Source organism: Xiphias gladius, chromosome 23 (assembly GCF_016859285.1).
Source record: "Xiphias gladius isolate SHS-SW01 ecotype Sanya breed wild chromosome 23, ASM1685928v1, whole genome shotgun sequence".
In the NCBI taxonomy this organism is placed as follows: Eukaryota; Metazoa; Chordata; class Actinopteri; order Istiophoriformes; family Xiphiidae; genus Xiphias; species Xiphias gladius.
Genome location: NC_053422.1, coordinates 15,091,991 through 15,163,277, shown reverse-complemented (window position 1 = coordinate 15,163,277; position 71,287 = coordinate 15,091,991). Strand labels below are relative to the sequence as shown.

Here is a 71,287-nt window from a genome sequence, read left to right as displayed (position 1 = left end):
AGCTTGTCTCAGGTCCACAACTCTGCCTTGAACAAAGCCAAACTGTATCTTAGAAAAATGGTTTCATCCTGAAAAGTTCTGTATCCCAAGGAATTTAACTTTGGCTCCTTCTCAGCTGGTTGTTGCCTCTTATTGAGTTGTGATCAAGGATGGGCCAGCCTTCCATGCAGAATGAATCCTGCCCTGCTTTCATTGGGCCAATTTTTATAACACTGCAGCTGAGGGTGTAACACGCACACACACATTCACTGACACTCACACGGCAGCACCCCTCAACTTTTTCTAAATTTGTTCCCCTCGCTTTTACTCGACTGTCGCTTCTTCCTCACGCCATGATAGCGCAAACTTGTGGCAGCTATTTAGAGGTTAGTCTAACTAGGGGAGAGCTTTTCCCGCACAAAATTGGTTAAAATACATCTCAGTTGCTTCGTAAGCACTGTTGCCTTACCTAACTAGTAAATGGGTTGCGCTTGAAATGGAAGAGGACAACACGGACGAGTTACTGACGTGGGTGTTTTCTCTGTTTTAGCAATCATTTTATTGGTTTCATATTTTCGGCTGCGGAAAACGTCCACCTTGAAAATGTGCCCTCAAGTATCTATTCAGCACAGATCTGAAGTATCTGCTGAGAGCTGTTGCCACGCAATGAAATGAGGCGTAGGTTGGAAATTTAAGTAAACAACCCACATAGAATGCTATATATGGCTGTATTTCAAAAACCATTTATAGGGTCTCTGAAGTGATTTTACAGCTATCTCAAATACTCTGTGTGGTCCAGCTGTAGTGTTTGACATGTATAACCAGAAAACACAGACAGCGGAAATGTATTTTCCTCGGTACTTACACAACATTCAAAGCACGTAATTTACATCACTTAAATCGCCTCCACTGTTTTTGTCACATCATATGTAATGCACGGCCTTTTTTGCATGAAATCACTCTGGTTAACGGCCCAATTACAGATTTCTGCAATATTTTTTCCCCCTCTTTTCCCACATGTGACGGCATGGTGAAACATGATCTGGCTCCCGTCTTCTGTCTCTTGAGTGTGTGTTATGTAGCTCTGTGTCTGCCGGTGATAACCATCAGGTATGAGGTCAACAGATGCAGGACAGACCACGGCCAAAGGCTGACAGATTACACCACACTTATTTACTGCTCAGACACACACACACACACTCACACACACACACACGCACGCACGCACGCACACACACACACCACTTACACTTACAACACACACAAAATGTTCTCCCCATTTTAGCTGTGAATTATGTGCATATATATTTTCATGGACACAGCAGCTCACATTAATTTATGTGTAAGGACTCACACATTAGCATGTATGCGTCAAGTGTCAGTGCCAGTTTTCCCCTGTCAAACAGTAGCAGGGCAGACAGGAAGCAGGTTGGTTTGGATAGCAGACAGGGGTAAATACCATCACCTTTTATAGACATACCCAATGGTACAGTTGCACACACACATACACAAGGGAACACACACATGTATATTCCTAAACCCACAGTTCAAACAGAGGACAGATGACTTGGAGATTGCATCACAAACCAATAATAAATTACTTTTCTTTTTTGCCAACTTTACATTGCTGCTCAGTATACATTCAGCTCACTCCCATAATGCACTTCTTGTGCAATATTCATGAGTCTGAGAGCAAACACACATGACTCCATCATTGAGGCACAACACGCAACATGACAGGTGCTGCTCACATGTGACAGCCACATGCATGTGCTCTCATTGAAGAAAAGGTACACACCCACATCCTGAGAAATTTGATAAATCTAAAAGAAATAGGTGCTTACCTTTGTGGTAGTTCACCTGCTTGGATTGCAGGGAAAAGGTTCCCATCACAAGACCCATGTTGACTTCTTGCCACAGACAGAATGTGTGAGCTTGCAAGTGTGTGTGTGTCTGTGTCTGCCCACCTATAATCAAGTTGTGCTAGTAGGTGTGCATACAGTAGCTGTGTGTATGTTGTAATTAAGTTAGTCCATCAGCCAGCTGTATGTGCTGAGGTACAAATACCACTTCTCATGCTGCCTCACACCCACACAGCTCTGCTGCTTCTGCTCGATGGTGTGTGTGTCTCTGCTAGTGAGTGAGTGAGTGAGTGAGTGAGCGAGTGAGGAGGAGAGAGAGAGGGAGACAGGATGTGTGTGTGTGTGTGTGTGTGTGTGTTTGTGTGTGTTTGTGTGTGAGGGAGAGAGGATGAGTGAATGAAAAAGAGGGCGCACATGCACTCTGTAGCTACCTTTGCCTATGCTGTCACTGAAGCTGCTTATTTTACATCCCCTCTATCTCTCTCTCTCTGTGTCCCCTGCTACCAGACTGTCATTCCATCAATTCATCAGTGCCCCTTTATGTATCTGTCTCTCTCTGTCTCTGCTTCTCTCTGCTCCCTCTTCCCCTCCTATCTGTCTCAGTCGCTGTCTCTGTCTGTATGGTGGGGAAATAAGGATTGCACACTGTTGCACAGGAAAAGACAGAGACAGAGGGAGAGGGAGAGGGGTAGGTGTGTCTATGTGAAAGACAACAAAACTCAAGGGAGAGCGAGAAGAGAGGATAAAAAAGGAATGAAAAATGACAAGGAGGAAGGGAGAAAAAGAGAGTAGAGGGGGAGGAGAAGAGAAAGAGAAGATAGAGAGAAATTATGAGGATTCACAGACGGCAGGGGAGGCAAAGTGAGGGGGAGAGAGGAAGGGGGTGAGAGACAGAGATAGAGCGAAATGAAGAGTGCAAGAGGTGAGAAGAGATAAAGGAGGGCTAGACTGATCTGCCCCCTTTGCCATTCAGCAGGCAAACAGTCTCACTGTGGAGGGTGTATCTATTTATCTCTAGATGCATGGGTCTGACAGATGGTGTGTGTCTGTGTGTGTGTGTGTGTGTGTGTGTGTGTGTGTGTGTGTGTGTGTGTGTGTGTGTGTGTGTGTGTGTGTGTGTGTGTGTGTGTGTGTGTGTGTGTGTGTGTGTGTGTGAGTGAGTGTGTGTGTGTGTGTGAGTGTCCATGCATGTGTATGCGCACACACATGTGTGTGTAATTATTCTGCTAGCAGGTGGGTCACGGACGAAGCACCGAACATCTGACACCACTACATTTGCAGAAACACCGCTTTGCAGCTCCAGCATCAACACACTGTTTCAGACGTGTTTTTGCTCTGGAGTCTGCTGATGAACCCATCAACTACACACAGATACACAACCAGGCCACACACCCACTAAGACAATACAACAAGGGGAATGATGCCAATCCATAACACGTGTCCAGCTCACACATGTGCTCCTGGTGTCAATCATGCTTAACCTCCTCTGTGTAACACTCTGCTTTTATGATTGGCACATACAGCCCCTATTGAAATTCGTCACGCAGCTTTAGTTAAGAAAACAATTTACAGCCAAGCCATTGGTGTGGCTGAGCTGAGGCCATCAAGGCCAATGATAAAGCCATTAGGCCATGGCATTCATTAAAAGCTACTGGCTGCAGTAGCCTGCACACTGACAATCAATGCAGAGTAAAAACAAGAGAGGGGGAAGGAGGAGGTGTGAGAGACTGAGGTGTGGAGAAAAGAAGACAAAGGAAATTGAGAAGAAAACAGAAGCAGAGAGGGGGAGATAGACAAAGAAAGTGAGAAAAAGGAACATGGCAGGGCACGAGCGTAATGTGTGTTGTCTGTGTATAGTGAGAGACATTTTTTGAGTATGCAACACACAGTATCCAACACACACACACATACCTCCTCTTTCTCCTGTTGTAGTTCATCTGATAGCAGTTTCTAATCAAAATCAAACACTAACAAATGCATTCACACACAACTACACACATACATGCACAGATACAAAACACGCAAAAACGCACACTGGTTACTGCAAGTAAGATTGGCAATATATCAACAAAGAGAAAGAGGTCTTTAAATACACACTACAGCAGCAACACACACACTGATTAAATTCTGAAAGCTCGGCTGAATAGTAGAGATAAGGGAGCATGATTTGCAGAAGTGATGATGTTTGACTTCAGTGGAGGGGTTACATACACATCTAACAATGGAGAGAGAGCAATTGGTTGATCAAACAGTTTGAAAATCCACTGGATAAATTGAAAAAGCCCACAGTGGAAAATCTGAAAACCAGGCTGTTTTGATCACTGTCTGCAAAGCTGACATGTTCTAAATACCAAGTCTTCAAACAGCACTGAATGAATTTATTTGAAGAAAACAGAAAGCAGTCAACAAATGAATATAATAAAATAGAAAATATTAGAACGGTAGAGATTAAAAATTTATTCTTGACCTTGGAAACAGTAGTTGACAAACCAATCATACAACAATCTGCTAAGGAAGACCTTGTAATATGATTGAAAGGTCCTGAACAGTTACCAAGTGGACCGTGTGGTATTATTGTTGTGTCAGCTGCTTTTTCCGAGGTTAAGACTGAATCTCAATCTCAACTCTGGATGCCAACATGGATGAGAAGTCTTTAAAGTGTTAATAAAAATGGAAATGTGAACATTTTAAATTCAACGTCAACTAGACAAACACCATTGTGCTGAGGAAGATGGTGTGATACAATCGAAGGCTCGATATTTAGTAAGAGACACATTAAATGAACCTAGTTGTTTGTCAGCTAGAAAACAATAACATAGAACTTGCTAGTTGTTCAATTTCACCCAAAATATCGTCAACAAAATGTTGGACCCTAACCCTGAACGTCAGCGCTGGTATCTTTTAGCCATGTCCACAGTCATGAGTCTAATGATTATTTTTGTAACCACAATAATGAAGATAATGAAGTACCCCTAACGTTAACAAAGTATTTTTTACCCAAACCACAATGTTTCTGTTTCCCTAACCAAGTAGTTTCTGTGCCTAAACTTAACCAAACCATCAGATCAGAAAACACTTATATGTGTCATTCCAGAGGACATGGGCAAATTAACACAGAAGACACTCAAAGAGCATAAAGCTCCTAAGGTGCGGAATGATTCCTGGTGTTACACTGAAAGATGTCATTATTTTCAGGTCCTGCATATGTGCAATTTACAACTAGGTCCTAAAGTCCATTAGTTTCTTTTTAGGTTGGCTAAAAATTGGTGAGAACTGTCTACGTGCAAAAGCTCCTGGTCTACTGTTTGAGTTTGGAGATTAATTCTTGAGCATAGGAGCCATGATAAAATATTACAAACTCAAAGTTTATTTAATAGTTTTTTCTGGAGCATCTGAACGTATCCTATGACTTTTTAAGTAAATGTCATCACATGACCTAAAGTAATTATGTAACTTTGGTTACATGACAGCAAGAGGGATCTGTATATTCACCAAATAGTTAGGACCTCCCCATAGCGAAAGACTGGGGTGTACCTGATAAGGAGAACAAAACATCAGTAAGAATGGAAAACACAGTGTAACAGTGTGAAAGATCCTTGGAAACAAAAGACATCGGCTGTCTGTGACCATCGGACCACAACAGGTCACAACATCAGTGGGGAACAGGTCAAAGTCCTGAACCAAGAGTTTTTAGATGTGCAAAGAAAGATCAAGGACGACATTCACATTCAAAGCCAGATACGGTCCTTTAACAGAGACGGAGGTTACGGTCTCATCCCTGAGTTGCAACTACCTGTTGTAATGTGACTGAAGTTCGTTACTGAGGTCATGTGATGGCACCTTAATATTTTCCATTCGCTGAATAATGCTGACTGCATCAGTAGTACATTATCCCAAAGTGAACGGAAAAGTACGTTGTTTGTCAGTGCCCACTAGAGCAACACATATAAGCATATTCTGACTCTATCAGCAGGACTATGTAGTTTATTTCTTTGCTAAAAAAAAACAAAAAACAAACAATTTCTGATCGTACACTGGTATGGTCAAGGTTTGGTTGGTTTCGGCACAAAAACGACTTGGTTAGGGTTAAGGAAAATCATGGTTTAAGTTAAAATAATTTACCACTCTATTAAGGTTAGACGACCTTCGTCAAATAATAACCACTTGGTTAAGGACAGGGAATGATCATGGTCATTGTTAGAGTAAACTAATGTTTGTTCGCTGGTAGGAAACATTAAACAAACAGCTGTCTCCCGTGTCAAAGACCATGCTGTTTCCAAAAAGAACTTTGTAATGTCGCACTAATTACAGGGAAACGGAAGTTCAGAGACTGCTTTTTTACTTAGTTAAATTTTTTGTTCCGAGGTTATTATTAATTCCTTCATACCTGCTGAATTGTCAGCTTAGCATTTGGAATTAATTTGAAGTGTCTGAACTAATGAGTCTCCCTTTACCTATAATATCAAATTACATGGTTCTTTCCAGTAAACTTCTTTGGAAATTATGTGGAAATTATTAGAAATTTAAAGATCCACAAAATTAAGTGTTAAAGAAAAAAGCAAGTAGGAAAACCTCGAGTTTAGGATGTTTTATCACATATATCCAAATATACTATTATCTGATCATTTCAGTGGTTTAAACAAGGAAATCAAAAGTAGACGTGCAGTTGCGGCGCAATTACACTAACTGCAACAGGTTCATCCCATTAGGCCAACTGCCAAACTCTTCCAAGACATTAAGCCTGACATCTTCTGTGCTGCTATTCAGTCCTGTCCAGCCTGCTGGGGATCATTCAGCGTGCTAGCCTACCTCTTTCTCATCATTTATTAACCATTACTGTCTGTGGCCAGAAGTCAACAGACCTTTAGCTAGATTGAGATGGCTGGCTGAATGAAAGGATGCAGGGTACAGAAAGAAAAAGATTGGGTCAGACTGTGGGGTTGAAAGGTAGAAAGCATTTGACAGCAGAGAGAGAGAGAGAAGGCGTTGACAAGCATAGGAAACGTGATGAGCGGGCAGTGAATAATAAATTGGCTGGTTAGACCCTGCCTGGTCTTATCAGACGAAGGCTGGATGGAATCTCTCATAGTGAGGACAACACAGGGGAGAGGAGACGAGGGCAATGAGAGCAAAGAACTGGGAGGGAAGGACAGAGGGAGCGAGTGAAAAAAGCGAGACGGGGGGGCAATAACTGTAGGAGGGGAGGAAAGAGAGCGAGACAAATACGATTGGAAAATTTGCAGTGCAAGATAGATGGGAGGAGGTTAGGGAGGGAAAGAGAGAAGGTGGGGAGAAACAAATGAGAGCAGAGAATTGGGAGGGCAGAAAAGACAGAGGGGAGATAGGTGAGGAGGGAAAGAAGGAGGGAGGGGGTAAATGGAACGAGGGAGCGAGGGAGTAGAGAATGACAGAAGCAGGATGGCGGGACAAAACAGAGGGAGGGAGTGAAAACAAGAGGGGAGTAGTCAGAACAGTGGGATGAAGAAAAAGTCGTGAAGAGCGAAAACTGCACCTGGCCACTAACTGGCTGAAACGGGCTCAGTGTCGTCTGAGTCATCAAAACAAACAGATTGATTTACTGGAGTGAGGAGTCGAGGAGACGAGCCCAACGATCCTGATAGACATGGGAATGTGGTGTAACGCTGCTGAGATCAGCCAATTCCTGCTTTAAAGAGTCAATCAGAGGTCGGTCTTCCTCTAACAAAGCCATACATGTCTCAGTTGTGCTTACATAGACCACAAACCTCAGAGTCCAAGCTGTGCAACAAGGCCTGACTGCAATCAATGTGCAGCAAGCGAGTAAACACTGCCAAAATCATTTTGCCTCAAGAATGGGTTGCTGATACATATCTTCATCGCTTAAAGGACGATTAAGACCCAAATTACAAAAAGCAAATTACCTCTATCAGTATCTAGCCATCCAGACTCACTTTGCTTGTTCAGGTTTTGAGATGTAATTGTTTTTTTTTTTATTTCTGCTACAGGATGGAGCTGAAGCGAATTTTGCTGGCTGTGCTCAAAACAATTGAAAATGACATTTAAAAAGCACAGCGGCAATGTTCCTGCTACACCAAACCAAAAGACCCCACTTCCATCGGGACAATTATTGTCCCATCAACAATGAGTTGATGTTGAGGAAGTTAATCAGCCGCATTTTGATAACCGAGTGTTTTTATTTGCAAAAATGACCCAAAAAACCCCAAAAAACAAACAAAACCCTGGTTTCAGCTTCTCAGGTGTGAACAGCAGACTTGGTATCTTAGTGTTCTATGACATTAAACTTATCATCTATGGGATCTGAACTGCTGGTAGGACAAAGCTGTTACATTAACAATGGATCACAGGACTGCTCGTGTATGACAGGGGTCGCTTGTAGAGATGAACCCACAGAGACTCTGCAGTTCCCCTCAGCTCTACTGAGCCTATGAGCCCAATCCTCGCTCTGGTATTTATTTTGTCACTTGACAACTTTGCTGTTTCGGGTCACTCGCATCATTGTCGTTTTCCACACGCGGCAGGCATCTGTTTTCAGCATGAACGACGACAGACAAACTTAGGGACTAGCTGGTGGACATAGTGGAGTATTTAGCAGCTGAAGGACCGGCTTATTTCCCCTCGGGGCTTAAAGGCGCCAACAGTGGACTTACGCTCACCAGGTGGTCAGAGACGGGACGCCAAACCAATGATAATGTCGCTACATAGCTGCTGGATGCGTGAGTAAGCATCTGCTTGTTGACAAGTTCGCCATGTCAACTGAAGGTGATCATATGTCAATCTGGCGCTCATAGCTTTTTTTTTTTCTGCTGCCCCCAGGTGGTCAAAAAAAACTTATATGTGATCTTTTTTTCAATGAATATTAAAAATGTATTTAGTAAATGAATCGGGAAAATTGACAGCATAATCAATAATGAAAATAATTATAAGAATAAGTTAAATGAAAAAAATGTTTTTAGTTCGGTCTGTAAATGAGAAATGAGCCAAAGTAACCGGGGCACCGTTTCTGAGCTGGACTGTCTGTAGCTGTAGCTTAGCACTGAGTAGTAAAATGGCAGTGGTGGAAGAAGTACTACAGTACCAATACATCAGTTTCCTGCAGTCAGTAGTTTACTTTAGTAAAAGTACATACCAGCAAAATGTGCTTGACTATCCTATCAAAAGTAAAAGTATGTGGCCCCTGTGACTGATAAATTAACATGTCTGACATTATTAGACTGTTAATAACGATGCATCAGTGTGTAGCATTTTACTGATGTAGCTGCTTGAGGTGGAGCCAGTTTACTACTTTACGTAAAGTTTAGTTTAATAGCATAGTCGTGTGGTTCCCAGCCTGAGGGTTGGGCCCCTCCAAAGGGTCACCAGATAAATCTGAGGGGTCATGAGATGATTAATTGGAGAGAAACACAAATTTGTAGGTTTTTTGTTGCGCTTTTTTGTTTGTTTATTATGTTTATTTTGTTTGTCTGTTTGTTATGTAGGGGACTGGAGGTAAAAAGCTGCATAAAATACAAATTGTGAAGTAAAATACAAGTAGTATTCAAGCAAGTATACCTCAAAATTGTACTTGAATACTGTACTTAAGTAAATGTAAGTTACTTTTCACTGCAGCAAATTAGCATGCTAACATTTTTTGTTTATTTGTTTGGTACCCTATTTACAAAGTATTTTGGAAAATGTTACATGAAACATTAAAAGTATTCACCTGTGCGAACAGATGCAACGGGAGTCCTGTGTTTTAGCCTGTATTTGTTCACATTTTTGAAAATGAAGTATGCTAAATGAGCTATTCGCGATTCCTTTTTGCTATTTAAAATTGGATCTCCTGACACCTATCACGGTTTTACATTGATACTGAAGAAATCTTAAAAACTGACGATTCTCAGGCAAGTTCTGAGAATTCTTGTCACATTAGTCTAGAGTAACTCATAATTACAAGACTTTTTTTTTCTTGTAACAATAAGATAGTAATTCACAATTCTGAGATAAGGTGTCCAATGCCATTTACATCAACCATATTGGAGTGGAGACAGAAATCTCGGAGACAGGTACATCAAAACCTGAAAAATTAAACCAAAACTATGTGCGTGGCCACACAGAGCGAGAAAATCTGCTTTCTCATACAGTAATTTAGGTGAGCTCAAAACAAGACAAGTGGTGGTGCCCAGTTGTAACAGGCTGATCCGGTGGTAGCAATTTTGTATTTGAAAGAACAGGGGCCTGTGTTGGCGCATCTGTGCCGTCGTGAGCTTTCTCTCCATGACAACAATCTATTTCTTGCCTCAAGGCCACGGCTGCTGTTTTTCTGTCCCACGGTGAATCTCTCAGAAAGGGAGAGGTTCACTGGTGTAAACCACCCACATTTTTTACGTCACCTGTCAAGATGTAAAAACTCCGCTTCGCAGCTATTGTCTAACCTGCTCCCTCTGGCCGATACGCAGGTGACACATTTCACAGAGCTCTTTAGAACCCAGTCAGCTTGAGGTGAACTTGCACAGACCATAAACCAGTAAGAATGGCACTAACACCAAGCTGTTTATCTCTTCATTTTTCAGTTAGGCTGACATATTTACTCTTTCTTTTTGCCATATATGTTTTAGAGACAGCATCACCCTGCCTGTGGGTGCTACTGTAGTAGAGCCCACTCACCCTCCACCACTATTCCTGGACACAACACCTTGGGCGACAACACCTTGTTATGCATTATATTTTGTATTAAACATACAGTGTGTCCCCTATGGCACAAATAAAAGCGGTAAGACAGCATTTTGGACCTAAGCAGCAGCAGCAGCAAACCCACAGGTGTAGTACACTGGGAAAACAACAGCTCACACAATCTCATATCCACATTAAAGCAGATGTGCACAAAGACACACATGCTTTCACTCCCATATGCAGGCATGCACACACACACGTACTTCCATCCTCTCATTTTTCTTTCTTCCCTGCTCGCTGTTGTCATTTACTCATCCATCCTCCTTTCCCTCCTTCTCTTCTCTGAATACAGAACACATTGGGGACATGAAACGAATATCTGATGGGGAAAAAAGGAGCTGCTGAATATTTCATTTGACACTTAGGTGGAACACCTCAGATCTGAGTCCACATGGCCAATGCCACTGAACCCTCAGTTTGAAAATCCACCTCACTGTCTGTTATCGTTCATCAACAATCAGAGGAAGAACTGCTTCATCAGTAAGCACTTTGAGACACTGAATATTTAAAGCTTCATTTGGTTAAGACTCGACTTCACTTCTGCTCTGATCTGCTCTGACAGTTTAAGAGTGTTGTTGCAGTAATGGTGAGCAATAAGAAAGAATATCTGACGCCCTCTTCTGTGCAGTCTGAGAAACACAAATCTGAAGAAAAGGGGCACAAAATATTGAGATCTGGTCAAGAACCTAAACATTTGAAACATTTCTCAGACAAAAAATAACAAAAACTAGGGTTGACATTATTAGACCTTTAAAATTTAGAAGACTGGAGTCTTCTTTTGTTCTCGTAAACTGTCATTAATGAACAACAGCTTTCTTTTTTCCCTTTCGTAAATGAGCGTTTCCAGTCGAGGTGGTAAACAGACAGGAAGGAGGAGAAGGATGATTAACATTGTATGTTCCTCCTATTCCCAACAGAAGAGCGCTTTGAAGACTGAGAGGAGTCAGCACATTTAAAGTTTCTTGTTTTGTTCCGCCAGGAAAGTTTCCTCTGAAGGGGATTTGTTTTTGATTACCAAAAATCCTCCAGGGCCAAATGTAAACCAGTTTAAGGATATTTCCGCAGATCTGAGTTAAATTTTTACGACATTATAGCTTCATTTAATAGTATGAGGTGGTAAAACATTCAAACGATGTGATGCAATACAGATCATGAGTTGGATTCAGGCTAATATGAGATTCATGTAGCCGCAGGCTTCCTCGCTGAACTCTGGCTGAAGAAGAGAAAGAGATTCAGCTGTATTTTCTGTGTTGTGCTGCGATTCTTAGCCAAACAGGGTTTTGTTTGCTGATAGCTGCCCTCAGGTGCCATAACCTGTGCCCAGACCACCACAGAGCACACTGCCCAGCATCCAGGCATGTTGGATTTGTGTACCAGTGTGAAGCACCAGAAGGCAGGCTAATGTGAAATCATGCAGGCTGTTCATGGCTTGGCATGGCTGGACAGTATGTTTACAGGGTTCTCAGATATGACAGGAAGCTGAAGAGGTGTTTAGGGCTAAAGCAGTGCAGGAAGTGACAGACAGTCAGAGATAAACTAAAGTGATGAAAGGGACTGGTCTCGTCAACCTGCAGCTAAAAGAAGTAAGCAGAGCTTGAGAAGAGGCCTGAAAACTCCAGCTTGAGATTTCTGTGAACCAGAAACAAACACATTTACGCAAAGAAAGCAAATGAAATGAAGCTAGTATGATTGTGTTTTGAGATTATTTACTGATACTCTGGGCTTCAATACGTAGTTGGTACTAGAGATCGGCAGGACGCATGTCGGATAAATGGCACTGGCTCAAACAAGGAGCATGAAACAAGGAGCATCATGGTTATATTTTCTCAGACTGCTAAACTAAGCAACCATATTAAGGTCTTTTCAAAGCGAATTTTTTTAATATCGAAATTTATTTCGATGTGTAAAATTTTGTATAAACGTATAAAGAAAAGAAAAACATAAAACGGTGAATAACTATTGGCAGTTACTCCCAACAAAACAGTACAGAAGCAAACAATCAACATAGCATTTATATTTTCTAAGCTCATTTCACCATACTCACCATATCTGAGATGTAAAAGAACCACCATACCAGTGCAAACATATCATTTTGATCGTTACATTGTTTTACATCTTTTGTAAACTGACAAAATGAGGTACATACTTTCAGTTTCACACATTTCAACAGAAACACAATGTTTTTTACACAACTCCTGACTCTGTTTCTTAAACATCCATATTCTTCCGAAATCATATTCTTCGTTCTCTCATTTGAAAAATAACTTTTGGATACTTTGAGATAGCAATTTAATTTGTCTTTGACCTTAGACGTGATGTATGCTGTTTCACGATCTAGCAAGTCTCTGAGTTTAAGAGACTTGAATAAACAGAGAATTCCTGGGTCCTTGATAAGCAGTTTTCTGGACAGTTCTTATGGTTAAAATATAGCTTTATAGCTAAAATTAAGTTTTTAAAAAACTGACCCAATTTGGCAGGTCTATGTGGTTCCTTTAGGCAAAAGGTTTGACTGTAGAAGAGAAAAAAATGTTTATCATGGAAGCCAAGTTGAGATGAAAAGGACAGATTTTCAAGTAGATTTTATTTTATTTTATACCATTTCTTCATTTTTTTTTTCATGTTTTCCTCTCACAGAATTAAAAAACTCCACACATCTGCTATACATTTTAAAGAGGAAATACGTTTAAGATCAGAATCAAGTCCAAATTCTTGACTTTTTAGTGAGCTTTGCTGCCAGTCAGTTAAAAATGACATGATGACAGCATATGTGACTTTCTTTCTACTTAACCTTCTCCTAACCTGCATTTTGTCACTGCTACCAGCAGAGGTCAATGCTGCTCTGACAGTCCCTCTACACCACGCTAAATCCTTTGAGAAAACCTTTATTTGCATTGTTTCTCAGTACAGTGAACAAAGAAAACACAATATTTAGCGTATTTCTCTAGTGTTGCTCCTGAGAAAGTAGAAGCAAAACTATTCTTCCCCCCACAAGTTATTGCTGTAACTTTTAAACTGACCTAAAACGCTGAGTGAAATTACAGTGAAATGTAGCAAAGGCAGCCAAGCCTCTTGGCCACAAACAAGTACTGGACCTACCTGCCTTCTGTTGTCAGCACCTTACTGACTAAAAAGATTAAGTGGCTATTAGTGGACGGATAGATGGATGGATCAATACCTTAATAGTCACTGACATATTGCACTTACTTATAATTAATCATACATGTATTCTGCACTTTGACCTTTGCACTAGTCCATTATTCATGCTGTGTCTTTTGTATTTTGCCTACAGATCTTAAAGGGAGCCACGTTTATTCTCTTCCAGTGGTAAAAAGAAAGCACAGGAAGACAACAACATTGAGTTTTGTACAGGAGTAATGGAAGCAGAGGTGGCAGCAGTAGTTTTTGCAGCATTAGTTGCAGACGGAGTAAAACAAAAGGGTACAAGGGGAACTCCACCAATTTCACACGAGGATCAATTTAGGCACCATGAGGAGTTCTACATACCCTGTAGAAGTGTGGAGCTTGAAAGACGTGGGCATTCAAAAGGGTCTTTTGAAAGATGCTAACAAGTTGCATTATGGGAAATGTAGGACCCAGTGCTTTGGAGGTGTGACTATAGCCTAAAAGTCAATAAATCTTTGCCTCTGCTTCATCGATTTTATCCATCCTTTTTTAAATCTGTCTCCCACAAGTCCCCAAACTTTATGGAACTGCAATCCTAAATCACCGGAGTATCTCTTTAAGACTACAGTGTTCAAGCCAGATTACTTTAAGTCCTTTGACAAGCTCCTGCATGCTCTCCATAGACACATTAGTGATGCAGCATTTTTGTCATCTGACCTTCATCAGAGAATTGATCTTTAGAAAAGCTAAATATTTAAATATTAGAAACCATTAAGCACCATTAGAAAAACATTAAAACCAAGAAAAACTACATTAGATAAGACTCCCTTTCCATTTACTGTAAATGGCTTCATAACTGACAACAACTATCCAGTTTCTGATTCAGACAGTGTCTGAAAGTCATTGAAAATGCAGTCCTGTGCTCAGTAGAAACTGAAGTAAAAGTGAAATTCTAGCCCCCCAAAAAAGTGCCAAATATTACATGTTCACTATTTGCTATGATATTACAACATTAGAATAAACATAACAAACTTAAAATGTAATTAGTTTTGTTTAACATACCCTTTAACGTCCCAAACTGACAAGCAGTAGGTGGCAAATACAATCCATAAAACTACAAAATTCTAATGGACCCTTTAAGGTGCTGGAATGTGTGTTCGTGTGTGTGTGTGTGTGTGTGTGTGTGTGTGTGTGTGTGTGTGTGTGTTTGTGTATTTTTGTGTGTGTACGTACGTTTGGGGGTGCATTCCTACCTCACTTGCCTTTATGTTGTCTGATGTTGTTGCATCTCATGTCCTTATTGTCTGCGTGAGTGTTTTAATGGTCGTGTATTAGTGACATGTGTGACTTGGGTTTTTTTTTACATACATGTACATGTGTGCATTCTTGAGTGCTTTTGACTAAATATGTTTTTTATTCCTTTGAGTGTGTAATAGCGAGAAACGTTATGTTCACGTTAACTGCAGCTTCCCCTTTTGACTATGTATTTTTTTCTTCTTCTAAGGAGTAATGTGGTACACAACCAAACCGCAGCTCCTTCATGACATTGTGTGTGTGTGTGTGTGTGTGTGTGTGTGTGTGTGTGTGTGTGTGTGTGTGTGTGTGTGTGTGTGTGTGTGTGTGTGTGTGTGTGTGTGTGTGTGTGTGTGTGTGTGTGTGTGTGTGTGTGTGTGTGTGTGTGTGTGTGTGTGTGTGTGATTTTGTGCATCTGCTGTACATGTGTGACTGACTTCTTTGATGTTTTCCATGCCTCTAGACAAAATGTCACTTGCTAGTATTATACTGTAAGTGTGTGTGTGTGTGTGTGTGTGTGTGTGTGTGTGTGTGTGTGTGTGTGTGTGTGTGTGTGTGTGTGCGTGTGTATGTTTGTGTGTGTTTGCACGTGTATGTGTGTGTGTGTGTGTGTGTGTGTGTGTGTGTGTGTGTGTGTGTGTGTGTGTGTGTGTGTGCCTCCAGGCGGCTGCTGTGCTCCATACCATTTCTGAAGCATGGCTTTGTGTGTACTTTCCTTTACCCTTTCCCTGCTTCAACAATTAAAAGCACCAAAATAAGATTTTTTTAAAAATACTTCTTTAATAATGCGTGCTCAAACACACATCGACAGGACCCTTACATATAGGCACCGAGCCATGGATGCGCAACCACACACCAAATAACAAGTAATGAATCATAATAGTAAAACCCTCCCCTTCCTCTCAGCGTCATGTTTATACAGCTCCTCTTCCCCACTGCCACACTGACGCGTTTATTACTCGCATTCATCACAAGTGTGCGCACACACACACACGCTCTGCTCTATATCAACTTTATCTCTCCTTTCTATTAGCTGCTTACTCCCTTCATCTCTGTCTCCTTCACTCCTCCCTCTGGAGAACATACTGAGCAGAACGAGGTCAGCTGCAGACGGAGGAGAATAAAGAAAAAAATTGTACACGCTGAAGATGAAAGATGGGGTGGACTGGACTTTCGCTTCTGCGTCTGTGATACTTTAAGGTTAATTTTGCCTTGCCTGCTACAATATAATTGTTCAAAACACAGAATGCACACACTTAGGACTATTTTCAGTGCTTGCAAATTATATGAATTACTGTACGGGAACTTACACACATAAACACACTTTGGCTTGCACTTGCAAACAAGACAAACTATGACTGAATTCATAAAAAGACATTTGAGCAGTTACATACCTTTAATAAGAGTCCCAGTGACAAGTTTGTGCAGGGACAGGGCAAATTTCACAAGTCCCTGTTTGCAGCGTTTGGCACACCCCGCCATCCTGACAGTGACCCGGGACGCTGCAGGCTGAGCAGGGCCAGAGCAGGACAGGTGTTTCCAGGAAAAAATCAGCAGTACCACCAGCAGCTGTAGCAGCACTCTCAGAGCAAAGTGGCAATCAATACAACTTCTCCTGGCGGAGTGTATGAATCCAACAGCATGGAGGAAGCAGAGGAGTGTGCGCTCTTCCTTCTGCGTCGCCTTTCGTCCCCCTGAGCTGTAGGGGAAAAAAAAGAGACAGTGATCTCCCACTGTTTCCCCTGCTTTCCCTCCCCCACTCCAACTCCGCCTTCTCCATCCCACCTCTGAGTGTGTCCAAATTAGTGTCTGCTTAACAGCGAGATGTTTATGTAGAGAGAATAAATAAGAGAGAGAGAGAGAGAGCGAGAGAGGAAGCATTTTTTAAAGAAATAAGCTCACAGTGTCCAAGTACGACAACTACAGCTGGTTTAAGGTTCACTTACAATCCAAGTTTCCAAGAAACTTCCTAGCAATCTGCCATCAGCCTCAGGGAGTGCAGTAATGAAGCAGTCTCACAAACTCCTCTTGGTTTTTCTCTCTCCTCTTCTGCTTCTTCTTTTCTTCCCTGCTTCTTATCAAATGTATTCCCCTTTTAAGTGGGGAAGCAGTAATCCACTTTCAGCACCAGGGACAATGGACAGCTCCTCACAAAGCACAAGCGCAAGCCCGCTGTGCTCCTTCTGTTTCTATCTGTGGGCAAACACACGCATACAAACACACTCCTCCTTCAACCCCTCCCAAAGCCCCTATAACACATAAAGACTCTTCATCAGCTGATGAATGATATGTGTGTCTATTTATGACATCAGATTCAGCAAGAAAAAAATATCTGATATATTTTTAATGAATTTTAATAACAGGGGACATAAAAGTAACGAATGTAGCAATAAAAAGCTCTAAGACCCTTTACTTAAATAAAAGTTATAATACCACTCTGTAAAAAAATCATGAATTCAGACATAAGAGTGCAGAAGTAGAAATGTAAAACAATGAAATATAATATACTTGAAGTTTTTTAGTATTATTGTTGGGGTAGCATGTAAGCAGTATTTTAACATTGGTCAAAGTGGCGCTAATTTTAATTACCTTATATACTGTTATATACTGTTGGCAAGTTTAAGCATCTTATTTTATTTAATGACTGTATATTAAGGATGTTAAATCTCAATCGGCAAAGTACCAAGTAACAACAGCTGCAGCGAGGTACAATTTACAATATTCTTCTCTGAAATGTAGCGGGACAAGTATAAGTCAGCACAAAATGGAAATACCCAAGAACAAGTACCTCAAAATACAATACTTGAGTAAATGTACTTAGTTACTTTATGCTGCTCACTATTAGATTTTAATATATTATATTACATAATATTTAAGTACCCTCTACTTTATTGATTCCTCTGACCCCGATCTCAACTCATCAGTATACCTATAGCCACACAGCAGGACTGCCAATGAATTGATCCAGTTATATTTGACCAGTCTTATAATGGATCACATGTTGTTGACCTTTACCAGGCCCCTGATCCATCCTGACCAGGCTTTACACTGCACTATCATCATCATCTGAAACTGGAACATAACTCAAGAGAGATGGCACAACTAAAAGAGAGAAGAAACGATGGAAAAGAGAAGAGGACCACAAGAGAGAGAAGGAATGAGAAAGAGGATGCAGGGAGATAATCTTATAATGTCCTTCTGGGCTATATTTAGTCCTGAATCGTGTATGGCTACTGGACTGAAGGCTAGAATACAAAAGTTTAAAAAAAACAAAAAAACGTAATATCGGCAAAGTTAGGAGGAGGAGAAATGAAGAAATAGATATAAACAGACACTATGGGGAAAGAGAGAGAGGCAAGCAATGAAAAATAAAAATGCAAATGAAAGGCATAAAAAGCAGAGGAAATAGAGAGAACCGATGGAGGAGAAGGGGAATGAGCTGGGCATTCCGCGGAGAGGAGGAGTAGAGGAGGTGTTAGCTGGAGGTGATACTCAACTCAATGTCCCACACAATCTTGGGCTATTTGCCATCAAGCTGAAAGGTTTGGAAGGGACTAGGATCAATACTTCTCCACACACTCTGAATGTTCTGCTTGACACTTCCTGAACGCAGTGGAAGGTGGGAAAAAGAAAACAACATGAGAGCAGGGTGGATGAAAAACAAGAAAGAAAGAAAGAAAGAAGGAGGAGAGTTGGGGAAATAAAAGCAAGTGAAACAGTTGAGTGGAGAAAAAGAAGGGGGAGGATTGTTTTCCGAGGCACCAACACTGTTTTGGCATGAAGGAGATTACTGTGTGGGGGAATTTCCATAAATGTGCTTCTCTATTACCGCCCCCATTGTTCATGATTAATGAGATTAGGGTTGCCTTTGTGCACAGATTCAAGGATGTAATAGCAGCTAATTGCTTGTCTCTTCCCAAATTAGAGGCTGCGTTGTTTGATGTTTGTTTCAACATGAATTTGCTCAAAGTGATGAAGCTGCCTGCTAGGAGAGAGCATACCTGTGGATGAAAGATAACAGTGTGGAGAAAATTGAAAGGGAACTAGTGTGGAAGAGAGAAGAAAAAAGAGGAGCTGAAGGAGAGGTAGAGTTTCATTACGCACAACGGGCATAAAGCATTTAAAACTGAACTGAAAAAGGGGCAAACTGGCAAAAAAAGCTAAAAGAAAAGAGAAAAAAGACAGTAAGGTAAACTACTTGGGTGAGAAAAATGGTAAAGATAAAAGGAGAACATGAGGATTGTACACAAGAGACTGAGAAGAAATAGAGAGATTAAGGTCTATAAAGAATGCAAACAAGAGAGAAAAGGGAGAACTGAGATTGGCTTGGAGTATGAAGGTGAAAATATTATAAAATCTTGACGAAAGAGAGAAAAGAAGAAGAGATGTGAAGAGAATAGAGAGGACAGTGAGTGAGGTGTGACAAAGAGGGGGGGGGGGGGTGGGAGATAGGCAGAAAAATGAGAGACAAAAAGAGAGGAGATTGCTTTGAACGCTGTAGATCTGTCAGAATTGAATCACAGGCAGCCAGCTGTAAGCTCTGATAGTGCTTTGCCTCTAAATATAACAGGCTCTGAGATGGACTGATACGGCCACAACGGCAAACACAGAGATGGTGAGGGAAAAAATGGAGGCTTCACAACACATGAGGAAAGAAAAACGTGATAGAAAATCCCAAATCTGTACACACACGGAAAGAATTACCGCTCTTCTGTTGGTCATTTTTATGCAATGACATTTTTAGCATGTATGAATGTGTTTGCATAATACGACAATATCCAGTAGGCAATTTGAGGGGGGATGCCATCCCCTTTGTTAGCAAAATGGCCAAAATGCATCCCCCTTATTAACCTGCCAACCCCCTCTCCAGCCCCTAGTAGCAGAGTGCAGGGGCAAAGGGGTTGTTTCGTTGAATATATAAGTCTAGTCTGCCTGACTAATTGATCCTTTGCCTGACTGAGGTTTCTGCAAGTTAGAATCTATGGCCCTGACCATGGCTCTGAAACATCAGTAGCCTAACTGTGCTGTGTATTTATAAATCCACGGCGCTGTCCCTGGTGCTAAAGTAGCAGACGGATTTGTAATTGCGCCTTTTTCTCTCAGTCCCGTGCTTCTGTCAGTTTCGTCTTGGATCTATAATATTCTCTAAACTATATACCGTGAATACTAAATCCTATACTATATTGTAGCCTATATACTCTATAGGCTATACTGTAGTATTTTTTTGATATTCCTTTAATATTTCTATGATCATTCAGTTGCATCTGTGCTGCAAACGAAAATTGTAGTAGGGAGAGAAGTAAGATAATCAGGCAAAATGGAACTATAGAATTAGAAATGTCACAGTTATGGTTAAGGCATCCTATAACAATGGGAGGTTTACATGTGTATGTGTGATGGTTGGTGGTGTGAGAGCAGGTGGGTGCTCCCACTGGGCCATACCCCCTGTTAAAAGATAACAAATCACCTACTGACGATATCCGTGCAAGTTCCAGCACCAACACACAAACACACGTCTGTAGTGACACACTATGCAGGGACAGTATCACAACCACAACGCTGCTGTATGACAACTCAACAAAACACAACCTTCCAGCATCAAGACCCATCTGCCCAGACACAGCGGCAGGAGAAAGCCACTTTTAGAGTCTGTCCGTGGGTGTGAGCAGCAAGCATTGCCTGGAGGTTTTGGAAGTCGACTGCAAACCACCAACCCACTTGAGCCCTGGACGCTCAAGGTGTCAGTGGCAAGGATGGAGTGACAACATCCCCTCTGGGTGAAATTAAAACCTCAACACATCATCCTTCCTCTCCTCTTTCTCATCTGCCATTTCTTTTCCAGCAACCCCCCCTGAAGACACCCTGCTGATGACAACCTTCTGTCTGTATCACTGCACATACGCGTGCACAGAGACTCACACTCCTGCAAGGAGATATCCCCTGCAGTGCTGATACATTCTCTGACACACACCCAGACACACGCACTGAGAGAGAGAGAGAGAGAGAGAGAGTCTTTAAGCGTCACAACAGAATATTATTGCAGGCGGCTTGAGCCCAACTGTAGCGGTTATTGACACCCCTGTGACGAGTCATCCATACACGCACTTCCTTTTTACTAGAGCTCCTGTTCTCCCTCCATCTCCCATGTTGGCGTACAAGGGGAGAGTCAGATCTGAGTTTGTCATCATTAACATCCAACACAGAAAATTAATTAACACAGCGGTCATTAACTCGTGTAAACAAGATATTGGAACACGCTGCTGTACTGAGGCCTGTGCATCATGTATGTTGGTGTGTGTTTGTGTTAATAAAGGAGGTGAGTCTCCCTGGAGAGTGTAATCAGACTCCTGTGGGTCCAGCTGGGGGGCTAGTTGCATAAAAGCAGCCGCACTCCAGTTTTTATTGAAGCTTCTTTAGTTGGTGCAGTGCAGGACTACAGTCAATTAACTAAAACCTGAGCCTGACCCAGCAGGTATATTGGGTTTTATAAGCGATCCAACATGCAAAGCAGCAAAAATGCACCCTATTCTTTAGCACGAATAAAGTAATTTAACCTTTGATGCAAACTAAACCTGTTTAGTCTGCAAAGCCTGTACCGCACATGCAGAAATTTCTTGTGTAGATGTGCTCAAAGGCCTCATAGAAAGTATTATTAAGGCTGGGGCAAACTTTAAAGCTCAGTATTGAGCAAATCTTTGCTTTTATGGGGTTTGGACTTTTGTGGGGCAGGTAAAAAATACAAAACCACAAATTAGATAACATTTTATGATTAATGTAGAGCATAATCAATATAATAAAACCCTGCAGTAGATACACCAGGGCTAATACTTCTGTCCTTTCCTTTACTAAAGTAAAAGTAGCAACACTGCAATATAAAAATCCTCCATTATAGGTGTAACACCGCATTGAAAAAGCCCCTTAAGTAAAAGTACCTAAGTATTATTAGCAAATAATGCAGAAAAATATATTATTATATATACTATTCTACTATTATATGGGTATTGTATTATCATTATTGATGCATTAATGTGCAAGTAGAATTTTACTGTTACAGTTGATCATAGAGGAGCTAATTTTACTAATTTATATACTGTTGGCCAGTTAAATCTACATTCAGTGCATCATATGTTATAAGCTCATCATTTTGTTTTGTATGTAAAATCTTTATATTTAAAGTAAAGCGGTCAAATAAATGTAGGGAAGTTAAATGAGCAATATTTCCCTCTGACTAGTAGAAGTATAAAGTGACATAAAATGGAAATTCTCAATTAAAATACACATATCTGAAATTAGAACTTATGTACAGTACTTGACAAAATGTACTTAGTTACTTTCCACCACCGCAAAAATGGCATGGTTTAGATACAAAAGGGCTAAGATGTCTTACTTTTACAATTTTTAGTTCATCTGTGTCTCATAGTACAGGTTGATATTCATACACACTGTAATATGAGGAACACTGACAGGAGGAAGGAAGAAGCAGAAGAAGAACAGAGGAAAAGGTCAAAAGAAGATGAGTGAAGATGTTTTTCTTTTCAGACAGGTTAGGTGCACTGAATTCCTTCCTTCTAATCTCATAAACGTACACTCTGGAACACAAACACACACAAACACACACACCACCTCGTACACTTTCTGCTCAGCATGAGCGATGACGTTCTCAGAGGAGCTCCCAAAGCTGCTGAGCAAAGTAGGTGATTATCAAGCTGCTTTTTGCTGCTGATGCCTCTTCCTCTTCTTGCAATTCGGTTTTGGTGTTGGGCCTAGTTCGTATTGAATGGGGGAGCAGACACTAAGATGTTTGAGGCTACTTGAGCACGTCTTTGTGTGCACATCAGCATCATCCATTCTGCTAAATCTCCACTGAAAGCACGTGTCAGATGTAGGGACTGAGCTACACACACCGTACTACCCACGAAGTCAACAGACTGTGGTTTCACTCCACGAATGCCTGCCACCTAGTGTTCATTGATGGGCCATGTTTAGGTTGAATAAAAAGGTAAAACTCTGAATTAAGAGGAGTTTCATAACTATTGAACTGTTGAGAAATTTGTTGTTGCCATCCTGGGAAAATGATCGCCAGAACAGCCCTGCAGATACGAAAAGCCCCGTTTTCTGATTCTGTGACAATGCTTTTTTTTTCTGATAATCCAATGGGTTTTTTAATGGTTTAGTAGCTTTCTAAGCCCAATGAAAGAACACTAAATACTTCTGAAAAATTCAAAATCACTGAATTTGGAAATACATAGTAGGGCAAATCTCAACTCTCAACTCAGACACTGTAATGACAGTTAATATCATATAAACATTTATTCTCTGTACAGTTGTAAAGAATCAATGGGAAATCAATATTACCAATTACTGATATAAAAATACATTTGCTGCACCATGGTCACTCTACACTCGTACATACAGTGAGTAACAAAAATCACATGTGTGTTGTGAACTTTATATAAAACAAAATCGATATGAGTGTGCAAACATGACGTCGATTAGGTATGAAAAACAAAGTATCACTCATACAAAAAGACATATGTCGTATAATTTTGTATACACCATAGGCATATTTTTTAATAATATTTTTTACAAAAAATATCAGTGGTAATCTCTTTTTTAAAATGAATGATTGTGTGCAAATTTTTAGAACTAAAATGCCATCTGGCTTCTGCATTTAAAGAAATCCCGTAGACCTATGAGGAGAAGGAAACAGATAAGTCTTTGGAGTGAATCATCTTTTCTCATATTTGGCTTCATGTGTAAAAATCAAGTAAGATGACCTGCGGGTACAATGCCGTGTCAACACGTTATACAGTAAGTGTTGCTTTAAAAAAGACTTTTCATACAGTAAAAGTCCCTTCAGCCAGCTGTTCACGTCACAGACTACAGAGAGGCAGCAGTGGGAATCTGCGATGAAGCTATTTGACACCTAATCTGTCGGAGTTTAACACAGTGTTAAAGTGTGCAGCAGAAGCAGATGTCCCTCCATAGTTAGTAAATGTAGGTGTCACAGGCAGCTTTTGACAATGTGATTGAGCTTGGCTTTATAGACTTTTGTTTTTAGCAGTTTCTCAGGATTTGTTTGATTGGAAGCCGCTCTGGCCTTTCAACTGGCAGTCACAACGTCCGATCCATTCATGAGGTGAACCCAGTGGGTGGAGCTCTGAAACAGGAAGGTCTTCCACCAAGGATGGAGCCAATCTTCCCCTGCTTTTACATGCAGATTAAATCTCAGCGCAGACGCAGGAATCTTATGCAATTTTTGTTTGACATCTTCAGTTAATCATGTTGAGGTTTTGTGGCTGGTCGCAGGTCACTGCGTGCTCGCAGGTAAAGACCCTGTAAGGTGAGTTTTTCTGATTGGTTGACCTGAGCCTCACATGGAGAAGGTATCCCAGCAGTGTGTCGGTGTCTCAGCTGAGGTGGAGGTTAGGACGGTCCCTCAGAGGGCTGCAGCTATAGATGGCTGTGCACTGAATAGCAGACACACATACATACACACACACACACACACACACACACAGAGGACACACAGGACAAAGGGAAAAATAGATTGTCACTGTACTATATTACTTAATCTTTTAAACAGCAGATCTTTTTTTTTTTAATCAAAGGTCGCTGGAACACAAAGAAAACAGAAGAAGTGAATCACTGGTGTGGGAAAGTATTTTTAAGCCTTTCTTTAAAATATCAAACAAATTAGATTTAATGGATTTTAAATTGGTGTTATATTTTTCTGAAATTTGTCTTGCATCGACACAGTTTCACAGACATAAAACAAAACAAAACATACATGACAAAACAGAAACATTCAATCACACAACAAAACAATATTACAAACACGTAGCTGCAGTGCAATCAATCAGTCATTATATAACACCTAATGCAACTGCACACAAACATACTGCACTGTTGGAAAAACACAATTACATGGACAAAAACATGCCCACAACTTACCATTCAAACCTCAGCCCCATGTGAAGAAGGTTTTCACTGAGAAGTTGTTGTAATTATATAGAGAGACTGACAAAAAGATAAAATGTAAAACATGTGGTACGGAGGTGTCTAATATTACTGGCCTTACTTGTGGGTCTAAAACACTTTGTGAGATGTTGTAGACAGTCAGTGTTGGTCTGTCCCGACTGAGGTCCTGTACATGGTGTGGACACTGCTTGAACTTAGACCATTAGATCCCAGCGTTTGGACACTGATATCGACCGGGACGCACAGGTCAACATTCTCCACAATACACTGTAGATAAAGAAACAAAATGTGCAGCTCATGAACTGCTCGGGTTCGTTTTCTTAGTAATAACAGGATGCAGTGATGCACAGATAGTGGCAGGGGAGAGACCGATACCTTGGTGCACGCTGAGCTCATGACAGATTTATGGAAGTCCCCATCTATAATCACCTGAGAGGTAATCAAAAGAAAATAAAACAACAACCTTTAGACAAAGAAATCTTCAAAATCAAAGCCCGTGTGTCAGTGTACCTGCCAGTTTGTTTTGCCTACCCTGTATCCGTACACAAACGTGCCGTTACTGCAGCCCAGCTCGTCGAGCGGTGGCCTCTCCCAGCCAATCATGAGGCTGCTCTGGCCCACTGCTTTGATGACCTCGACAGAGCGCACCTCTGCTGGAGCTTCTGGAGGGGGTAAAGAACGAGGAAAGGCCAAGCACAATTACTGCATATGACTCTTTACTTGCTTGTCCATGCTGTACATGCAGGATATGCAACGCAGCCTAAATAAGAACTTTCAACACTTCTATTGCTTTTCTTTGTTATACGGCATGTCACTTTTATGATGCACCTGTTATTCCTAGATTCTAACACAATAAACAAACATAACAGGACACAGTGCATGCAGAACTTGCTAATGAACTCAATTCAACAAAAGTTTATATTCATGTGCTGCAGTGTGTTATGAGGGCAACAAAAAACAACATCAAACAGCCAGAATGTGATACAACAATCCAATACAAGACAGAAACAGCCCATATCTAAGCTGGGTATTATCAAACAGCAGAGGTATGCAACCAAAAACTGATATTCTACAATGGGAAATTACAACATTATGCACAGAAAGTGTAGAAAGTGTGTTGCACACAGTGTGCAAAGTTTCAGCAAAACATGTTTTTGTCAAATCCATAAAGGTATTCCATCTTTTTATAAAAACGTTTGTGTAATACTTAATATGTGCATTACCTGGTCTGGCTCTTGCTGTCTTTGTCCTATCTAGAGCAGCAGTGGACTTTCTGGCAGACTTGTTGGATCTCTCAGGAGCGCAATGAGCTGATGCAGCGAATACAAGTCCATCACATGCAGGGGCAGCCCGATTAAAAATATTAAATTTGGGGGCAGATGATTCGCCAGGGACAGTCATTTCTGAGGCAGTGGTTTTTGGATTAGTGTCAGAACATGTTAAGACATTAGAATCAAAGGAAGTGGTCCCCTGAGTTAAAGGAGTTGAAACCGATAAATTAGGGATAGCAGTGACTTTCTTTGTCAGTTTTGGGGATATTGTCAGATTAGTGCCACTGTTTGAGGTGGATTTGGATTTGTTTGGTGCCATAGCAGCAAAAGGACAGCTAGAGGAGCTGGAAAGAGCAGACATTGTAGTTTCAGATATGTCTGCATTAAAATAATGGTAATTAAAAATTTTGGGGCTAAATGTAACATTAGCAGATCTGGAAGCAACTGCATTAAAGAGCGTTGTTGACTTATTAGTGGCAGTGGGTTTAGTTGTTACTGCAGGAGCATGCTTAGCTTGGCTTGAAGCAGTGGTGACAGGGACAGAGCTGGTATGTGGTTTATTGAAACTGAGGCCCTGGTTATCTGTCTGAGAGGCCGGGTTCAGGTCTGCAGGGGCTAAAATTGAGGGCCTTTTCCTGGGCTCCTGTTCTCTTCCTCTGCTCACTGGAGCCTTGCGATGAAGGAGAAACGCATTTATTAGACATACAGTATTCTAACACAACATTTACCTACATTTCGGGCTTTTGCCCGGACACATCTTTAAGTCCGGCAAGATTTGTGAGCATTTAAAGAAGAAATAATAAAATAAATGTGAAATTAAAAACTTCTGTGTACCTGATAGCTGTTCATCAGAGTCTTCTGCAGTTGCTCATGCAAGCTGATGATCTTCTCAGGACTACTCAGCCTCCTGCTCGGACTGACACGTGTGCTGGAGGAGGGAGGAGTAGGACCCAGTGAGGATCCAGTTGAACTGGTCAGATCTGGGGAAGACTTTCCTTTCATATCTGGATGATGAAACCCAGACTCCTCTGGACCACTGGTGGCTTGGGTTGGTCCACTGGCAGAGGGAGACAGCTGTGGTGCGATTGAGCAAAGGCTATCATAGTGTGTTTCCAATTAAATTTAATATTTGAAGTACAAATTATTAAAGGTGTTTCTTTTTGTCAATTTCAAACACTGATATATTAATGTCAAATTAACTGTGATACCTTGTTAAGATTGCTGTAAAGAAAAGACAGGGTCTCAGATGAGCGGCAGCTTCTATCTCACTGGTATATTACTTAATGCTAGTGTTTAAATTGGGACTTCATTTCACATAAATCCAGTTGCAAACAGGACCTTTGCTACTTTGGTCAAAGGTTTGCGCTCTATGAAAATAATAAAGATGTTCTTGACTTGTTCTGTAATCTGTCATTGTGAAAACATACTGTAAAGCTACGTGGATTATTTTTAATTAATCCAGGGTTTAGTAGCACAAAATATATAGATACATTAGAGAGCAGTAACTGCTTCCTATCTTGTTTATTTATGGGAATTATCTTCACAACATTTTTGCTGTTAAAATGCTACATCTACAACCTTTGGGCATGAGTAATTAAAAAAAAGCTTTTAAAATGAATACATATTTGAATTTAAATTTGTTTGCATTATCTGACCTGTGCTGTATTGGTGATCAAGCTCTCTTTCAGTGCTGGAAAAACAGGTGTCACTTTGAAACTGGCATTCTCTTGCACTGGTACTGTTGGCACAGGTGAGTTGGCATTTTTCTTTAGTGTTCCTGTTGCTGCAGGTGTGACGTCACTACTGCAGTCTTGAAGATTTGTTGAAGATTGAGTAGTGGATATAGAAATGTGTTCTTCACTTTTAAGGTCTCTGCATTTTACTCCAGATTCAGGTTCGAAACCATTTTGTTGTTGCTTGTTTGCAGGTGTGAGTATAGCGGGGCAGGTCTGATCAGGTATGAATCCAGGGGTGTAGTCTCGAAATTTTGAAATGAATCTTGGTGTACACCCGGCATCGTAATCCCCAGTCTTTACGATGCTTCCCTGTGTGAACGCTGCAGTGTAGTCCTGGAGAGCAGCGTCACTGAGCAGCTGCTCAACCTGCTGTGTGAGTGTGAAGTCTACGCACCCTTGTCTGCGCATGGCTTTCATCATCTGAACTAAGAAGTGGTTCCTCTCCTGACACTTCACCACCAAGCACGACAGCTTGGCCTGTTATTTGGAAGAGACACTTGTCAGTCAAAATCAGCCACTAAGAGCAGTCCAACAGAAGCGCTGACACATTACAAAAGTAACCTGACAGTCATACAGAGTAAACAAAGATGCCAGTAATATCAAGTGTCACACTGTACTGTATAATGTAATGAAGGAATGAAATGCTACATCGTTCTTTCCTCACCTTTAAAGGAGCTATATCCAGATCTCTCTGGCTCCTCTTTTTCAGGAGTGCATCATACTACAAACAAAATTAAATGAAACACATGAAAACTATTACTACTCCGTAAGATATAGATTAAAACATATCATCTCATAACATATGACTAACTGCTTTGGCTATAACCATGACATGGAGCACAGAATAGTTTCTTGGTTACTACCTTAGCTCTGATGTCGTTGTAACGCGTCCGGAGTGACACGAGAACAGTGCACAGATCATCCTTGCTGCCCTGCCCTCGTTGTAGAGCGATATGCTTGGAGTTCAGCTCCTCAAGAGCCACCGTCTGTGGGGTTTACACACACACACACACGCACGCACGCACGCACGCACGCACACACACACGTACACACAGTGAGGGACAGATCTATGATGAAAATTGTTTCATGATGTTGCTGCTTCTCATTTTTATTAATTTGCACTAATCCATTATAACTCATGCTTAGTAGTAGTCAAAACATAATGCAAAGTCCAACAACTGAAGAACATTGATGTTCCGGACCATAAATGTAGTTACAAATGATAAAAAAATGAGTATTCCAGTCTGCTCTGCCTGTACTACAGCAGATGTGGTATATCCATGCACAAGCATCGACACTTCCAATGGACGTAAAGATTTGCTAGTTCATGGTTAAAGCTTGCTAGGTTGATTCTGCTGATGAAACTAGACACAACACAGATTCTCATTTTACGTAGTCTTTGTTCAGATTCAATCAAATAGTAAAGATCAAATTTATTACAGTACCATATACAGGACTTTAAAGTCTATCTATTTGTATGGTATATAACAAACCAAGAAGAAAGACGTTTCGTCATTCTTACCTTAGCTTTGAGTTGAGCTGTTAGGATGTTGTATTGCTCCTCTATCTGTGTCTTTAGTGACAGAGCATCAGTCTTCTCCTGGACCAGGCCTGTCAGTTTGCTCTGCAGCTCCTTCACCTATGGCAAACACAACTACTATTTAGGGCAAACGGATAAACAATGTCTTTATTTGCCTCTGCGCCTGGAGGGAAAGCCACTGAGTAACAATATAAAAAAAACACCAAGGTGTGCAAACTAAGGGATGTATTTCTTAATAAGGCCTTATAAGGCTAACTGAAAACGCAGCTAAACAAGCAGACACAACAGTGCTGATATTGTGACACAATGTTGCAGTTACACACTGTAAATCATCTTTTATGTATATCTATGTGTAAATACCTGGGTGTTTAGGCTCTCATTTTCCCTCCTGGTTTCTTCCATCTTCCTGGCTACATCTGTCAGTATCATCACAGTTTCCGCTGCTTGCGCTGCCTTCCTCTCTGCCTCTTCCCTCCCGGCCTCTGACTGGCACAATTCACTCTGCAGCTTCTCTGTCTGAACATGCACGCAAACATAAACATGAGCACGTTGAGTTTGTTAAATTTCTAATCATGTGTAATTCCCCTCTAAACATGATACAATGGAGAGGAAAAGGAAGCGCATTCTGACACACTGAATGCACCAAGTATCCTTGTGGTTATGTCGGAATATGTAAATCTGTCACATTCAAAAATTCAAGGCTCTGCACAGATTAACATAATGAAGATGCTGTGTCATTTTTCAGATTCTGATTAACAATTATATAGATAAAAATATAGTAACCTTTAAACATTTAATATATTGGTGCTTCTGCAGTGATTCTGAATCTTCACTGGAAAGACCAAGGTAAATCTTATCTTTCTATCACAACGAATCAAGAGGAAGAAAAGGGAATATGTCCAAACTCACTTCCACGTGGCTCTTGTCCAGTTCCTCTTGTGACCTCTTTAGCTGTGCTCCCAAAGCTTCGATCTCCCTCATCAGATCACTTTGCTCCTGCTCTCCATCAAAACCATTTTGTGTAAGCTCACAGTCAAAAATGATTAAATGAAATGAAATCATGATACACGATGAGCCAAAACGCTGAAAGGAGGTGCGAACTGACACAACAGACACTGATATAATACACAAACAAATAAATCACATCACTCTATACCTGTATAGAGTTCCCTTTGTAGTTATTAGTCGAACATCTTTGTGCAGCATAATCTCCTGTCCCAATAAGATTCTCAGTCGTCTTTGTCGTACCGGCACTGTTTGCATTCAACAGATGCTGCCTGTGAATCCTCTCCTCTGATTGCGTTTGGCTGGGGAGACCAGATTGGAGGCTGTTTCTTTCTTCTCTTAGGCCCTGAATTACAAGCATTATCTGCTTTTCCTCTTGTTTCAGACAACTAATTGAATGTTCAGTTCTTTCTTTTTCTTCTCTCAAACTGCTAACTGACTTTATTATCTTGTCATGGTCATCTTGTAAAGTGTGGGATGATTGCTCCTGACACTTAAGCGAAATGGTTAGTTCGTCTCTCTCCTGTTTCAAATTGAGCACCGCCCGGTCACTCTCTGTCTTTGAACTTTGTAGGGATTGCATGATTTGATTCCTCTCCCCTTTACCACTTGAGAGAGATTCTGTCAGTGCCTCTTTTTCCCTTTCAAGACCAGATATAGACTTTATTAGCTGCTCTTTCTCTTCTTTCAGGCCACTCATAGACCTAATAAAGTGATCTCTCTCATCTTTTAGCCCACAGACTGTCCTGGTAAGGTGCTCTCTCTCTTGTCTGAGATTAGCCAGACACTGAGAGATACGGTCTTTCTCCTCCTTCAGTCCCCAAACTGTCCGAGTTAGCTGTTGTTTCTCTTCTGTCTGTCTTTGGACTGACAGAGCTACTTCTCCTTGCTGCTCTCTGAGAGAATTTATGTTGCCTGTCAGTTCATCTTGTTCTGTTTTGAGAGTCTGGACAGTTTTAGTCAGGTGGTCCACGTGATCAGTCAATGAACTAACGTGAAAACTGTTCTGTGGGCTGTTCTGCAACTGATCATGGTGATTATTATATTGAAATACAGGTGCTGGAGCGGTGATCAAATCATCTGGGTGTTGACTGGACATCAGCTGTGGTTCTTCTTCCCCTTTTAGCACACTTTCAATCAACCTGTCTACACATTCTTCGAGGTTGTTCTGCTCTCTAGTCTCTTCTAACTTTTGCTGCAGCTCCATGATGGTGTTGAGATCATCCTCAGTCTTCCTTGTGAGCTCTGTGATCAAACCCACTTGCTCCTGGTTCTCCTGCTCCAGCCTGTCTCTGTCCTCCTCTAACCTGGATATATGGTCCCTCAGCTGTGTTTGCTCCATCTTTATCTCCTCCTCTCTGAGCTCAATGTGAGCCAGCAGCTCCTGGATCCGGTCCGCCAAGGCCCAGCTCTCCTGATTCAAGGCCTGGACAAGATCATCCTGGGCGTGGGCGGGAATAGTTTTGTCTTGGGTAGGAGAGGACTGGAGATGGTCAGCTCTCTCGCAGTTGGATGGTGTGCCAATCTGTATGTCAGAGAGGTAGAATTTGATTAGTGATGTCCTGGATAAAGAGCAAAGCTTCCTCTCCTGTGGAAAACATTAGGGAGTACTGCAAGCCCTATGACATACCTTTTCTCTTGACGACCCCCGCTCCGCATCTAGTTCCTTCGCCTGTTTCCTGAGTTGTAATTTCAGTTGAGTATTCTCCGGATCCACCACCTTCACCTGTTCCTGTGTCTGCTGCATGGCGGACCCCAGGCGGTCACGTTGTTCTCGAAGGGCCTCAAGATCCTCCCCTAGCCCCAAGCTCTTATACGCTTCCCTCAGGGCATCGGATTCCTCACTGGGGCTTTCCTCCAGGTTTAAGAGCCCTCTTGAGCACCAGGTCCCCAGTTTAAACTCATCTATTGCCTCTGTAGTCAAGGCAAGTGACTTGAAGCTGAGGTTGCGTTTGGAGCCACGGTGAGCAAAGATGCTCAGAGGGTCTGATTTGGCAGATGATGAGTGATCCTCTTTGCTGTTCTGTGCGCTCTCTGCTGCAATCTGGCGGTGAACATGTGGAACTGCATATGAATTTGACGGGTCTATTTCCCCTTTCAGGGTTGACTGGACCTGATCAGAGATCACAATTTATCATCATATGTGGGACAAAAGTTGAGAATAATTTTAAATAAATATGGAAATAACAAAACACTTGATGTTTAGACACACTTGTATAAGCATTTACAAAGGGAGAGGTGGTTATGTACCATATGCAACAGACAGACACAACAGAGCTTCCATTCTCCGGGAACATTCTCCCCCTTAGAGTGACTTTTTATAAAGAGTTTTGAAATATAAGTGCAGGAATTCGCCAATTTTCAAACAGGTGTATGGCACTAATAATCATCTTGAACCTCAACAAATGCTCCTTATTGTGAGTATTTTGTTGTCAAAAACCCATCATTCTATTTTACATATTCTTGGCATCCATATACTGTACTTAATGGTACTGAAATTAAAGTTGTTTAATATTAGAAATATTTGTATACTGTGGCAGTCTCACTTTTATAGAATCTGAAGATAACATTTTTTCAATATCATAATAAAGTATGTTTTTCTCTTGTGGACAGGAAAACCATTGAGAAATTCTTGTGAAATATCCTGTACTCTCACGCTGCTCATTCCATCTTAAAACAACGGTACAGGAGATAAACATCATACTCATCACTGTGTACAATATGAAGCAGGAGGCTGCTCCTCACCAGCAACAAAAAGAGAACTAAACACTATCGCTTTTGTTTGCAAATGAAACGAAGCTGCCTCTGTATCAGCTTTCTCCTCTAATTTAAAACTACAGTTCGTCAGATGAGATCTCAGGACTGACCAGCTATTGATACCCTACAAGTAAAAACTGAACTTAGAAAGACGGCCTTCCAGTGCTTTGCACCATTTTAATACTAGAAAGTACATTAAAACTGGAAGTCTCATCACTTTTCACTCTCAATTTTACTTCTGGACCTTTTTAGAGATGTCTGAGAGTGTTTATGACGCTGTTTGTATGTGCCTGTGTATGACAGCTGTGTTTTTTCTTGTGTGTCTCATTTTTTCAGGTGTACTCAGGTCTCTCGTGCAAAAGAAATCTTGATCTCAATGAGACTCCCAAAAGTTATAACAATAACAACCATGTGTTACACACCTCTTTCAAGCTCCCCACTGAGGAGTGTCCCCTGGCGTCGGTATATGACTGAGTGTTGGAGGGCCCAGGACAAACAGCGGGACCGCAGCTGAGCGAGTTCGTCCCAGGACTCAGGCATTCGGACTCAGGGGTCGTGGACGACTGACTGGGTTTTTGGTTTGCAGCTTCCCTGAGGATCTGCTGAAGTCTGTGGTTCTCCTCTCTCAGCTCTTCAACCTCATCCATTAGGGAGCTTTCAGACAGATTCAGCTGGCGCACGTCTGCCTTCATCTCCTCCACTTTGCAGCCCAGGAAGTGGCTGCTCTCCTGGGCCTCCTGGAGCTGTTCCATAAGTCCCCTCCGCTCTGTCATTCCATCCTCCTCTCTCTCCAGCAGCACCTTGAGATCCTCCTGCAGGCTCAGAATGAAGCCTTGCAGCCTGGCCTCATTTGAGCTCTTTTCTGTGTCTTTGTTTCTTCCTCGTTCTGTTTCTTTTTCTTTCTTTCCCTCGTCACCCTCTTGTCCACCTTCTCTATCAGTTCCCACACTTGGCTGCCATTGCTTCTTCCTCTCCTCCTTTTTCTCCTCTTCTCCTTCACCCTCTCCTCGCATAGAAGTTAACCTCTCTTGCTCTACCGAATGTGTTACAGTCTCAGCAGTAATTTTGACTGCACTGATCGTTGCCATGCCAGTGGCGGCACTCACAGTCATGTCAAGCAGCTGCTTTTCTAAAGTGTAGATCCGGTTCTGTAGGCCCCGCTCCCTGTCGCAGGCCAGTCTGAGCTTGTGCTGGAGTTGGGCTTTAAAGTTCTCAAAGTACTGGGACTGGCGACTCATCTCCTCCTCTTTGGCCTTCAGTTGCCTCTGACAGCGCTGCAGTCGCTCCCTCCATACCCGCTCCCCTTGCTCCTTCTCTTGAGTCTGATTAGAAGGGCAGATGGAAAGAGAAGAAGACAAAGACAGAGACAAAATAATAAAGGGAGTCATACCACAATAAATTCAATGATTGATATCCTAGTAATTGCAACACTGCAACCCAAAGCTTGCTTTAAAACATGTTTTAACACTAATGTCCTCTTAGAATATGTATAAGTTTATGTGTTAGAGTTGGTACTGTAGTAGTATGCCTTACTGTACATGTTATCTGTTGTGACCTTTGTCTATTTTATTTCTCTTTTGTTTTTTACTGTGCATGAGCAAACAACCCAGTTTTAATAAAATGTTCCATCTAACTAACAACCACAGTTTAATTACTTAGAAGCAGATAAAGTATAAAATGATAAAATAATAATAAAGTATAACTCAAAATAAGACATGTAGGTTGCTCAAAAAACTAGCATGTTCCATTTACTCACTTTGTGGTATGTTTTGTATTTCTTATGGGACAGATAAAAGTCCAAATAATGAAAATGACATAAGTGCTTTATGGAAAAGTTACATGCGTTTAGCAGTACATGTCAAATCCTTGTATAGCGCATTACTCTTTGTTTTATTTCTGTCACGTTCATTGTTCCCTTTACATATTAAATTATTCTGGAGTGTTTTGACCAATGAACATGCAGATAGAAAAGGCGTCTTCAGAGCTTACAAATGACTTTTCAGATTTGACTGTTCAACCTAATACAACCCAAACCTCTGTGGCTTTGCTTTTAATGGTAACTAAGCTATTTGAGCATTATTGTCCTTTTCCATTATTTTGTCCACCCTTTTACACTGCATAAACTTTTTTGTCCATGTCTGCAGTAGGTATGACCTGTGTGAACTCAAACAGCCCTACAGCATCTTCTGAAACCCCAACACTGTGAATTTGTTTTATGGTTGTACATCAATGCCTACTGATGCCTTCAGAAAACCAGAGCACTCACCATGGTCCTGACCTCCTCCCTGAGCATGTGGAGTCTTTGGTCCAGCCTCTGGGAGCGTTGCATGCGGGGGAGATGGGAGGCAGAGGCTAGCTGATAGAGCTGTAGCAGCAGGCTCCTCTCTGACCTCTCCAACTCTCTGACCCTACCATCACAACATGACACAGACAAGCTCAAGTTACATCATCTTTTTAACTTCACACAAATTTGCACATTAACGTTAAGCAAGAAGGTTTAGTTACTTCCTCTGCTAATTTGATCTAAATCCACACATTTGAATCAGTTTTACCCCCTTATGTGAGAAGAGACGCATATAAAATCTCCTACAGAAAGTAAATCCAGGGGAGATCATAGCAGCAGTGTGCCTGCATGCAAGTGTGCAATGCAGGTGCGCGTGATATGTGATATCACCTTGGCCAAGTGAGTATATAGTAGCCGGTGTGAGTGTGTGTGTGTGTGTGCTTCACTGGATCCCCTCTCCCCCAGTCTCTCACCTGCTCCTCAGGTAGCTGTCGGACTGGATGGTTGAACCTGCTGTCTGCTCCAGCACCTTCACTCTGTTACACATTAGCCGCAGGGCCGGAGGAGTTCCCATTGAGTCTGTTGCCATGGTAACAGAACTGCTTCCGGTACCCGTCGTCTCTGATGAGGCCATGTGATCCTCCATTGGTTAGCCTGTGGCCACTAGGTTGAGGTTTACCTTTGGCACAAGAACTGACGGTTTCAGGCGCATTCAGTACAAGAGGAAAAGGGAAATCTGTTATAAATTTTTTCTACACTTCTCTGGGCTGTTTGTTTATTTTTCTTATCTACATGTCCATCATAAATACAAAGACATAGACAAAGATAAATACGGACGTAGTATAAGATACATGTGCACAAAACACAGTCATCTATTATTCACAATGTCAACAGCTTGGTAGCAAGTTGTCGAGCACAGGTATCTCTCAGGTTACCCCGCCTCCTAAATGTAATCATCCTCTCCCCCCCGCATGTCCTTCCACATTTCACAAATCCTCCCATCCAGAAAATTTAAAGGAAAGTTTCATATTTTTTCAAGTCTGTCTTAAAACAATACTCACATGCCGGTATGTGCACTGAAACAGTTTTTTCTTTATTCATTCCCTATGTTCATACCGGCCCTTCCTAACTAGCCTCCAATGTAAATGACGGGAAACAAAATCACAGTCCTCGTTCTGTGCAAAAATACATGTATATTCAAAAGTTTATCTGAAGATAATGTGAGGTGTTAGCAGTCTAAGTGAGACAAACCATCTTCTAAATGTCAAATCTATTTGGTGTAAGATTCCGTCCTTGTATTTCCCTGAACAGTGTTTTTGTGCTGAACCGTGAAGGAGGGATAATAATAATATTAATAATAATAATATTAACAATGTTAACAACAACAACAACATTAATAATAATAATAATAATAATAATAATAATAATAATAATAATAATAATAATAATAATAATAATAATAATAATAATGTTTATTTGTGTAGCACTTTTCAAAACCAATGTTAGATAGTGCTTTACACAAACAAAAAATGAAAACAAAGATACAAGAGTAAAATCAACAAGAAAGAAACCACTCATTTAGTCATAAGACAACAATGTGCAGCATGTAAAACAAATTAATCATGGGCTAATCGATAAACATTTGTTTTAATAAGTGATTTAGACCAAAATAATGACTTGGTTAGCCTGAGCTCCTCAGGCAGATCACTCCAGAGCCACATAAAAAGCGAATTTCATACCAAAAAAGACAGTAAATTTGAAAGTTAGCCACCTGATTTGTCTAACGGCTGAATGCTGAAGCCTCATATTATAAACTCTGGAATTTATTTTTGCACAGAAAGAGCACTGTGGATTTTGTCCCCCAACACTTCCACCTTGGCAGAATATTAAGAAAGGATCTCTTAATGGCCAGTGTGAACAGGAGGAATAATTACAGCCAGCAAAAAACAGTTTCAATGTTCATTTGGGCAGCAGACTATTGTTTTAAGTGTGAACATATCCTTTAAGCTCAACCTAATAAGTAAGCTTGCAGGCAAGTTTGGCTAATGCATAACTTAGTACAGGCACAAATACATTCAAAGTAGTATAAACAGAAAATCATTAATGTTCAGAGTCTGAGAAGTATTCTTTAAATATAAAAACAGTAAAACTAACAAGACCTGAAATTAGCTGTTGTAATCAATGTACAATGGTGTATATTCTCAGTTATCTTTAATAATAACCTGGTTTTTGCGCTCCACTGATAGCAGTTTCATCCTCTCATTGCAGCGATGAGCTTCCAGTAAGTTCCGCTTCTGCTCTGTGAACTTAGTTGCACTGTTGTTTCCTTAGGAACACACAGACGTTGGACTTTGCCAGAATCCTCCATATCCACTTGGCACTCAGCTTGTTCACCCCCTCACTCAGCCCCATACTTCCACGCCTCTTCTCCTCCTTCCATCCCTCCTTTTCCATTGTCCGACTGGCTACTCCTTCAACCGAGACTGTGGGTCTTTTACCTTAAATAAATCCTCTGATTCAGAGTTTTCTCTCAGTAAATCCATCTGTTTGCTTCTCACAGAGGAGTTCCAGGTCCAAGAACCACTACCGTATACGTTTTTTAAAAATAAATCTCACTTTAATCTCATGTATATCTGATTATTTATTAAATTTTCAAATATGTTTGCATTCCAGTTAAGGGTCTTCTGCAAAAGTGCACATTTATCAAAAAGGCCATAGGGTTTTCATGAGCTGTCTACAAATGCATAAAAAACAACTAGGTTTTGTTTTATCCTTGCTTGCCTCCACAGCACCTTAACACCTAAGAAAAAAGAAAAAAAACATTTTTAAATTCTTTCCTCATTATTTTTGTTACTATCAGCACCATAACTGTGTTAAACACTGATATGATACAGTGAATAAAGGTGCTACCTGATGTGGGTCCATGGTCACTTTTCATTAAGGCCAAAGAATAAATGCTAAAGAGAAAAACAAAAAGAGGAACAAAAACTAAAGGAACACAAAGGGTTTAATCAACAGGTGAAAAAAAGAGAGAGAAGAAAAAGAGTGTCAAAAGTTTATACAATAACACATAACATCAGTAAATTGGATGTAAATCTCCTCATATTCTCTCTTGCTAATCTTTACCTTGTGCAGTTACAGTCCACACTTTGTCTACCAGCCATGACAGAAAGCTTCTTAGCAAGAAACAAATACAATTTGAATATGTACCTTTTCCTCTATATCCTTTATTTGTCTCTTTTGCAAGTCAATCCTGTCCTCCAGCTCTCTAATTCTCTGCAACGCAAAGACAGAAGTGGTTAGGTTTTCAAAATGTGTTTCAGTATAAAACTAAGACCATTCAGCCACAGTCATTCCTTCATGTATAAAAAGAAACAGTGGCTAAACAGTTAATAACAACACAATCCGGCTGTTCCTGTAAATACTCCAAATAGTCTGCCTCCTTCCCATCATGCCCCCTGTCTCCATGGTAGCTGTGTTGGGTAAGAATGACCTACCATGGCAACCGAAGAGCAGATTGAACTGTGAACAGTGAAAGTGACCCCATCTTTGAGACTTTAAAACCTGAGCAGCTTATTCATTGACTTTACTCTTTATTCGTAACACATTCGCTTAAACAGCTCCCCACTCTTGCCTACAGAAAAAAGGGAGGACACAAATTCACATGCCAACCCACTGGGACAGGAATGAAGCAAGCTTTTGAATTTAATATCATCTGTTGCACATAATCTTGGCTGATGCTTAAGGTTTCAACTAAAACAAAGCTTACTCATTCATTAAGACACAAAAATAGGCCCTTTATGTCTTTATTACAGGGGTATGGGCAAGTGTTTAAATATAAGCCCATGTGTTGAAGTTTAAGTGAGGAAATGGATGAGGTCTAACAAATATACGGTGTTTGTGGCCCACAAAAACTGTGATTTCAACTGCAGGTAAGGTTCTTTATTTGCATCATTAGATTATTTAAATGCATTCCAGTTGGTTAGTTTGTATTGCATGAATAGTTGATTAATAATTTTAGTAAGTTCGAGTACAACTGATTCAAATGAAGTTTAATGTGCTATGGTTGTTGATGTAGTAAATGATTAAAATACAATGTACAAGCCATGGGTGTAAAACTATTGTGAGGTCTGCAGTGTGGGGGGGTATTCAGATCACAATGTTACACACACACACACACACACACACACACACACACACACACACACACACACACACACACACACACACACACACACACACACACACACACACACAGCCACACAGTCATTCTGTCTCATCTTCTCTCTCACTTCTACATATGCACAAGGTACCACACACAGGGATACTGCATCTTTTTCATAGCATCCGACAGACAGGTACCAGAGGTCAGATTGAAGGTGGCCAGGGCTCAGTAACCTGACTCGTTTTGTTATAAGCCTTACCTGCTGGGCCTGCTGTAGGAGCTCCATGCGCTCCTGTAAGATCTGACTGTCATACTGCCGGCTCTGCCGGAGAATCTGACGCCGCAGCTTGTCCACGGCTAGCCTCAGCTCCTCCCTCTGCCTGTCTGTCAGCGACTCGGCCACCGCTTGGCATGCCGGCTGCTCCTGCTGCAGAGCGCTATACAGCGTGGCCTCCAGCTCCTCGATCCTCTGCACAGCCACCCATATACACACACATACAGTTACACGAACACACACACACACACACAAACACAAGGACGTGCACATGCGCATGCAGAACCACATACAGGCATGCACAAGCGAACACATGAAGAAAAACGCACAGGGACGGAAACACATATGTTCATAAAACGCACGCATACACACACACACACACACGCACATATGCACACCACTGTGACTATGGCAGATATGGAGAACACTGTTCCACTTTATATTGGGGGTTACTTAGGCTTGTCCTTCACATGGTAACTTTACCATATTAATAACACCAACCGTCTTTTTATTCTCAATCTCCACTGCGTGAATTCAACAGCTGCCTGACTCTTCCAGAAAAGTTTCCATGTAAAAAACCACGCTTTCTCCAACACAATATAAAGTGGGACCATAAACACAAACCAACACCAAAACCAACCAAATAAAATTGTTAGAATTATATGGAGAGTGGCCTAAGTGTTAGCTGTTTTCTGGGTAAAGCCTTTTTTAAGTCAGTGGGAGGGGGCAATGCTTTGAGATCATTCATGCTAATGAATCTGACATTAAAATTGTATTAAACCTCTTCCATTTAGAATTTTTTTTCCACTTCACTAGGTTTCCACTTGAACCAAGTTGCACAGACTTTTCATTGAGGCATTATATCTTCATACTTTCTTCAATTTAAGAGAGAGTAAAGAAGTGACTGGCCTTCCCTGTAGATAACAGAGAAATAGGCCAGTAAACAAGAAGGCAAATACCCCGGCCAATTCAGGTTCTTAGACTGTTCGCAGAATTTAGACTTCAGCAGTAAAAGATGCAGTATCCCGACACAATGTGACAAATTTTACCTTCATGGAACATGTTGCAGTCATGATGTTTGATGGGATCCCAAATGTTTATGTGTCATGCTGAAATGATAATGTTGCACCCCTGCATTCCTGAATCACTTTATCATGAACCATTATGCCCTGTACACAACTTTGGTGAATGTTGTAATTAACATATATGGGTGCATTTTATCTAATAGAGTGGCTTTGGCCATGTTCTGTATAAAGGGAAAGGTCATACTGCCGCAGGCGCCATACCATATAGGCCTGGTCCAAGGCCTGCTTCCTATAGTCCAACTCTTCCTCAAGAAATCCCTTCTGCTTACTGAACAGCTCCTGCAACAAGATTTGACAATATATAATACAGTGCATGGTATCTCAACTAAATGGTAGAGTACAGAAAATACAGAAAATCAGGAATACCATGTGTGTTACATTTTACAGTCTGGATTAGAATAGCAAAAAAAAAAAAAACAGCAGATAAATAGCTTGTTTTGTGTATATACCAATGAAAAGTCAAGCATATGCATCTGGCCACAGTTAACTGTGTACTGTAATAGTAAATTGTTTTTTTTACCTTGTCATTTTCCAAGTCGATCATCTTCTGTGTGAGGGCGGCCTCTGTGTTATCTATTTGCTTCAACCACTTTACAGGGAGGATTGGGACAAAAGTGGAAAAGTGAGAGATTAATGCATTCTCTGAAGCAAAAAAAAAAAAAAAAACTTAATCCATATTTAACTTAACAAAAATGACTCAAATGTAGTGGCTGTATTGGTAATAAATGACGTGTTATAGCAATGTATGGCCACTGTGTGTCAGTAAAAATACACCATGTCTAAGAGACTGACCTTTTCACACAGAGAGATTACTGTCCCTGCCTGGATCACTGCTACCTGTTCCTCGTTTCTGAGATTCTACAGAAAGTATTAAAAGGCAGAGTTATCGGAAATTATAACTATGTCTGAGAGTAATAAAAGTAGGTGCCAGTATTTATTATAATCCAACTGTGTGTTTGAACTCACCCCATTATCCCCCAAGATATCCAGTTTCTTCATCAGCTCGGGAATGATTACATCCTGCACAGAGGTCAAAACCAGACATCATATTGAGTGTGTAAAAGAGCCTTAAAGGAATTAAGTCTGGGTTTTGTGAATGTGTTTTCACCTTGACCCCCTCCTGGTGGCAGTAAATCTGCAGGGCACTGCTGCTGTTCTCAGGGAACGTAGACATGTGAAGATTGAGGGCAGGAGATCTGCGCTCCCTCTCCTACGGGGGGGGTACATACAATGTTCATACTCAGATACACACACCTAGAGTAAAACATAATCTGATCAGTAGAACCAAAAAGATTTCTATCAGTCCTAGAAACATGTAAAAGTTCATTGTACTGTACCATTGGTGCTGAGCAGTGAAACACAAAATGTGAATGACAGATAGTGAAGGTAACTGTGAGTGAAATGTGGTATTTACTTACATGACACTCAAAACATGGTCAGGATCTGCCAAAATGAGGGAGGTGGAAACCCATAGATTTAAATAACTTAACCAAACCAAACCAAATAAGGGATTTAAAAACACATGCTGAAACTCATGACTGTCAAAATTCAGACAGAATTGTTACAGAAACAGATGCAAAATCAGCTGATATGATTGATATGACTGATGGTGATGTTATTATTATTATTATTATTATTATTATTATTATAATTAGTAAATACAATTTAATTTCTGTGTATGTTAGCTGACTTCTTCCAGCACATGTATATTGCTAATTTAAATATTAAACATAAAATTACTTAGCAGGTAAACAACAATAAAAATCTCCAATTGTTAATATGTCCTTACTTATCTATTAACCACAGCTGTTACCATAAGGAAAACAAACAAAACCTAGGATATGCATGCAAAAATGAGAGACAAAATGAACAAAGATGGGAATGGATGGTGAACTTAAATACATTTTTAATCAGTTAAAAATTATATTCATCTTAACACAACATTTTTTTCATTTAAAAAAAATATTCCAGTTCAGTGGAGGGGGTACACATACAGCTGCCATGCAAAACAAGGAACCACAGATGCATACAGAGGAGTGTGGAAGACTCAAGTGTGTTTAAGTGAACAGTATGTCTGTCTGTCTGTCTGTCAAGTCACTGTATGTAGGTCTTGCGTCTGGAGCTGACATTGTTGTTGTCGCCTCCTGGTGACACTTTGACGTTGGTACAGTCTCTTACTTCCAGTTCCAGCACCCTGAATTCCAGCAGCTCATTCTGGTCACGAGCATCCTGAACCTCAGCCTGTAGCCGTGACTCCGACTGCTGCAATGCACACATCTAGGGACAAACACACATACACATCTTTGTAACACAAACGAAATAGTATTAAACAGTAATTACTGAGAACAATATATTTCCTGGAGTTGTCAAAGTACTTTATATATTTAAATTAGCAAGTAAGTATAATCCCAAATTTACAATCTCTATAGAAATATTGAATCTGCTCTACTGTTATTTCACTTTGTTCACAGATTGAGGCCATGTTGTGTTATTAGTAATGCTGCCAAAAGGAGAGTCATAGATCACCAAAGAATTAAAAAATATAAAAAAAAATAAAAAAAAAAATATATATATATATATATATATATATATATAAATATATATATATATATATATATATACATATATATAAATATATATATATATATATATATACATATATATATATATATATATATACATATACATATATACAGATACATATACATATATATACATACACATATATACATACACATACATACACATTTTTTTTTCTTTTCCCAATTTTAGCCTTTGTTTTGTTTAGACGAAGCTCTTTTGCAACTGCTTGTATCTAGACAAAATCTATTATTTGATCATTTTGGCTTTTTTGTGAAATGAAAGAGGGAGGTTGTAGAAAACCATGTTTATATTTCTAAAAGTAAAGCACAGTTTTGGTATTGGTACAGTTGGCACTAAATTTACAGGGATGCAATGAGATATTGACACAGTATCCATGCTGGCAATAAAGTGATGCATTCAAATTGAATATAAGCTAATACAATCTACCTTCTCGTGAAGTTCCTGGTTGGTCCTGAGCAAGTACTGCTTCTCCTCCACCCACTTTGAATCCTGCCATAACAACCAAACACAACATCAGCAAGAAATGACACTGGCAGGAACAGGAAACGAAGGACAGGATCCCCAACAACCAGGTGTAAAGAACAAAGCTGTCAGCAACACAATCAGCCAACTCCAAACCTACAGGTAACACACCATGACGTATCTACTGTATTTCAAAATGACACATGTAACATAAACACAAACAGACAGGAAAAGATTGGCGGTAGCACAAGTTTATTGATCCAGAGAAATAAAGCCTACTCCTGATATAACAGAGACAAAAGAGCTGCATTCACAGTCATCAAGAGTTCACAGTAACAGGAGGAACAGATGGCAATCAGAGCTGAAAAACAGCAGAGCAGCAAATCAAAATAACAGAGCTGGGTCAAGCCACAGTGGAACAACATGCAGTACAAATGCAGTAACACAAAGAAAAACTTCACAACAAATGAAGAAACTAGTAGTGACATTAACAAACATAATAGTTTCAGTGTTCCTCATAATATTCCGTATTGCTATTAATTAATTTGCTCAATGTCAGCATTTCTTTTAACATACGTAGTTTTGACAAAATAGACAAGGCCTTTCTTCTACACATTTATAGGTTTGGCTTAGTTCTCAGACCAAAGTGTTTCATGGTGACTTTTGAATTAAAATCAGCGTAAACTGTGTATCTGCATATTCAGAAATCCGTGAGACATTACTAGATTAAGATCTTCTATATTAATCTACTCATAGCGGACAGCCTCCTTTCTGTGGTCAACAGCACAGAAAGATCCTACAAGAAACACAACCAACAACAGGAAGGACAGAGGGTGAGGCAGAACATGCAGGCACAGAGCTGTGACGCCACACATGCAGGAAGTGACATCACAGGATTCTGCGGCAGACCTGGTCGGCATAACGCCAGCCCAGGAGCAGAGCAGCCAGACAGACATGCAGGAGGGCCAGTGAGAGGACCAGAGAGCTCCTGTCCCCATCCCTTGTCTTTGTTACCTGCCCCCTCTCTGCCAAGGCCTTCTCCAAGTCGATGATCTTGGCCTGGCAGCTGCTGAGCTCCAACTGCAGCTGCTCACGTGTCTGTGGCAGAGAAGGTTAGCCATCAGGGACCAGAGTGCAAATCAGCCCGACAAAAGAGGACTAGAATCTGAAAACTACAAAGTAACACAGCAAAATGTAAACTCTAACAATTTTAATTAGATCGGGAAGTTGTCTTTAATTCCTTATGTTCCAAGTATCCATGGTTTGTTGCAAGGTTGTGAAGATAAAAGGTTGAGCACTGCTGGGGGAGTGGCAAAGGAGGCAGAGAGAGTAAAAGTGATAGTACCCTGGCCTCCCTCTCAGCATCCAGAGAACCCCCGGTCTGCTCTTGCAGGAGGGCGTAGGCCCGCTGAAGAGCCTGGTACTCTCTGGTGAGCTGACGGAAACGAAGCTCTGACTCCTCACGGGAAACACTCTATGGTACCAAGGGGGAGAGGGTCAAACTAAAACACAAAACTTTACCTTAACTTATCTCTTATTGTGTAAATTATTTTTAATGTAGACAATGTAGACATTCAAAGTAGACAATTAATTTTCTCACCTCTTCCAAATCTTCCTCCGGTGTGGCAGGCGTGCGGTCAGTGAGGTCAGTGTTATAGGAGGTGAGAGAGGAGGTCTCAGAGTCTATGGACTCTTCATCAAATCCAAAATACGTCTCCACAACATGCCTCTGCAGAGAGCAGAGGAGAAAAGAGGATTTGCACATTTTTAAATCAAATTCAAATCTTAACATACATTTTCTGTTGAAAACCGGATTGTATGCCATCTGATTTCAAATTATAGAATTTCCATTTTGAATTCAATAAAGCCTCTAGATCCACTACACATATGTCTATGTTTGAAAAAAAATGCTTCCTTTTGTACAATAATCCTTTATTCACCAACATTTTGTCTAAAACTTGTCACAACCAGGTACTGTACCTCTGTCGTTTATCTCAGTTTAACCAAATCAGATGATATCAGATCAAGTCTCTGCATGTTTGTTACTTCTTTCTTGCTATTAACTTTTTCAAACCCCACAGAGTCCTTACCGTCATGTTTATAAGTCATCTCCTGGCAGCCAGAGAAGTAAAGGCAGACCAGCGCACACAGGCAAATGAAGGCAGAGAAGTAGAGAATAAGGAGGATGTACTCCGTCATGGTGCTACTAGACCAAAAAACCGATACTAAACTATAAACAAATTCCCAGATTATGTCTATCGTTTCTTGGACTACACCAGCTGATCTATGCAGCACTCTGGGGGCCTGTCCAAAAAAGCCCAACTGCTTTCCGTGGCACTCCCACACAAACTGGAAAAGCAGACAACAAAGCTTCTGGTTACAATAAAACTACTCCTACAGAGAAAGCAAACCAGACCAGCATCTGATTTTTGTCTCTGAGCTCATGCTTCTGCGTCCGATTCCCCAAAAAAGAGGCACATTTCCAGGTACAAGTCCAAGAACCAAACTAAAGTGCCCAACCCTGTATCCACCTCGCCAAGGTTACGAACGGGAGAAAGACGGCAGACTCCTCCCCCTAGCAACGTTATAGACTCTAAAATGTCCCCTGATGTATTAGCCCAAACATGCACACTCAAACGCACACAGGTATCACAGCAATTTTTTTTTTTCTTCACCCAATTAGATATCGTCATCACTTTCCTCTCTTTATGCTCACACACGGAAGCACAGATAAGCAAAGACATGAACTGCTGCACACTAATTAACTGCTTGTGTTTTTTGTCATAAATGTATTCATGGTCGTAAAATTACACTGGAAAAACTAATTATTTTCCACTAGCTGTGGGAATTGTTCATGCAGAAGTTGTGTGTGTGTTCAGCTTGATGCTCCCAGCTGTGATACTGTCATTATTGTCCCTGGAGCCCAATTAAACACAAACACACACACACACACACACACACCCAAGTGAAAACAATACTTAAGCATCAGTCAACCACAGATAGGGTAGTTGCTTAGTTACAAACCCCTGGATTTACAGAGTTTTTAAAACAGTCATGGAAACTTACTTTTGACAGTTTGAGAGGTTTCCTCCTGTTCTTTTTGCTCATCACCAATCGGTCACGTTCCTAAAAACCAGCACACAGCAGATCAACATCTCAAATTGTGTCCCTGTCAAGACCAGCCTCGCATCTGAGATTCAGACATGCCTCAGTGAGCAGTACAAGCCTCACACAGTTTAGTCAAGACATTAACTGTCATCAGAATATCATATTTCATGTAGCAGTGTCCAATTTATTCTGTTTCTACGAAACTCAAGGTCAAAAGGGAACACAAGAAGGAAAACTGAACTGTTTTGATAACTGAGATGAGGTGGTAATGGTGGACAGCAAATAATATAACCATGGGAACAAAGCATGTGGGTTGAGCTCTACAAAATGAGGGAATTAGCAGCGTGCGGTGAGTCGGGCTGTGACGGGAAGGTAAAGAAAATAGTGTGATGAATTCAAGATTGTGTAGAAATGTTCTTATACAATAATACATTCCACCATACACAACCACTGCCCCTTCTGAAAAAATATAATTCCCATAATCCAGAGTGATCCAAAAGGCAGAGAGGAACAGGAATTAAGGGCTTTTAAGTACTTTCACAATGTGATGCACCCACTTTTAGGGGAGGCCGATAAGGACGAAATCTTCCTACCACTGTTTATGTAACTTTATATAACGATTTTGATATACCATGCTTTAATAGGTTTTCTGGAAAAATTAAGCGGGAAATTGTTAATAGATAAAACAACCAGACAGGAATGTCTATGCCTATCCAATGAAGTAAATACCTGAAAAATCTAAGTACGTCGTTAAATGGCCTATACATCAAGAGATGTTAAAGGGAGAGCTACCACAGTACAAACTGTGAGGCAAAATGTCAGATGGGAGACAAATTCATATTATCTGACAGCATACAGTTTATGCCATTTTAGAACAACCTTTGAATCTTTTCCAAAGGTTCCAAAAAAAAAAGAAACACTACTAGAGGACTCATATATTCGAAACGGTGACACTTTTGGAAATTTAAGCACTAAAACCAATTAGAAGTGACTGACTCTTCTCGAAATATAACAGGCATCTGACCGTGGTGGTTTGAGTAATATCCTGACCTGCGTGAGCTCGTCAATGATGCCACGTTGCTCAGCAACCTGCAGCTTGAGGAACTCCACTTCCTGTTCCTCGTGGGCATGGCTCAGGTCTGTCAGGGAGCTTGGCCGCTTCAGCTGCTGTTGAATGGATTGTTGCTGCGAGGATGGCCGAGAGGAGGAGGCTTTTTCCTTCTGAGGGAGGGACAGAGAGAGAGGACAAATTGTGGTTGTAGAGAGAATTATTTCATGCTTTTCCTCTAATGGCCACTAGAGGTCCTGTTTCTATTTTAATGAAATTCTCAGTGACACCCGAAGCACCACATCAACCCCTGTTCCTCTATAGATTCCTCTATGGCTAAAATATCAGTTATTTTCTACTAGTATCTAAACTTTGCGTTCAACTTTAACTAGAGCGAAGAGGGAGACAGAGAGCAGAGGTAAAATGCTGGGCCCAGCTCACCATCTCAGCGTTCTCGCGGCTCAGGTTCTTGAGTTTCTCCTCCATGCGTTGCAGTGTTTGCAAGAGGTCATCATTCTTCTTGGACAGCCGCTTGTTCTTCTCAAACATGGGCTTCATCTGGCTCTCTGCCTCTCGCACTCGTTTCAACTGGACAGAGAAAGGAAACAATGACGGGAAACATTGTAATCTTAGAATTTCCAGTTTGAGCAGGTGAGGCAAGCTCCAGGCTGGAGGGCTTAGAAAATGTAATGTTTTAATACAACTTTCATAGGCATGTATGTTTATGTGTTTTTATGTGTGTATATCTGTACGCAATGTGTGTGTTCCTCACTAGTTCATTCCTCTCGTCGGCCAGCAGTGCATTTCTGTCCTCCAGTTTCCTGATGACCGAGTGGAGCTCAGCAATCTTCAGCTGGAACCTCCTTGTGTCACGCTCCTCCACCTCCTGTTGAGCAGGGGGTAGACGAGAGGAGGAGGAAGACAATAACTGAAAAAAGGGAGAACATGCAGACAGGCAGGCAGGTGATGGAGATGGATGGGAAAGGGGGGTGATGGGATGAAGGATGAATTGGCAAGTCACAGTTTCATTGTGAACCTGTATGTGCAGTATAAACCGTATATCCACATACTTCTCATGGATATATGAGCTGTATGTGCATTTGTGAATGAATGGACAGATCAGATGCTCAGTACAGTATGGAGCTCCAATACGATGGCTGTTCTTCCCTAAAAAAATTAATTATTCACTCCAAGTCTACAGATATCCCTGAATCTCCTTTAAAATGAATAAATAGTGGGATGGATCAGCCTGCCATAGAGACCTGCTAGAGAAACAGCATATACACTATGGTGGCTACAGGTCGATTACAATGTTTCAAAGTTTTAAAGTCCAATAAAAGTTTTAATCAGGAATTCAACGATTACCCTGTTTCTCTATGATACTTAAAGTTAGGGTAATGGCAAGAACCAATCTACAGGCAATTTTCCTTATACTTCAATGTATTTTAGAGGCTTTGTCATCCATCAAAAATTGTAGCAAAAACACCTTATGTCTTCCATTCTTTCTATGAAAATAATTAAATTTTTAAAAACAACAACAACAAAAAACATCAGCCTTCAAAATCTCATGTTTGTCAAATATAAAATCTGTATTGTGGTCTTTTGCATGTAGAGCATGTGCACATTTCAGAGTTCCTGTCATATTACAAGTGTGTTGATGTATGCATGCATGCACATGTACAGAGGCATACGTATACTTTTGGTTTTGTGTCTACATCTACCTGGTCTTTGAGCAGGTCTGGATTGTCTCCCAACCCAGGCACCACCTCTCTCTTGGGGCTGCCGTGGTTGTGTCTCTCCGCCTCTCGTACCTGGCCCAGCTGCTCATCCAGGGCTTCTTTCTGGAGCTGAAGCTTCTGGGCGTAGCCGGCCTGCACCCCCAGCTCTTTCTCCAGAGCACATACCACCCGGTCCTTCGCCTTCAACTCATCCATCTACAAGAGGGATGAATAGGAGCAGGTTGGTGAATGGTGGAAGAAGTGAGTGAGTCAGTTTGACATTAAATGCCAGTAGCAGCTCACATTTATACTGCTGACAAATATTCATAAGAAATGATACTATTTTGTATAGATATTTCTATGATCATGCTGCAAAAAATACATCAGACACTCAGCATAAATTGAGCTTGATACTTCTTTCACTCGTTTTACGAGAAATTTGTTTTTGTTCGGTTAATCTATTTGTAAACAATTACGCTTGGTGCAATACAATTTTTACCCTTATATCCCACAGTCTACATCATGAGTCTAACAAGATCTATGCTCCAATGTCCCAAAACAGAATGAGGGAGTGACAGTGTTGTAGCTTTTAAAACAGTGTCCTCCAGCTGTGATTAATTTATGAAGCTTTGTTCTTGCTTTGCATTCACACAACTTCTTCTGACAACTGCTCCGACTTTTACTTCCCCTCGCATTTTGTTCTTTAGCACTGGAATTTCCTGCACTGCCTCCTATGCAGCCTGTTATTGTAGCCCTACGGAATCTAATTGGGTTAATGAGTAACTGCAGCAGGTATACAGACTTTTATTTTAGGAGATAAGCACCACGTGGTGAGATAGACAGTGCAGCAGTTAGCCTCAAACCCTCATGCAACGAGATAAACTCGATAAAAACAGGAAAACAGATGTTGCTGTTTGAGGGACTCATGTGATATTGAAATGTATCCAGGACAGACAAAGACTATGAAAATAACTGCTCCTGGGTTTGTCAAGTTAATCTATCACTGAGGTATATTAATATATGGTTTATAGGGCAGTCTAAGTTCTGTCTTTTCATAGTATATACTGCAGCTTCCATTTTGTAATTTAATTAAGGTTGGCTCACTTTGATGTACATAACAGGTCAGATTTTTCTTTCCAACAGATGTCCGAAGGGAAGTGATCATGAAAAACAATTTCATATTAGACAGTCTTGGCAAGTTGATACTCTAAATACGAAATTGTTTAATGGCATGCAAAGGTAAATAAATGTTAAATGGACTAAATCGTTTCTTATAATTTTTCATTATCTGCCACATAACATCTAACAGATATTGTAGAGAATGTCTTCCCAGCAGCATGTGGTCTCACCAATCGGCGGATGTCTTTCTCACAGTCCCGTTTGATACGATGCACCTCATCTTGGTGCTGTTGGTAGGCTGTGCGCAGATCTGCTGCTTTCGCTTTATCAGCCTGCAGAGCATTTGCCAGCGCCTCCTCAGCCTGCTTCCTTGCTGTCTTCTGTTCCTGGATCTAAAAGACCACACACACACACACACACACACACACACACACACACACAATAATATTAATACACACAAAAACAACAAATAGAGTGATACGTGCATTTATAAACATATGTCCCATCCCATTTAATTGTTGTAATGATAGATGCCGTGTTTGTCGGGAAGGCTACAGTGAAACAATAGCTTGGCAACAGGCTTTTCCATCCTGCTTCCTGTTTTTCAGCAGCAAATTTAGTTTAGTTTAGTTTTACCAAGTCCCACATCAACACTCAACACAGACACGCTCATTAAGTACACACATAGATACACTAACATAATGGCTTCTATCTGAGAACCACATGAAGTGTCCTCAGAAAATACTCAATCCGCAACACTTGTTCCACAGTTTTGTGAGGATACAGCCTAAATACAAAACACTTTGTGAAAAGCACAACATATCAGATGTGGTGTGTTTTAGCATTCGGATTAGGATTACACTCAAGAATGTATTAGGTGATATCACAGTTACTATATCTGTATTGTTCCACAATCTATTTTGAGAGCATAATCAATACTGCATTACTATCACTTATATACAGTTCATGCTACATCCTACCTCCTGCTGTAGCTTAATCCTCTCCCCATCAAAAGCCCTCCTGGCCTCCTCCCGAGCCTCTCCGAGAAGAGCATTTTTGAGCTTATCTGCAGCTCCATCTCTCAGTGCATTTACAAGCCCCTGGAGCCTCTGCATCTCTACATCCCGGATCTTGATGGCCCGGGCCAGCTCGGCTTCATGCTGCCGCCCCAGGGCCTCACGGGCGAGTGCTATCTCGCGTAGCTTTTCTTCGTGGAGTTTGGCGCGCAGGTCAGTGAGTGCCACAGCATGTTTGTGTTGCTCGAGCTCCCGGGCCTGACGCTGCTCCTGGAGCCGCTCGCGGAGCTTACATACCTGGGAGATGGACACAGTAGCTAAGGATACACCTGTCAACGAGTCATCATGATATACATGTATATCACCAATCCCCAGTGTGTTGATCCATTTGCCCAGACTGTGTGCAGCAAAGTGATGACTTCCTTTGAAAGTTTGTACTTTAAGTCCCGGCAGTCTAAAACAAAATGGATGAACAGTTATCAAGAGAAGATTTATTCCAACGCGGGGAGCAGTAGACACTAAAATTGATATATCCTTATATCCGTAGATATAATATTTCTGTCTGCTCAGCTGTATTTTATCGTGATTTTTTTAAATGGGCAGATTCTTTTTTTATACAAATTGTCAAGGGCTTATGTTTTAAGCTTGCCTCGGTAGGAGCTTAACCCCGACCCAACCCTGGTACTTTTACTGTCATTCTCCGAGTATAAACATGAAGGATGCAGAGAACGGCACGGAGAGGGTGGCTGTGTGTCAGTTAGAATATGCAAACCACCTTTACAACTTTCCCACAACTGTGTACAGTGTTAGATGAACTAATAACATTTTGTGAAAATCCATCTTGTGGAACTGGTTCATCATAGTATTTGCAGAGGTATAAGTTCATACTGAGTGCAATCACCATTATTACAGCTCTTATCATAAGTATTACTTCTTTATAAGTGTTTACTTGTATAATATTAAGTGCAGCTACGAGGCTTTTGCAACTTTGTGACTGTGAGCCTGCATTAATAAGTAAATCATCATCATCTAAATGATTCTCTAAAAATGACCACTCTCTCCTTCCACAGCTTCTATTGAGATGATCTAAGGGAGACTACTTCTCGACTGTCGATGTCATTATTTCTCTACACAAGGCCACTTCTTCTTCCTTCCCCTCACCTTGCCCCGCTCCTGCTGCACCTCGACCTGGATGTCCATGAGTTTGCTCCTCAGTTCCTCGTTGGTGGCCTGCACCGAGTCAGCCATTACCTCCGACTTCTCTGGCTTCCTTCCCTTCTTGAGGGTTGGGGCCGCAGGGGGTGTGGTTGATGACATAGCACTCTGGCCGCCCAATCAGGATGGACATAGAGTGCCAGGTGTGGCGAAACAGAGGAGAGAGTCAGTCAGCACTCCTCCTCCCTGCGAGACCCGGCATCATCATCATGTGGTTGTCAAGTCTACATTATTGCTGGAGGATGCTGAGAGTTTCTGTTTGAGAGAGACAGAGAGACGAACAGAGAGAAAAAGAAGAGATGGAAAAAGGGTGAGTCAGTGTTAAACCAAAACTGGGTTACACGAAACTACTCTGCACAATACTCTGGTCCCAAGCCACATGGCACACTACGGCCTAGGGAAAACAGACTATTTTTGGGACTAACATTTACACTCTCCTCTGTCACCCACTTCTCTCTAACATATACATGTGGGCCATTTATCATCATCCTATTCGAGTCCCTGGGCTCTACTTAAAAACTCCACAGTGCATGAAAATGTGTCTAGCCCCCATGGTTATGGTCGCTAGCCTCTAACATCTCGCTGGACCATTCTCTCGTTATGCATATAAATACATTCATCCTTTACTGTGACGAGGCTTGATATTTCTCTGCCCAGAGACCCCCCATAGTGTAATGTCCTGCAAACATAAAGAATAAAGGGCAGGCCTAGCATTACTGTACAAACGACCAAGTCAAATACAAAAGGATTTAAATTGAAGATTAGTTTAACCTCTTCTCCTTGTTTCGAAGGCAGGCTGCAGTTGTGTAAGCTGGTGTATTTTGTGGCATATTTTACTGTAGAGGTGTTGCTACAATGAAACACGTGCACTCAGCTGAAAGTGGATTCCTCAAATCTCTTTCTGGGATGAATTGTAACCCATTAACCTTCCAGTCTTTCTGCTGACTATTAAATAAATAATGCAACGATGAGGGAGCTGAAGCATTAAGACTGCATGTGCCTACATCGTTTTCTACACACACATTTCCAACCATTCTCACGACATACACAGATGGCAGCAATAGTTACCAAGGCAACCACTGCTCTAAAAAACTCTATTCCTCTTATAGCAAAGGATGATGGGAAGGAGAAGTCTAACAGTGGTTTTGAAACACACACACAGACCTGGTGCACACACAAACACATACACATGCACACAACTGCATCGTATAGAGGTTGCACATTTGAAAAATGCACACGATGTTGTTATGTGGTCCAATCTCTGAGCCTAGGTTGACTGAGAGAGAGAAATGCACCGATGCTGGAGGGCAAGCAGGCTTTGCTTCACATGGATTTTTACACAGCACGCACAGTTGGGAACCAGTGGAGATGGGAGAGGAAACAAATGAGAGAGAATGGATTAAGCCTATAAGAGAGAGGCGGAGCAGGAGAAGAGAAAAACATGCAGACCTCTACTAGGAAAGAACCAACCTCCAACCATCTCCCCCCTCTCCCCTTGCATTCTCTAACCTCTCTACATCCCTCCACCCCCACTTGCTGGCATGAGGATGTTACCGAGCAGAGGCAATCCGTGATCTCACTCTCATTCACAGAGACAGAAAGGGAGAGGGGGAGAGAGAGATCATTCACACACCGAGAGCTCTGACAGAAGCACACATTCTCTGAGTCTTAAACAGAACCAGGGAGAGATACAGCTGACACCTATTCATACAGGCCACAAAGCTCTCTACGCTGATTCCCGTTAGTGACATACATGTATTCATTTACAAGAATTCAATAAACTTAATGTGCAGTCATGTGTACCGGAATTTGCACATACAATTTACAAAGACAAAAATGTTTTCTACCCACTTTCCACCGTGCCACTGTGTTTAGCCTGTTTATGCATGTCTGCATATCTGAGACAAGGTGTACTCACGCTGAAATGGCTGACAGGCATGACGGATGGATTCACTGATTCTTCTTCATAGGTGAAGGAGGTGTGTATGTTCATCCTACCAGCATCTGGATGCGACATGGTGACATCTTAAGTGGTCTGTTGCATGTCAGTCTTTCTTGTTTATATATTTGCCTTCACATTTCTAGGTCAGAGTTAGCCTATTTATAAACTTTGCATCACTACATCGCTACAGAACACTTGGTCAAAAGTATATAGTTTACATTTCACATGCGATAAATCCAGATTTTGCCTGAGATCAACATGTGTGTATAGGCACAAACATACATATGTGCGATCAACATCACATATTTCCCACAAAGCCTCCTGGAGCCACATGTTCCCAAGCTGGAAGCGAGCTAACTCTGACACTTTATAGTTCATGGATCACCAGGAATGTTATATAGGAAACTGGAACTTTTTATAGGGGCACCAAGAAGCTAACAAGCACCTTTAATGTTCCCAGAAACAAACAAAAGCCAGCACAGGTCTTAGACCTTAACTTACGTCATCCACTCCAGGTATAAACAGCTAGTCCATTTTATATTCGGCTTGAAAGCCTGAAAGTGCAAGTAAAACCTTTCAACAGACAAAACTGACAGCCTAGTCCTCATCATCCCTGCCATCACCCATGTCTCCCATTTGTACAGTAGGTGATAAAATCCCACATTCATAAAAACCACTGTGACTCATCAAATCAATCACAGTTATATTTCACAAAGAGTTATATAAGCAAAACAGCAACACACAAAAAAAATGCAGCTTCAAGGGCCATTTAAATTAAGTTAATGGAGCGCTGAGACAATCAGCTTAACCAAACAATGGAGCTAAATCACTTGATGGCGACTACAAGAAAGCAGTGATGAAGAAATTCTGCAGCTGCCGAGGAGTTTCACAACTAAGCTCATTTCTGCCTGAGTAATGGACTCTCTCACTCTTTGGGCCACCCTGAAAAGAGTCAGCAACAAACGGTGTCCTTCAGCACCAATACAGTAAAAGAATATAAGCTGAAACATAGCCTAACTAAGGTTTCAAGGCGGGTACCTAGCTGCCACTGTCTGATGTTCTCATTTTGAATCTTTCAAAACAGGCTGAAAAAAGTGTGAAAGACATATAGGTAGTTTCATTACTGCCTCAGGAAATCCTTCACTGTGTGAAATGATGGGCCTGTATAGGGTTACAATAGCACACTGGTTGGTGGGTGTTCCTTGGTTTTGCCTTTTAGTTGAAGGACTGAAATGTAGTATGTGAAAATGTTGGGGGGTTTTTTCTTTGTAATGACAATTTTATTATTATTAACATCAGAAATGAATTGTAAAACAAGTCCCTAAAGTAACCTACTTCAACAGCTGGAGACTATTTGAAGCCCTTACAAAATTTAAAAAAAAAAAAAAAACATGTCCGCCTACCAGCTGACAATAAAACCTATTATCTATTACATTTATGGGACATATGATGGCAGTGTTCCCGAAACCTTTCTGATATTGATTAATCTGCTGATCTTTGTAGCGATTAACCTATTAGTCAGTTCCTCTGATCTAACATCAGAAAACCTTTAAAAAATGCCTTTGTCAGAGACTTTTTTTTGTTGGGGCAGCAGTCCAAAACCCAAAGATATTCAATATCCCGTATGACAGGGAAAGTAGAAAACCCTCAAATTAAGAAGCTGCAACCATCCAATTTCTGGCATCCCCTCTTAAAAATTAACTTAAACAATGAATCAGTTATTGAAAGAGTTGCAGATTAATTTCTTGTTGTTTAACCGACTAATCGTTTCAGTTCTAGTTGTACCTTCTTGTGAAAAGCAAAGTTTTTATATGTGACTATCAGATTTACCACATCTCACATTTGCTATCTATGTCAGCAGTAATTAAATCCTCCATTTGAAACAAGTCAAGTGTGGTGGAATAAGTATCGGTATTAGTGCAATAAACCTTTCCTTGATGGACCTCTGTAACATTTAGTCTACTGAGAGATATGCAGTTGTTTTAAATGATAGTGCTGCTGAGGGATGATAAACATACATGATGCACGGTACAAATTTCACTAACTGACAACAAAATAAATTGAGAAAAACTTAACATTTATATTATGTTTGCTTGAGTAATTTTTCACAGCTTTTCTGTGATTGTGATATAAAAATATATAATAATGTACTTAACCTATAACCTATTATAGTCCTGTTAACTCTTTCCTTTAACAGAAGGACTATTACAGGTAATAAATGAAGTCTTTGCAGTGGACACAAGCTCATTACACACTCACAGATGGACCTCCTCAAGGCTAGACGGACCACACACACACAGACATACTCACAGAGCGACAAACATTAACTAGACTTCAGTGAGACATACAGGCCCAATAAATACATAAAAGAGCTACAAATGGGAGCTCAAACAAAGACTCCTCATCACTCTGTCTAGGTTAAAAATCAACAGTGAGGGTGTGGACACACTGAGATATACTCCTGTTTATACTCCACATTTGTTACAGTGCTTCATAGGACTACATATGGGCACACACGAAGTACACCTTCTCACCGTAGTCTTACCAGCACCAGACTGTCGGAGCAGGTCTGGCCTCACTCCAGACATCCCTCCACAGTCCACACACACCAACACACACACCCAGCAGGCTAGGGATACACTTAGGATACTGTAAAGATCCCACCGAGTGGCTGAGTAACCCAGCCAAGTGCAACACTAGTGGAGCATATGACCTAAAAAGTACTATGCCAGCAGAATGACTACAAGTCACTGACCCCGATGACTAGTCAACCCAAACAGATAAACAGCAAGTCTCATTCTTGTTTTGTGTCTCTGTTGCACGCACCGCTACTCAGTTATGCTATTGCTACTATTACTGCTCAGGGTTTAGATATATACCTAGCAATGTGTAAGTCTGGTCATTCTTGTCATTCATTGCTGTAAGCGTTTTGTGTTTTTGGCCTGTGTATGTACATCTATGCGTATGCATGCTTTTGCATGCATGGGTATAAGTGTGTGTGTTAACAGTGATAGCTGCCTCCCTCCGCCCCTCAGAAGGACATAATTGTGCAGTCAGTAATGTGATTAACCTCACCTCTCTCTGACTACACAGCACATTGGTCAGTACTGGCTGGTTGCTATTTAGCCACTGCCATACACATAAACGTTAACACGCAGTACAGACACTTAGTCATTTTTCTCACTCCCTCCAGTAGGAATGTAGGATGGACTACCCTGATATGTCTTCACGAAAGGGTTATGAGGAAGGTAGCAAAGCAAAGAAGAGAGGAATACACTTGCGGGTATAGTCCACGGGGATTATCCTGGTAGCAGCCCCATCACTCAAGGTGTTACGCTGAGGAAGGCAGGGGCATGGATGAAGAGATGGGATTATGAATGAAGAATAAATCGGATCAATTAAGTTAGGAAGAGGAGAGTGGAAAAAGGCAGGGAGTGAGTGACAGAGGGGGAAACAGTGACATAAACTGGAGTCCCATTGAATGGCGGCATTCATCTGCTCTAAATCATGCCTAACATAGGGAAGATTTAAGGGTTGATGCCAGGGTGAAAATGGAACGTACAATAATCATAAACAAAGAACGGCCTTATCTTTTGTGACACAATAATTATAGCTTTGTCCCAGTACCTGCACCAGAGCTGTCCGACACATACAATGAGCACAGCACGCCTTTTTGGTTTTTGCAGCATACCCTGAACAGGCTGATCAAACAGAAGTGAGTGTGAAACACATGCTGGCTGTCGACTGGGGAAGATTTACGAGCCTCCAGAGCCGCCTGCTACAGCAAGCAGAGCTGTTATGACAGACGGGAGTCTCTGCCGGTATACACAGCGGATGGGCAGGGTGCATGCATGGTGGAGGACTGCTTTTGGTGAGGGGATAAGCGGGAGTTGGGACGGCTTTCGTGCAATGCGGTCCAGCTCTCTACTGAGCTGTCAAATGGGAGATTAAAGGGTAGAGTGCTGCTGACAGGCTGCCTGTCCGGCTTGCCAGCCACACCCCACGGCGACATGCGTGGGGCTGCGGCAGCATCCTCCAGCCACAGAGGTCGGATGTCCTTGCACTCCAGCTGCACAGACTAATGTGTTGACATGTAGCACTGCCGCGGTGGCGTGAACACGGACAAACGTGGTGGTCCGTATTCCACCGGTGGCCTCTCTGATGCCGGGCAGGACGAGGAGAGGAGAGGGGGGGCGGGGGCGGGCCTCGGTAATGTGGTTAAAATAAGGAGCAGGAGGACAGTAAAGACAGTCTGAATGTTAATCACACGTGTCCGGTAACGTTATCACCCCGCTTCTCACTTCCTCTTTGGCCTGATATGTCACACAGGCTCACCACTGCCCGGGCACGATATGAGGCTTGGCAGCTGCCATAGGGAGCTTATAGCCTGTCCTCACGCCCAAACCCAGACACTGCGAAGCCGGGTCGGCGGCTCATTGGCGGTTGATGCACCTTTACCGGATGAGACGCGGGTGTCGGATGGGTGTCATGGCAGCAAAACCGGCCCGCCAGAGTCCAGGCATTAGTCGCTAGAAGTTGTCTATCGTGGCAGACCGAACAAACTTACCTGAAATGGAGGTCCGGCGGTCACAAGTGGCCTGATGTTGAATCGCCGCTGCCCAATTCGCTTCGCATCCAGGAAGGGAGGCTGGGCTTCGGCGTGGAGGGCTGTTTAGAAAATCACCTCAAGCGCTAAAAAAAAACGTAAGACTGCAGCGCGCAGCTGACGGCAAACAGCGACCGTGTAACAACTTTACTTCCCCAGTTAGCAAAACGGCTGAAGTTGTATTTCCACTCATAGCATTGTCCTCTCGCTACAGCCCGGACTCAGCTCCGGGCTTCTTCTCCCACCCTCGAGCCGCACATTGACATTTTCCTCCACGCCCACACACACACACACACACTCACACACACACACACACACACAACCACACTTGAGTGCACGCACGACGTCATCCGTTCCTACACCATTCATCCACGTGAGTAGAAAAAAAAAAAAAAAAAAAGATAAATAAATCAAACGGCTTTGATGTCCGGGTCTACGTGAACGTGGGGGTGAACGTGGGGCGGGCGGGCGGGCGGGCGTCGCCGGTAGCGTGATAGAAGCGCGACACCTGACTGCGTGTTCAAGAATGACACCGCGCGCGGTTAATGCGTGGACACGCCGCCGGTGCGGGCGAAACGTGCGGCGTCAGGGCGTACGGTGGCACGGATACTGTAGGGAAATACAATACCAACACGAAGAGACGGTGTTTCTTCAGATATAATTCCGTAATAATTTGAGACATATTGCTTTCGAAGTAAGAAATGAGCTCAACACAGTCAACAAAAAAGGAGGGAAAGGAGACCGGAAACTAAAACATTTATGTTTTTGAATGAGGAACATTCCTAAAAAAATGAGAAAAATAACAATATTTTCTAGACACTGGTTATGTTTTCATAGAAACATTATATCTTGATAAGGACAAAGATGTGAGTAACATCGTCTTTTCACACTTTTCCTTTTTATCTGCAAGGTTTTTTTTTTATTTTTTGTGAAATAAAATGGTTTATTAGCCCATTAATATCAGCAAGCTGTAGTTAGTAAATAAACTCAATTGTCTTTAAGTTGGTATTAATATAACATTATACCAGAGAGAGTAATAAACATTCATTAGTTGCCTTACTAAGGCAATTAATAAATGATGAATAGTCTGGCATTTTTCATTACATCATTTCATTCATTTATTTTAATTAGAATAATGTTTTATTTTATTTTATAAATGACTTTGTACTATTTGTCACCAATGTTCCTGTATCTTGTATTGTTTACTTATTTTATACCTAATATGCTACACTTACTGCACATTAAATGATGATACTGATGATGATGACTAACAGATTTTATACAAGAGCCTATGTGCCTCTTGCCAGGCATCATTGTAGTAAGAAGTTGTTCATTATAAGTAAAGGTTGTTAAAGCTTAACCATCATCATAATCATTATCATCACCATCATCATCATTATCATACAAACTCAAAACAATCTGTACAGATTTTTCTCTGTCTGTATCTTCATCTATGACAGTGATGCACTGAAGCTGAAAAAGCTCAAACCACAGGTACCACAGGCCTCTAAATTCAGTATATTTATCTGGGACAAAGTGACTCGTCAAACCATAAAAGTAGGTGAAATAATCTGACAGTATGAAAGTGGTGTGAGACCAGTGTGACCCAGATTCTGGAGGATGAATTACTTACGCACAGCTGCCTGTCTCACTGCCACACTGCGCCTGCCTGTCTGCCATTCACAAGCCGCACCACACTCATCATCACAGCATATGCAGCCTATTGCTGCAGGGCAGCATAGGCCATAGGAAGTGGGAGAAGAGGGCTGGGTTTCAGTTGTTTATATCATGTCCTCTCCTACAGTTGTTGCTCACTCATCCAGAACTGGAGTCCCAGTGGTGCTATTTATATGCATGGGACAATTTTGAGAGAGATAAAGCAGAAGAGCAAAGTGGGTGAGTTTGGGGTATTAAGCTGCACTCCATTCAAGTTCCTGCTGAGGCCAGCAAACAGAGACCCAGATGGAGTGATAAAGTGAAAAAAAAACATTGTGGTTGCAGGCAGAGAGCAGTGAGGAGAGGGAGGGATACGTTTCCGGTTTTGTTTTGCTGAAGAACTGACTCAGAGACCGAATGTGTGTCAGGGGGCGGTAATTAATGTTTCTGTTAATTGTTTTGCCTGAGGTATTTTTTAATGTTTTAGGCGGCGTCGTGTTTTGTGAGTCTGTGTTTGTGCCATGCTCCCCTCTGAAAGGGAGCTTTTTCCATTTGACGTCACAATAACCTTGTGATTAGGCCTTATGATATCTCATCCTCAGAGTAAGGAACAACCCAAGCTGTTATTAGATTAAATTGTTAAAGTAATGGTAAATGTGATAAGCATCCCGAGCCTGTCTTACATGTCAAAGAAAAGGTGTACTGACTAGGCTCACAGGTCAAGTTATACAAGCATCTTATTTGCAGATTTCTTCAGGGGAAAAACCAAACCATCTCACTCATTAGCAATGATAACGACAGATCTATTCAGCCAGCCTATATCCATTTCTTTTGTACTGCTATAAGGAACAAGGTGATGTGAGGAGTCACTGTTTTTATCAACTTAGTATAATCATCTTAGGTTTTCGTCATATCCATGAGAGCTGTCCATAATAAGCTTACGATATTCATGACTGCTGGCAGATTAAACTTATTATAGCTTTTAGAGATGGCCTTTGGTATTCAGAAGGGACCAGGGAATCCAATGAGGAATATATCTAGCTAACCTGCAGCCTATAGAGGATTTAGTGGAAATGCACTCACACACACACAAACACACAAAGGGACACTTTTCAGGCAATTTTTGAAGCCAGCCACCAAAATGACCTATTTTCCACAATGTAAACCCAAGTCCCCAGTCTGGAGTGCGCGTGGTGACGTAACACTTTCATATGAAGGTAATTAGGCTTCCCAGGCATGACTCACCACTGTTAGTCTCCAAAAAGACTGAGCTTGATGTTCCACGTCCATCCCCAAAACCTTCATTCATAACATGAACATAACCAGACGACAACCTCATATGTAACAGTAGAAAATGGTCTTTGAAACTGCTTTGATTTTTAAAAGCTTTTCAAACACTGTGACATGAATCTGCCACTGTTTCTGACTTTATGAGTAAGATATGAGGTGTTCAATGGAAATTCTGGTGTTAAATGTTCAGTTGGACAGTCTAATATTTCGCTCTCTACAAATGCACTTTTACTGCCCACACCCAGAATCATAGGACAAGCTGTTTAATGTAGTCATGGTACAAGAAGTATAACTCGACTTGAAAAGTTAAGTTAGTAAAGTTAAGTTATAGAACTGTATCAGCATTAGTACCAGATGCTGAAAACGTAAATAAGCAATGTATTGCAGAATTTTAAATTTGCAAAAATAACTTATGACATGATTTAACATTACAGTCTTTGTTGATGTATTATATACTATTGAGACAAAACACACACAAAAACAAAACTAAGGTAAGCCCAGACCTAAACGATTGTGACTAAAGGCTTGTCTGTTTACAACTATTCCTACTCTCCTTGTTAACTTAATTTCTCCTTTTCTCTGCCTCCTTTCCACTCAGGCCTCAAAATAGCAGCAGATCAATACAAAGAGGGCTGGCAGCTGAAGAAAGGACTTAACCCACAAGGAAGGAGCTGAGTTTTTCCCCACTTGGAAAATTTGTAGGAAGAGCCAATGATTTAAGCAGCATAACTGATTTACATTAAAATGGTCCATGTTCTAAGATGATCAGTCAGTGGCACCAAATTTATGCGACTTGGATTAATTCCCTGTCTGAGAAATTAGGGGAATTTCCCGAAGCTGATTGTATGACAGCAGGTCGTCTGTTCTTATATTAATATCATAACATGATCAAGCTGGTAAAATATTTATAGGGTAAATATTGTGTTTAACAAAAACTACCACAGGTCTTGAAAACTGAGCATAGTATCAGCTGGCTACAGTCCATCCAGAATTACAGCCCATTTCCCTGCAGAGAGAACCTTCTAAGGTCAGAACAGCTACTGGGCTGCTTTTGCTATGGAAATACTCATCTTCACTGCAGCCAACGTCCCTTCTCACATAACCCCTCTGGTTGCTATGGTTACTGACCGTGCCTCCTCTCCTCCTCCTCAGGTCTCCCTTTCGGTGAGAGTCACTGGCTGTGCCGGGCTGAGCCCGTGGGTGGGGCCTGTACTGTATAAACGGGGACCTGTTACCTAGACACAGAGAGGAGATAAAGAGGGGCCTCTATTCTGTTGTGTTATACAGCAGCTTTTAATCACTGCAGCTGAGGGAGAGGACATGCCAGATATGAAATAAGAAAAGATGATGGGGAGCCTCCATCACTTGAGTCTTGAGTCATTACTTCGAGGAGGGGATACATAGAGAGACAACAAACAGACTGATGTAAAAAGACCAGTTTGCTATGCCAAAAGGTAATGAGGCATCTGTGTATTATTCCATGATGATTCAGAACCTGTGCAATGGGGCTTTATCAGCTCTTAAGAAGGCATGGGAAAGGGATGTGAACCTGAAATTGGATGTTGAGGAGTGGGATAGGATTTGTAAGAACATTAAAACAATGTCAAGGGATGCAAGGGTAGGCTTCATTAAGTTTAAGATTATGCATCGCTTCTACTGGACTCCCTCCAGATTCTTTAGACCTGGGTTAAGAGACACACCAAATTGCTGGTGATGCAAGTCTGAAGAAGCTCACCTAATTTATGCTTTATAGCCCTGTGACAGAGTTAAAGAACTCTGGGCCAGGATATATGATAGAGACCCAAATTCCATACATGCCAGGATTGTTTGTTTTAGGTGATGGATCTGTCTTAATGGGAGAAGAAAAACACATTAGAAATTGGGTCCAAACTAGTACTATGATAAGCAGACAGATTCCTCTCAGAGGTTGGAAGACTGGGGGGGTGCCTTCAGTCCAAGAATGGACAGCCGGGATGGCAAGAGTAGCAGCATTTAAAAAGATGTCCAATAAACAGTTTTGAAGAATGGATGTATATATTAGATAAGCATAATCTATGCACGGACAAAATACATGCATGTTTTGAACCTATTTGTTTTGCCAAAGTTTGTTGGTTAAATTTTGTGTTCTTTTAAATATCTGTGCCCACCACATATAAAGCAGTGTATTTATGTTGACAACCAAGAACAAATGTGTATGTAGTGATGACAAGCTTTGGGATTAAGGTTGGGGGGTTGGTTAAATGTACATTTTGTGATGCATATTATTTCGTACTTTGTTTAAGAAATGATTAAAAAAAAACTATTAATCACATAAAAAAGAGCAGCTTGTTTCAATTTAGTCAGCCAAGTAGTGACGACATGTTAAAAACCTGCAAGTGATGACTCTGACCATCCCAACCAGGGGCGCTTTAGCCCTAACAAATCTGCAAGAGGATTTGCATAATCAAAAGATTTGGACTCATAACAAGCTCATTATTACAAATATCTATCTTGAGCTGCCTTGCTTAATTTAGGTGAGAATTTCGTCTGTGAGTGCATGTGTATCTAAGTCTGTTTAAAAGACAGATTGCCTAATATAGATTTAAGGTGTGCACGTGAAAGACCAAAACCAGTATAAGGGTCCTGCTTATCCTCTCAACTGGATTGCATTAATCTACTAATCGGGAGGCATTTACATAACTGCTTCAATGCAGCAGCAGTTAAGCAATTACTGCCCCAATTTTCCTTCTTTTCCCACAGAGTGGTATCTGCTCGCACTCCCAGACTTGAAATTTAATCTTACTCTTTCCTCTGAGTCCCTATCTTTTCAAATCCTTTTGTTGTCTGCTCTCTTTCCTTTTTTGCCTGGGTCCCCCTCTTCTGAACTTTAATGTTTTCTTTTCCTTGCTTACTTCCCAGTGCCCCTGATGGCAGGTTGCTCTGTATGAGAGCAAAAAGATACACTTCTGAGCAAACCCTCAGTAGCTTATGTTTGGGCTTAATCAATATGTTGTTTTCTACAGAATGAAACTCAATGAAAATATTAAAATAAAATCAGATTTGGAGGCGGGCTTTTAAAGTCTTTACCTCTTTGTTTTTTAGAATAAATAACTTCAACTGCATTTGCATGTACTCTCTGATTACAATGTGTAGTTTGGATCATGTGATGAAACTTAGTGGTTGAACAAATATTGAATCCAGATGTAAATCCGATTACATAGTTGTTAGTTGTAAGCACCTTATACTTTTATTAAATTCTTAAGTGCCACTTTTCACTACTGTGTTCATTCTTGTATATTCCCACAACCAATGTGACTGTAAAATATCATGTACTGCAGTGTACTGCAGTGGTAGATTTTTGACCTCCCAACAAAAGCTGAAGTTTTACCTTTCATAGTTTGCATAAAACTTTTGCATAATATTTCAGAAATCAGTAACAATATAATAAACAGGTTTGTGTATATCCAAATAAACATGACCAAGTAACAGAAAATATAATGAATGTTTTAGAGCTGCAACGATTAGTCGATTAATCGATTAATCGATTAGTTGATCAACAGAAAATTCTTTGGCAACAATATGATAATCCAATAATCTTTTTAGTCATTTTTTTTAACAGAAAGCTGACCGACATTTTCTGTCTCCAGTTTTGAAGAATTGGTCCAGTTCTTTGTTGTTTATAATAGTAAACTGAATATTTTTGGATTTGGACTGTTGGTGGGACAAAACAAGAAAATTTAAGATTTTTCATTAGGCTGTCGTAAAAATTATTACAGGTATTTTTCACTCTTTTATGTAAAAAAAAAAAAAATTAATCAATTAATCAACAAAAATAATTGTCAGATTAATTGATAATGAAAATCATGGTTGCAACCCTACAATGACAATGGCAGTCTAACAAGCATGGCATAAAAAAAATCATAAGGCAACAATAACAGTTTTTATATTCAACCATAAATGGAACAGGATGTGGTTTATTAGGTAGGGATAACTCATCAATTAAAAATTAAGTCTACTGGTACAACTCAAAGCATGCATTTTTTCTATATGAGTCATTTTTTTCCAAATGAGTTTTACAGTAACATAAACTGTTGTACATCTAGAACTGACTAGCCAATGGGAAAAATGGCATCTGCCATCAGATACAACCTTAAAGCAACACTTCTTATAAATATGTTTTATTCTTAAAAGAAACAAAATACTCGATGAAAAAAATGTACAGCCTTTTACTATAAACTTCAGTAACCAAAACACTATATAGTACTTTGTAACATCTATCATAACAATAGAGATGGACTGCATATTCAAAGCTTATATAGCCCATGGAAATAAAAAAGGAATGAAAAAGGAAAAGTAAATGTAAAAAGACAAACTAAAGGTATTACATTTTAAACGTTTTAAAAATGAACGATATGTTTTTAAAAAAAAATTAAAACTGTGAAATATTGAAGGAAAATAGTAATCATGGGTATTCTTTTTAAAGTAAATCCACATTTGTAAATAAAAACAACATGTCATGTACTGCCATCTCATGGTAGAAAACTAATATTTCGGTGTTGCAAACAGAAAAAAGAAATCGAATAATGATTAATAATAAACAGAGCAGCTGTTTAAAGAAGTCTCAAACTCATTTATAGAAACTTAATTTTTGCATTTGGCCCATTTAAACCGGTGGTAATAAACAGTAATGACCATCCCTGATGTTAAGGATTCAACCACTATTCTGCACCATGAAGTCTTTCGACAGTTGATTGTTCATGACTGAAAGAAATTATTTGCGCTTTTGGCCACTGTCGCCAATCAAATTGCGTTTAAAAAAGGGAAGCCCTCTGTTGTGTCCAATCACAGCATGCATAATATGAAGTGGGCGTGGACGTCTAGTGGAGCAGCTGACATACTTTGCCGTACAGTGTGTCTGTTTGGAGTTTGACCGCAGAGAAAAAACAGCGGACAGGCAGATTTTACAAAAGCAAAAGTGAAGAATGACTTAGGACACCGAATAGCAAAGAAACAGAGATATTTCTCGGAGCCCATTCGCTCGGAGGATTTAAAATAAACTGGTGGAGTACATGGTAAAGGTGAGCTTACAACATTAGCAGTAGCAACAGAAACAGGTCACTTTAGCTGCCTGCCACATCCACCGCTGTCTTTGCTTACATTACGACTGTAGCACTGTATAGGCTATACACTGCATCGTAGTTGTGGAAAACGCTTATGAACGTTGGCTAAATTAGTACCACTATTAAAATTATTTGCATGTCCACTCCACTAGTTAAATCAGTGTCACTGGAGCCTCTTCGTGCTGGTCGGGGGGTGTGGGGGTGGGTTGGAACAGGACTCATCACGTTTCCAGTTACGGCACTTCAAGGATGTCACCCTCTCAATAATAGCTGCCCGGGTGTCACTAAAATAACAATGTTTAAAATAGACTGCAAGACCGCAGGACGGGTTTGCTATCACAGAAAACAAAAGCCTTTGCACAGCTGAACGAGACTAAACTCAAACACAACGTGGATTTTCTACAGGGATGTTAAGACCTAAGCAAAAGGGAATTGGACTCTTTAGTCAGCACATGTCAGTACTCGGCTAATTTTCTTGGAGGCAGATAAGTGTGGGGGCTAACACACTGCTCCAGCTTATTTCTGTAATGATTTAATAGCCATCTGTTTTTGTTGGGTTGTTAAAATTAAAATCTGCTGGCACATGCTGAGAGTCACAGGTGTCTGTTAGCACTATGTTTAAGATGAAGCCCTGAGATGTACAATACTGTGCAAAAGCTTTAGGCACCTTAGAAGTTTTTCTTTGTAAAGCTCTTTGTAACATTGTTTTGAAAGGTCCCATACTGATTCTGCAGTATGACAACGTCCCCAAACATACAGTCTGATTCATAAAGAACTATCTTCAGGAGACCTAAAAGAACAAGGAGACCTAGGATCAGAGCCCTGATCTCAGCATCATTAAGTTTGGGATTATATGGAGAGACAGAAGAAACTGAGACAGCGTAAAGCCAAGGAAGAACTGTGGCAAGTCCTCCAAGATGCTTGGAACAACCTACCTGCCAAGTACCTTAAAAAACTGTGCGTGTGGTAGTATACTTAGGGCACTGTTTATTTTTTAAAAACATCCTCACTTGACTTTATTTGCCTAAAACCTTTGCACAGTACTGTATGCCACAGTTCATTTTTTTACAGGAAGTTATGTTTCCATCAGAAATCCTTGTCAGGCTTTGTAGGTTTTATCTAATATAGTCTAGAGTCTTCACTCTAGATTTCTCATCTTGATCTTTCTCTTTTGCAGCAAATTGGTCTGTCAGCTACTTAGACTAACAACATCCATAAAAATGGTCGATTAACTTTTTTTTTTGTATGCAGTTTTGTTTCGTCACTACTTTACATTGATGTATAAATACATTATTCTCACACAAAATATCATGATGCATTGATTCATCAAAATTATTTCATCAACATATAGTTTACAGTGAAGATTCAAGTGGAGATTCAGTGATTTGCTTGTGTACTGCGGTCTTATAAGTAGTCGTTGCTGAGTGAGTGGAGGTTCTGCTGAAATGAGAAGAGAAAATGTCCATTCACAACAGATGTCACATCACTGTCACTTCTTCTCCTTCGACCCCTCTCCCTGTCAGCTGTTTTCCCTTGAACATGTGCTTCGTTCAGCTCTGTTTAAAAATAATCTTAGATTTTACCTTTACTGATTTCAAACACTATCAGTCATTTCTCTGATTGTGATTAAACCCTGGACTTTTCTTTTTGACTGAATTGTTGCCTAATGCAATTTTCAGCCATGGAACCATCGCTGACTAACAACTCATCCACCACAAAACCAAGCCCCTCATCTCCCACCAGCCTCAGGGCAGGCCCTTCCTCATCCAGCTCGTCTGCTACCACAACCACACCGACCTCAGACCAGCCTAAGGCTAAACTCACCATGCCAACACCTCCAGCCACACCCTCATCCTCTCCCTCCACTGCCTCCCCTCGGACTTCCACAGGTCTTTCTTCCCGCTCTTCTTCCCTGTCCAATCCACCTGCCTCACCTCTACGCCAGCCCATCAGGAGCCTCTCTCAGATGGGCAGATCTCAGCTTAACGCAGCCTCTACAGGGAATCCCCTAACTGGATCCCCAGCTGCTGCCACGGCTCCTCAGCCTCCTCTCACACCGGAACCAGGTGAGAATCAAACTCTGACCTTTCTGACCTTTAATCCTAAAATCTTTACCACACTCCCCTCTTCTTCAACGTGCAGCCAACACTCTGCTTACTGTGTGTACTGCATTGTCTCCATGACAACTGTAGACATTTACCACAACATGTAAAACAGCCTCTCCCATTTTGCTGTCTTGAGAAGAAAAGCCTGTCTCCCCCTTTTTCATAGACCATTTCAACTCTGTTTAGTTTCCACTAACCAAATCTGACATTTAATCTTCACATAGTAGGAGATCTCTTAGTTCCACTGGGGATAAGTTTTAGTTGCCGCATGACTTTGCAGTTATGTCTAGACATGTTAATATGGAGTATTACTGGAAAGTGTGACACCTGACACCTAAGTCATTTCATCTCGACCCCAGTTTTTCCATCAGACCGAATCCTATCCCCTGAAAAACACACACTATGTACCATGTGTCTAGTTGTCTAGAACTGAACAGATAATCATAATGCAGCTAATGGAAGTAAAAATGGGAGACAGATTGCATCGCTGTGTAAGTGTGAGTTACATCAAGGGAGCTGGCAGCTGCTGTTGACTGTGCTAGTCAAATAGTTAATAAAGGGTTCAGTTAGTGGATTAGAGTGTGAGCGTACCAGGAGTATGGACGGACATCTGATGAAAGTTGCTGGGTCTCATCACATTTCCTTTTGCTTCCTGTTTCAGACACAGACAGATCACCACCCTCCCCCACCAGCATCATTTACAGCCTGTAGGCGTTTTGAATCTTGGAAAGTGTTTCCACATTTGTTGCAACCCTGCATCTTTTTCCTGGTGTACAAAGTCAGAAAAATTGTGTCATTTTATTTTAAACACAACAGAAATGACACCTTACTTTTCCACGTGACCACTCTAGCGCTAAGTGAGGCACTGGGATTTGAGAGCAGCAAAAGTCATCAGTTGAAAGAAGATGATAATTAAACCGGCACGGTTCAGTGGGACAGTCTTATCAGGACAGAAGCTGTTTCTGGAAGGATCTGACTCACACTTGCGCTCTGGGATCACTCATGTCACTGACTGTCACATCGGACTGGCCTGTTTCCATATGCCTGTTAATGTGTGCAGAGTATTTTAAAACTAAGAATGAGTAAAAAGGAGTTTTTATTCTTTTACTCAGCGTGAAGAAAACCTTATTCATTGTATAGCTGAAATCATTGCTTAACTCTGAAACTGTTACCAAGAAAAAAGAAATTAAGTAGCATAAGTATTTCATATCAGATAAATCGTTTTTTTCTTTTTA

General features: G+C 41.0%; 5 protein-coding genes across 9 annotated transcripts in view; 1 reads left to right on the top strand and 4 right to left on the bottom strand.

Annotated features, from left to right (window-relative positions):
• Window positions 1-2,107, bottom strand: part of LOC120785386 (Kv channel-interacting protein 1) — a 24,475-nt gene extending 22,368 nt beyond the window's left edge. Inside the window, exon 1 of one of the 2 annotated variants that reach the window (XM_040120072.1) lies at window positions 1,824-2,107. In XM_040120072.1, coding sequence (XP_039976006.1) covers window positions 1,824-1,881 — 58 coding nt within the window. In that variant the 5' untranslated portion in view covers window positions 1,882-2,107. Of the gene's footprint in view, window positions 136-1,823 lie in introns of those variants that run through there. The other variant, XM_040120074.1, reaches the window with a different exon arrangement.
• A 21,188-nt stretch (window positions 2,108-23,295) lies between these two features.
• LOC120785704 (plectin-like) lies at window positions 23,296-37,892 on the bottom strand. The gene is made up of 18 exons (XM_040120580.1): window positions 37,763-37,892; window positions 36,014-36,233; window positions 35,523-35,664; window positions 33,679-34,578; window positions 32,130-32,612; window positions 30,651-32,024; window positions 30,404-30,490; window positions 29,855-30,010; window positions 29,477-29,593; window positions 28,818-28,940; window positions 28,619-28,675; window positions 27,874-28,431; window positions 27,053-27,292; window positions 26,171-26,888; window positions 25,479-25,609; window positions 25,323-25,376; window positions 25,048-25,214; window positions 23,296-24,436 (listed from the first exon to the last, which is right to left on the bottom strand). Exons 2-17 carry the CDS (start codon window positions 36,184-36,186, stop codon window positions 25,086-25,088), a joined length of 5,442 nt encoding a protein of 1,813 aa, XP_039976514.1. The 5' UTR covers window positions 36,187-36,233; window positions 37,763-37,892; the 3' UTR covers window positions 23,296-24,436; window positions 25,048-25,085.
• Window positions 37,893-38,467: 575 nt separating this feature from the next.
• On the bottom strand, window positions 38,468-42,564 carry LOC120785703 (janus kinase and microtubule-interacting protein 2-like). The gene is made up of 9 exons (XM_040120579.1): window positions 42,483-42,564; window positions 42,173-42,274; window positions 42,031-42,084; window positions 41,857-41,922; window positions 41,585-41,653; window positions 41,266-41,343; window positions 39,965-40,174; window positions 38,751-38,816; window positions 38,468-38,497 (listed from the first exon to the last, which is right to left on the bottom strand). The coding sequence occupies exons 2-9, from the start codon at window positions 42,236-42,238 to the stop codon at window positions 38,468-38,470; spliced, it is 639 nt and encodes a 212-aa protein (XP_039976513.1). The 5' UTR covers window positions 42,239-42,274; window positions 42,483-42,564.
• A 399-nt stretch (window positions 42,565-42,963) lies between these two features.
• Window positions 42,964-60,191, bottom strand: jakmip1 (janus kinase and microtubule interacting protein 1). Of its 3 annotated transcripts, XM_040120302.1 has the most exons (15): window positions 59,864-60,191; window positions 55,273-55,358; window positions 53,301-53,609; window positions 52,104-52,436; window positions 51,354-51,515; window positions 50,008-50,220; window positions 49,059-49,214; window positions 48,728-48,874; window positions 48,289-48,459; window positions 47,197-47,256; window positions 45,731-45,859; window positions 45,476-45,604; window positions 45,145-45,228; window positions 44,095-44,157; window positions 42,964-43,341 (listed from the first exon to the last, which is right to left on the bottom strand). In XM_040120302.1, the coding sequence occupies exons 3-15, from the start codon at window positions 53,454-53,456 to the stop codon at window positions 43,159-43,161; spliced, it is 1,986 nt and encodes a 661-aa protein (XP_039976236.1). In that variant the 5' UTR covers window positions 53,457-53,609; window positions 55,273-55,358; window positions 59,864-60,191; the 3' UTR covers window positions 42,964-43,158. The 3 variants fall into 3 exon arrangements, with proteins under 3 accessions (XP_039976236.1, XP_039976235.1, XP_039976237.1); XM_040120301.1 differs by lacking the exon at window positions 55,273-55,358; XM_040120303.1 differs by lacking the exon at window positions 55,273-55,358 and having other exon boundaries at window positions 49,059-49,172.
• A 7,498-nt stretch (window positions 60,192-67,689) lies between these two features.
• The window catches only part of wfs1b (Wolfram syndrome 1b (wolframin)), a 9,715-nt gene continuing 6,117 nt past the window's right edge, over window positions 67,690-71,287 (top strand). Inside the window, exons 1-2 of one of the 2 annotated variants that reach the window (XM_040120423.1) lie at window positions 67,690-67,899; window positions 69,627-70,013. In XM_040120423.1, coding sequence (XP_039976357.1) covers window positions 69,629-70,013 — 385 coding nt within the window. In that variant the 5' untranslated portion in view covers window positions 67,690-67,899; window positions 69,627-69,628. Of the gene's footprint in view, window positions 67,906-69,626; window positions 70,014-71,287 lie in introns of both variants that reach the window. The other variant, XM_040120421.1, reaches the window with a different exon arrangement.

Coding starts and splice junctions, on each gene's coding strand:
- LOC120785704 (XM_040120580.1), bottom strand. CDS start 36,186: ATGGAGGATCACATGGCCTCATCAGAGACGACGGGTACCGGAAGCAGT. Junction 28,432..28,618: donor TGGATATAGCTCCTTTAAAG/GTGAGGAAAGAA, acceptor TCCAAATAACAG/GCCAAGCTGTCGTGCTTGGT. Junction 27,293..27,873: donor TGATCACCAATACAGCACAG/GTCAGATAATGC, acceptor ATCGCACCACAG/CTGTCTCCCTCTGCCAGTGG.
- LOC120785703 (XM_040120579.1), bottom strand. CDS start 42,238: ATGTCTACGTTCCCTGAGAACAGCAGCAGTGCCCTGCAGATTTACTGC. Junction 41,923..42,030: donor ATATCTTGGGGGATAATGGG/GTGAGTTCAAAC, acceptor TACTTTCTGTAG/AATCTCAGAAACGAGGAACA. Junction 41,654..41,856: donor TAATCTCTCTGTGTGAAAAG/GTCAGTCTCTTA, acceptor CTCCCTGTAAAG/TGGTTGAAGCAAATAGATAA.
- jakmip1 (XM_040120302.1), bottom strand. CDS start 53,456: ATGTCATCAACCACACCCCCTGCGGCCCCAACCCTCAAGAAGGGAAGG. Junction 45,860..47,196: donor AACCTCTCAAACTGTCAAAA/GTAAGTTTCCAT, acceptor TGCTCTCTGCAG/AGGCATGTTGTGGAGACGTA. Junction 43,342..44,094: donor ACCAGGAACTTCACGAGAAG/GTAGATTGTATT, acceptor GTTTGTCCCTAG/ATGTGTGCATTGCAGCAGTC.